This window comes from Mchenga conophoros, linkage group LG15 (assembly GCF_057382185.1).
Source record: "Mchenga conophoros isolate Kocher_MC1m ecotype Shallow Benthic linkage group LG15, M_conophoros_male_GT1.1, whole genome shotgun sequence".
Taxonomy (NCBI): Eukaryota; Metazoa; Chordata; class Actinopteri; order Cichliformes; family Cichlidae; genus Mchenga; species Mchenga conophoros.
In genome coordinates this window covers 28,441,720-28,513,808 of record NC_140540.1, presented here as the reverse complement: position 1 = coordinate 28,513,808, position 72,089 = coordinate 28,441,720, and the positions used below count along the sequence as shown (strand labels likewise).

The window sequence follows — 72,089 nt, the reverse complement described above, 5'->3', positions numbered from 1 at the left end:
GAATGGGGAACTCGCCCGAAACAAAGTATAGGTTTTCATTATGTGTATAACTTGGAAATCTTAGCTCAAACGGCTGCAAAACCTGTTTTCTCAGCACAGGGACCTTGAGTTCTATAAGATAAAGCCATAAACATGTTTGTCTGAGTCTTCTATCAAAAGTTACAGCTATTTATATGAAGTTGTACAAAAACGCTTTCTTTTGCCAAGACAGTGCGTTTCTCACTGTTACATGCATTTGAATGGGGAACTCGACCGAAACAAAGTATAGGTTTTCATTATGTGTATAACTTGAAAATCGTAGCTCAAACAGCTGCAAAACCTGATTTCCCAGCACGGGGACCTTGAGTTCTATAAGATAAAGCCATAAACATGTTTGTCTGAGTCGTATATCAAAAGTTACAGCTATTTATATGAAGTTGTACAAAAACGCTTTCTTTTGCTAAGACAGTGCGTTTCTCACTGTTACATGCATTTGAATGGGGAACTCGACCGAAACAAAGTATAGGTTTTCATTATGTGTATAACTTGAAAATCTTAGCTCAAACGGCTGCAAAACCTGTTTTCCCAGCACGGGGACCTTGAGTTCTATAAGATAAAGCCATAAACATGTTTGTCTGAGTCTTCTATCAAAAGTTACAGCTATTTATATGAAGTTGTACAAAAACGCTTTCTTTCGCCAAGACAGTGTGTTTCTCACTGTTACATGCATTTGAATGGGGAACTCGCCTGAAACAAAGTATAGGTTTTCATTATGTGTATAACTTGGAAATCTTAGCTCAAACAGCTGCAAAACCTGATTTCCCAGCACGGGGACCTTGAGTTCTATAAGATAAAGCCATAAACATGTTTGTCTGAGTCTTCTATCAAAAGTTACAGCTATTTATATGAAGTTGTACAAAAACGCTTTCTTTCGCCAAGACAGTGCGTTTCTCACTGTTACATGCATTTGAATGGGGAACTCGCCCGAAACAAAGTATAGGTTTTCATTATGTGTATAACTTGGAAATCTTAGCTCAAACGGCTGCAAAACCTGTTTTCTCAGCACAGGGACCTTGAGTTCTATAAGATAAAGCCATAAACATGTGTATCCGAGTCTTCTATCAAAAGTTACAGCTATTTATATGAAGTTGTACAAAAACGCTTTCTTTCGCCAAGACAGTGCGTTTCTCACTGTTACATGCATTTGAATGGGGAACTCGACCGAAACAAAGTATAGGTTTTCATTATGTGTATAACTTGGAAATCTTAGCTCAAACAGCTGCAAAACCTGTTTTCCCAGCACGGGGACCATGAGTTCTATAAGATAAAGCCATAAACATGTTTGTCTGAGTCTTATATCAAAAGTTACAGCTATTTATATGAAGTTGTACAAAAACGCTTTCTTTCGCCAAGACAGTGCGTTTCTCACTGTTGCATGCATTTGAATGGGGAACTCGCCCGAAACAAAGTATAGGTTTTCATTATGTGTATAACTTGGAAATCTTAGCTCAAACAGCTGCAAAACCTGTTTGCCCAGCACGGGGACCTTGAGTTCTATAAGATAAAGCCATAAACATGTTTGTCTGAGTCTTCTATCAAAAGTTACAGCTATTTATATGAAGTTGTACAAAAACGCTTTCTTTCGCCAAGACAGTGCGTTTCTCACTGTTACATGCATTTGAATGGGGAACTCGCCCGAAACAAAGTATAGGTTTTCATTATGTGTATAACTTGGAAATCTTAGCTCAAACGGCTGCAAAACCTGTTTTCTCAGCACAGGGACCTTGAGTTCTATAAGATAAAGCCATAAACATGTTTGTCTGAGTCTTCTATCAAAAGTTACAGCTATTTATATGAAGTTGTACAAAAACGCTTTCTTTTGCCAAGACAGTGCGTTTCTCACTGTTACATGCATTTGAATGGGGAACTCGACCAAAACAAAGTATAGGTTTTCATTATGTGTATAACTTGAAAATCGTAGCTCAAACAGCTGCAAAACCTGATTTCCCAGCACGGGGACCTTGAGTTCTATAAGATAAAGCCATAAACATGTTTGTCTGAGTCGTATATCAAAAGTTACAGCTATTTATATGAAGTTGTACAAAAACGCTTTCTTTTGCTAAGACAGTGCGTTTCTCACTGTTACATGCATTTGAATGGGGAACTCGACCCGAACAAAGTATAGGTTTTCATTATGTGTATAACTTGAAAATCTTAGCTCAAACGGCTGCAAAACCTGTTTTCCCAGCACGGGGACCTTGAGTTCTATAAGATAAAGCCATAAACATGTTTGTCTGAGTCTTCTATCAAAAGTTACAGCTATTTATATGAAGTTGTACAAAAACGCTTTCTTTCGCCAAGACAGTGTGTTTCTCACTGTTACATGCATTTGAATGGGGAACTCGCCTGAAACAAAGTATAGGTTTTCATTATGTGTATAACTTGGAAATCTTAGCTCAAACAGCTGCAAAACCTGATTTCCCAGCACGGGGACCTTGAGTTCTATAAGATAAAGCCATAAACATGTTTGTCTGAGTCTTCTATCAAAAGTTACAGCTATTTATATGAAGTTGTACAAAAACGCTTTCTTTCGCCAAGACAGTGCGTTTCTCACTGTTACATGCATTTGAATGGGGAACTCGCCCGAAACAAAGTATAGGTTTTCATTATGTGTATAACTTGGAAATCTTAGCTCAAACGGCTGCAAAACCTGTTTTCTCAGCACAGGGACCTTGAGTTCTATAAGATAAAGCCATAAACATGTTTGTCTGAGTCTTCTATCAAAAGTTACAGCTATTTATATGAAGTTGTACAAAAACGCTTTCTTTTGCCAAGACAGTGCGTTTCTCACTGTTACATGCATTTGAATGGGGAACTCGACCGAAACAAAGTATAGGTTTTCATTATGTGTATAACTTGAAAATCGTAGCTCAAACAGCTGCAAAACCTGATTTCCCAGCACGGGGACCTTGAGTTCTATAAGATAAAGCCATAAACATGTTTGTCTGAGTCGTATATCAAAAGTTACAGCTATTTATATGAAGTTGTACAAAAACGCTTTCTTTTGCTAAGACAGTGCGTTTCTCACTGTTACATGCATTTGAATGGGGAACTCGACCGAAACAAAGTATAGGTTTTCATTATGTGTATAACTTGAAAATCTTAGCTCAAACGGCTGCAAAACCTGTTTTCCCAGCACGGGGACCTTGAGTTCTATAAGATAAAGCCATAAACATGTGTTTCTGAGTCTTCTATCAAAAGTTACAGCTATTTATATGAAGTTGTACAAAAACGCTTTCTTTCGCCAAGACAGTGCGTTTCTCACTGTTACATGCATTTGAATGGGGAACTCGCCCGAAACAAAGTATAGGTTTTAATTATGTGTATAACTTGGAAATCTTAGCTCAAACGGCTGCAAAACCTGTTTTCTCAGCACAGGGACCTTGAGTTCTATAAGATAAAGCCATAAACATGTTTGTCTGAGTCTTCTATCAAAAGTTACAGCTATTTATATGAAGTTGTACAAAAACGCTTTCTTTTGCCAAGACAGTGCGTTTCTCACTGTTACATGCATTTGAATGGGGAACTCGACCAAAACAAAGTATAGGTTTTCATTATGTGTATAACTTGAAAATCGTAGCTCAAACAGCTGCAAAACCTGATTTCCCAGCACGGGGACCTTGAGTTCTATAAGATAAAGCCATAAACATGTTTGTCTGAGTCGTATATCAAAAGTTACAGCTATTTATATGAAGTTGTACAAAAACGCTTTCTTTTGCTAAGACAGTGCGTTTCTCACTGTTACATGCATTTGAATGGGGAACTCGACCGAAACAAAGTATAGGTTTTCATTATGTGTATAACTTGAAAATCTTAGCTCAAACGGCTGCAAAACCTGTTTTCCCAGCACGGGGACCTTGAGTTCTATAAGATAAAGCCATAAACATGTTTGTCTGAGTCTTCTATCAAAAGTTACAGCTATTTATATGAAGTTGTACAAAAACGCTTTCTTTCGCCAAGACAGTGTGTTTCTCACTGTTACATGCATTTGAATGGGGAACTCGCCTGAAACAAAGTATAGGTTTTCATTATGTGTATAACTTGGAAATCTTAGCTCAAACAGCTGCAAAACCTGATTTCCCAGCACGGGGACCTTGAGTTCTATAAGATAAAGCCATAAACATGTTTGTCTGAGTCTTCTATCAAAAGTTACAGCTATTTATATGAAGTTGTACAAAAACGCTTTCTTTCGCCAAGACAGTGCGTTTCTCACTGTTACATGCATTTGAATGGGGAACTCGCCCGAAACAAAGTATAGGTTTTCATTATGTGTATAACTTGGAAATCTTAGCTCAAACAGCTGCAAATCCTGTTTTCCCAGCACGGGGACCTTGAGTTCTATAAGATAAAGCCATAAACATGTTTGTCTGAGTCTTATATCAAAAGTTACAGCGATTTATATGAAGTTGTACAAAAACGCTTTATTTCGCCAAGACAGTGCGTTTCTCACTGTTACATGCATTTGAATGGGGAACTCGCCCGAAACAAAGTATAGGTTTTCATTATGTGTATAACTTGAAAATCTTAGCTCAAACAGCTGCAAAACCTGTTTTCACAGCACGGGAACCTTGAGTTCTATAAGATAAAGCCATAAACATGTTTGTCTGAGTCTTCTATCAAAAGTTACAGCTATTTATATGAAGATGTACAAAAACGCTTTCTTTCGCCAAGACAGTGCGTTTCTCACTGTTACATGCATTTGAATGGGGAACTCGACCGAAACAAAGTATAGGTTTTCATTATGTGTATAACTTGAAAATCTTAGCTCAAACAGCTGCAAAACCTGTTTTCCCAGCACGGGGACCTTGAGTTCTATAAGATAAAGCCATAAACATGTTTGTCTGAGTCTTCTATCAAAAGTTACAGCTATTTATATGAAGTTGTACAAAAACGCTTTCTTTCGCCAAGACAGTGCGTTTCTCACTGTTGCATGCATTTGAATGGGGAACTCGCCCGAAACAAAGTATAGGTTTTCATTATGTGTATAACTTGGAAATCTTAGCTCAAACAGCTGCAAATCCTGTTTTCCCAGCACGGGGACCTTGAGTTCTATAAGATAAAGCCATAAACATGTTTGTCTGAGTCTTCTATCAAAAGTTACAGCTATTTATATGAAGTTGTACAAAAACGCTTTCTTTCGCCAAGACAGTGCGTTTCTCACTGTTACATGCATTTGAATGGGGAACTCGACCGAAACAAAGTATAGGTTTTCATTATGTGTATAACTTGAAAATCTTAGCTCAAACAGCTGCAAAACCTGTTTTCCCAGCACGGGGACCTTGAGTTCTATAAGATAAAGCCATAAACATGAATGTCTGAGTCTTCTATCAAAAGTTACAGCTATTTATATGAAGTTGTACAAAAACGCTTTATTTCGCCAAGACAGTGCGTTTCTCACTGTTACATGCATTTGAATGGGGAACTCGACCGAAACAAAGTATAGGTTTTCATTATGTGTATAACTTGAAAATCTTAGCTCAAACAGCTGCAAAACCTGTTTTCCCAGCACGGGGACCTTGAGTTCTATAAGATAAAGCCATAAACATGTTTGTCTGAGTCTTCTATCAAAAGTTACAGCTATTTATATGAAGTTGTACAAAAACGCTTTCTTTCGCCAAGACAGTGCGTTTCTCACTGTTACATGCATTTGAATGGGGAACTCGCCCGAAACAAAGTATAGGTTTTCATTATGTGTATAACTTGGAAATCTTAGCTCAAACGGCTGCAAAACCTGTTTTCTCAGCACAGGGACCTTGAGTTCTATAAGATAAAGCCATAAACATGTGTATCCGAATCTTCTATCAAAAGTTACAGCTATTTATATGAATTTGTACAAAAACGCTTTCTTTCGCCAAGACAGTGCGTTTCTCACTGTTACATGCATTTGAATGGGGAACTCGCCCGAAACAAAGTATAGGTTTTCATTATGTGTATAACTTGAAAATCTTAGCTCAAACAGCTGCAAAACCTGTTTTCCCAGCACGGGGACTTTGAGTTCTATAAGATAAAGCCATAAACATGTTTGTCTGAGTCTTCTATCAAAAGTTACAGCTATTTATATGAAGTTGTACAAAAACGCTTTCTTTCGCCAAGACAGTGCGTTTCTCACTGTTGCATGCATTTGAATGGGGAACTCGCCCGAAACAAAGTATAGGTTTTCATTATGTGTATAACTTGAAAATCTTAGCTCAAACAGCTGCAAAACCTGTTTGCCCAGCACGGGGACTTTGAGTTCTATAAGATAAAGCCATAAACATGTTTGTCTGAGTCTTCTATCAAAAGTTACAGCTATTTATATGAAGTTGTACAAAAACGCTTTCTTTCGCCAAGACAGTGCGTTTCTCACTGTTACATGCATTTGAATGGGGAACTCGCCCGAAACAAAGTATAGGTTTTCATTATGTGTATAACTTGGAAATCTTAGCTCAAACAGCTGCAAAACCTGTTTTCCCAGCACGGGGACCTTGAGTTCTATAAGATAAAGCCATAAACATGTTTGTCTGAGTCTTCTATCAAAAGTTACAGCTATTTATATGAAGTTGTACAAAAACGCTTTCTTTCGCCAAGACAGTGCGTTTCTCACTGTTACATGCATTTGAATGGGGAACTCGACCGAAACAAAGTATAGGTTTTCATTATGTGTATAACTTGAAAATCTTAGCTCAAACAGCTGCAAAACCTTTTTTCTCAGCACAGGGACCTTGAGTTCTATAAGATAAAGCCATAAACATGTTTGTCTGAGTCTTATATCAAAAGTTACAGCTATTTATATGAAGTTGTACAAAAACACTTTATTTCGCCAAGACAGTGCGTTTCTCACTGTTACATGCATTTGAATGGGGAACTCGACCGAAACAAAGTATAGGTTTTCATTATGTGTATAACTTGAAAATCTTAGCTCAAACAGCTGCAAAACCTGTTTTCCCAGCACGGGGACTTTGAGTTCTATAAGATAAAGCCATAAACATGTTTGTCTGAGTCTTCTATCAAAAGTTACAGCTATTTATATGAAGTTGTACAAAAACGCTTTCTTTTGCCAAGACAGTGCGTTTCTCACTGTTGCATGCATTTGAATGGGGAACTCGCCCGAAAAAAGGAAAGGTTTTCATTATGTGTATAACTTGGAAATCTTAGCTCAAACAGCTGCAAAACCTGTTTTCCCAGCACGGGGACCTTGAGTTCTATAAGATAAAGCCATAAACATGTTTGTCTGAGTCTTCTATCAAAAGTTACAGCTATTTATATGAAGTTGTACAAAAACGCTTTCTTTCGCCAAGACAGTGCGTTTCTCACTGTTACATGCATTTGAATGGGGAACTCGACCGAAACAAAGTATAGGTTTTCATTATGTGTATAGCTTGAAAATCTTAGCTCAAACAGCTGCAAAACCTGTTTTCCCAGCACGGGGACCTTGAGTTCTATAAGATAAAGCCATAAACATGTTTGTCTGAGTCTTCTATCAAAAGTTACAGCTATTTATATGAAGTTGTACAAAAACGCTTTCTTTCGCCAAGACAGTGCGTTTCTCACTGTTACATGCATTTGAATGGGGAACTCGCCCGAAACAAAGTATAGGTTTTCATTATGTGTATAACTTGGAAATCTTAGCTCAAACGGCTGCAAAACCTGTTTTCTCAGCACAGGGACCTTGAGTTCTATAAGATAAAGCCATAAACATGTGTATCCGAGTCTTCTATCAAAAGTTACAGCTATTTATATGAAGTTGTACAAAAACGCTTTCTTTCGCTAAGACAGTGCGTTTCTCACTGTTACATGCATTTGAATGGGGAACTCGACCGAAACAAAGTATAGGTTTTCATTATGTGTATAACTTGGAAATCTTAGCTCAAACAGCTGCAAAACCTGTTTTCCCAGCACGGGGACCATGAGTTCTATAAGATAAAGCCATAAACATGTTTGTCTGAGTCTTCTATCAAAAGTTACAGCTATTTATATGAAGTTGTACAAAAACGCTTTCTTTCGCCAAGACAGTGCGTTTCTCACTGTTACATGCATTTGAATGGGGAACTCGCCCGAAACAAAGTATAGGTTTTTATTATGTGTATAACTTGAAAATCTTAGCTCAAACAGCTGCAAATCCTGTTTTCCCAGCACGGGGACCTTGAGTTCTATAAGATAAAGCCATAAACATGTTTGTCTGAGTCTTCTATCAAAAGTTACAGCTATTTATATGAAGTTGTACAAAAACGCTTTCTTTCGCCAAGACAGTGCGTTTCTCACTGTTACATGCATTTCAATGGGGAACTCGACCGAAACAAAGTATAGGTTTTCATTATGTGTATAACTTGAAAATCTTAGCTCAAACAGCTGCAAAACCTGTTTTCCCAGCACGGGGACTTTGAGTTCTATAAGATAAAGCCATAAACATGTTTGTCTGAGTCTTCTATCAAAAGTTACAGCTATTTATATGAAGTTGTACAAAAACGCTTTCTTTCGCCAAGACAGTGCGTTTCTCACTGTTGCATGCATTTGAATGGGGAACTCGCCCGAAACAAAGTATAGGTTTTCATTATGTGTATAACTTGGAAATCTTAGCTCAAACGGCTGCAAAACCTGTTTTCTCAGCACAGGGACCTTGAGTTCTATAAGATAAAGCCATAAACATGTGTATCCGAGTCTTCTATCAAAAGTTACAGCTATTTATATGAAGTTGTACAAAAACGCTTTCTTTCGCCAAGACAGTGCGTTTCTCACTGTTACATGCATTTGAATGGGGAACTCGACCGAAACAAAGTATAGGTTTTCATTATGTGTATAACTTGGAAATCTTAGCTCAAACAGCTGCAAAACCTGTTTTCCCAGCACGGGGACCATGAGTTCTATAAGATAAAGCCATAAACATGTTTGTCTGAGTCTTATATCAAAAGTTACAGCTATTTATATGAAGTTGTACAAAAACGCTTTCTTTCGCCAAGACAGTGCGTTTCTCACTGTTACATGCATTTGAATGGGGAACTCGCCCGAAACAAAGTATAGGTTTTCATTATGTGTATAACTTGGAAATCTTAGCTCAAACGGCTGCAAAACCTGTTTTCTCAGCACAGGGACCTTGAGTTCTATAAGATAAAGCCATAAACATGTGTATCTGAATCTTCTATCAAAAGTTACAGCTATTTATATGAAGTTGTACAAAAACGCTTTCTTTCGCCAAGACAGTGCGTTTCTCACTGTTACATGCATTTGAATGGGGAACTCGCCCGAAACAAAGTATAGGTTTTCATTATGTGTATAACTTGAAAATCTTAGCTCAAACAGCTGCAAAACCTGTTTTCCCAGCACGGGGACTTTGAGTTCTATAAGATAAAGCCATAAACATGTTTGTCTGAGTCTTCTATCAAAAGTTACAGCTATTTATATGAAGTTGTACAAAAACGCTTTCTTTCGCCAAGACAGTGCGTTTCTCACTGTTGCATGCATTTGAATGGGGAACTCGCCCGAAACAAAGTATAGGTTTTCATTATGTGTATAACTTGAAAATCTTAGCTCAAACAGCTGCAAAACCTGTTTGCCCAGCACGGGGACTTTGAGTTCTATAAGATAAAGCCATAAACATGTTTGTCTGAGTCTTCTATCAAAAGTTACAGCTATTTATATGAAGTTGTACAAAAACGCTTTCTTTCGCCAAGACAGTGCGTTTCTCACTGTTACATGCATTTGAATGGGGAACTCGCCCGAAACAAAGTATAGGTTTTCATTATGTGTATAACTTGGAAATCTTAGCTCAAACGGCTGCAAAACCTGTTTTCTCAGCACAGGGACCTTGAGTTCTATAAGATAAAGCCATAAACATGTTTGTCTGAGTCTTCTATCAAAAGTTACAGCTATTTATATGAAGTTGTACAAAAACGCTTTCTTTTGCCAAGACAGTGCGTTTCTCACTGTTACATGCATTTGAATGGGGAACTCGACCGAAACAAAGTATAGGTTTTCATTATGTGTATAACTTGAAAATCGTAGCTCAAACAGCTGCAAAACCTGTTTTCCCAGCACGGGGACTTTGAGTTCTATAAGATAAAGCCATAAACATGTTTGTCTGAGTCTTCTATCAAAAGTTACAGCTATTTATATGAAGTTGTACAAAAACGCTTTCTTTCGCCAAGACAGTGCGTTTCTCACTGTTGCATGCATTTGAATGGGGAACTCGCCCGAAACAAAGTATAGGTTTTCATTATGTGTATAACTTGGAAATCTTAGCTCAAACGGCTGCAAAACCTGTTTTCTCAGCACAGGGACCTTGAGTTCTATAAGATAAAGCCATAAACATGTTTGTCTGAGTCTTCTATCAAAAGTTACAGCTATTTATATGAAGTTGTACAAAAACGCTTTCTTTTGCCAAGACAGTGCGTTTCTCACTGTTACATGCATTTGAATGGGGAACTCGACCGAAACAAAGTATAGGTTTTCATTATGTGTATAACTTGAAAATCGTAGCTCAAACAGCTGCAAAACCTGATTTCCCAGCACGGGGACCTTGAGTTCTATAAGATAAAGCCATAAACATGTTTGTCTGAGTCGTATATCAAAAGTTACAGCTATTTATATGAAGTTGTACAAAAACGCTTTCTTTTGCTAAGACAGTGCGTTTCTCACTGTTACATGCATTTGAATGGGGAACTCGCCCGAAACAAAGTATAGGTTTTCATTATGTGTATAACTTGGAAATCTTAGCTCAAACGGCTGCAAAACCTGTTTTCTCAGCACAGGGACCTTGAGTTCTATAAGATAAAGCCATAAACATGTGTATCCGAGTCTTCTATCAAAAGTTACAGCTATTTATATGAAGTTGTACAAAAACGCTTTCTTTCGCCAAGACAGTGCGTTTCTCACTGTTACATGCATTTGAATGGGGAACTCGACCGAAACAAAGTATAGGTTTTCATTATGTGTATAACTTGGAAATCTTAGCTCAAACAGCTGCAAAACCTGTTTTCCCAGCACGGGGACCATGAGTTCTATAAGATAAAGCCATAAACATGTTTGTCTGAGTCTTATATCAAAAGTTACAGCTATTTATATGAAGTTGTACAAAAACGCTTTCTTTCGCCAAGACAGTGCGTTTCTCACTGTTGCATGCATTTGAATGGGGAACTCGCCCGAAACAAAGTATAGGTTTTCATTATGTGTATAACTTGGAAATCTTAGCTCAAACAGCTGCAAAACCTGTTTGCCCAGCACGGGGACCTTGAGTTCTATAAGATAAAGCCATAAACATGTTTGTCTGAGTCTTCTATCAAAAGTTACAGCTATTTATATGAAGTTGTACAAAAACGCTTTCTTTCGCCAAGACAGTGCGTTTCTCACTGTTACATGCATTTGAATGGGGAACTCGCCCGAAACAAAGTATAGGTTTTCATTATGTGTATAACTTGGAAATCTTAGCTCAAACGGCTGCAAAACCTGTTTTCTCAGCACAGGGACCTTGAGTTCTATAAGATAAAGCCATAAACATGTTTGTCTGAGTCTTCTATCAAAAGTTACAGCTATTTATATGAAGTTGTACAAAAACGCTTTCTTTTGCCAAGACAGTGCGTTTCTCACTGTTACATGCATTTGAATGGGGAACTCGACCAAAACAAAGTATAGGTTTTCATTATGTGTATAACTTGAAAATCGTAGCTCAAACAGCTGCAAAACCTGATTTCCCAGCACGGGGACCTTGAGTTCTATAAGATAAAGCCATAAACATGTTTGTCTGAGTCGTATATCAAAAGTTACAGCTATTTATATGAAGTTGTACAAAAACGCTTTCTTTTGCTAAGACAGTGCGTTTCTCACTGTTACATGCATTTGAATGGGGAACTCGACCGAAACAAAGTATAGGTTTTCATTATGTGTATAACTTGAAAATCTTAGCTCAAACGGCTGCAAAACCTGTTTTCCCAGCACGGGGACCTTGAGTTCTATAAGATAAAGCCATAAACATGTTTGTCTGAGTCTTCTATCAAAAGTTACAGCTATTTATATGAAGTTGTACAAAAACGCTTTCTTTCGCCAAGACAGTGTGTTTCTCACTGTTACATGCATTTGAATGGGGAACTCGCCTGAAACAAAGTATAGGTTTTCATTATGTGTATAACTTGGAAATCTTAGCTCAAACAGCTGCAAAACCTGATTTCCCAGCACGGGGACCTTGAGTTCTATAAGATAAAGCCATAAACATGTTTGTCTGAGTCTTCTATCAAAAGTTACAGCTATTTATATGAAGTTGTACAAAAACGCTTTCTTTCGCCAAGACAGTGCGTTTCTCACTGTTACATGCATTTGAATGGGGAACTCGCCCGAAACAAAGTATAGGTTTTCATTATGTGTATAACTTGGAAATCTTAGCTCAAACGGCTGCAAAACCTGTTTTCTCAGCACAGGAACCTTGAGTTCTATAAGATAAAGCCATAAACATGTTTGTCTGAGTCTTCTATCAAAAGTTACAGCTATTTATATGAAGTTGTACAAAAACGCTTTCTTTTGCCAAGACAGTGCGTTTCTCACTGTTACATGCATTTGAATGGGGAACTCGACCGAAACAAAGTATAGGTTTTCATTATGTGTATAACTTGAAAATCGTAGCTCAAACAGCTGCAAAACCTGATTTCCCAGCACGGGGACCTTGAGTTCTATAAGATAAAGCCATAAACATGTTTGTCTGAGTCGTATATCAAAAGTTACAGCTATTTATATGAAGTTGTACAAAAACGCTTTCTTTTGCTAAGACAGTGCGTTTCTCACTGTTACATGCATTTGAATGGGGAACTCGACCGAAACAAAGTATAGGTTTTCATTATGTGTATAACTTGAAAATCTTAGCTCAAACGGCTGCAAAACCTGTTTTCCCAGCACGGGGACCTTGAGTTCTATAAGATAAAGCCATAAACATGTGTTTCTGAGTCTTCTATCAAAAGTTACAGCTATTTATATGAAGTTGTACAAAAACGCTTTCTTTCGCCAAGACAGTGCGTTTCTCACTGTTACATGCATTTGAATGGGGAACTCGCCCGAAACAAAGTATAGGTTTTAATTATGTGTATAACTTGGAAATCTTAGCTCAAACGGCTGCAAAACCTGTTTTCTCAGCACAGGGACCTTGAGTTCTATAAGATAAAGCCATAAACATGTTTGTCTGAGTCTTCTATCAAAAGTTACAGCTATTTATATGAAGTTGTACAAAAACGCTTTCTTTTGCCAAGACAGTGCGTTTCTCACTGTTACATGCATTTGAATGGGGAACTCGACCAAAACAAAGTATAGGTTTTCATTATGTGTATAACTTGAAAATCGTAGCTCAAACAGCTGCAAAACCTGATTTCCCAGCACGGGGACCTTGAGTTCTATAAGATAAAGCCATAAACATGTTTGTCTGAGTCGTATATCAAAAGTTACAGCTATTTATATGAAGTTGTACAAAAACGCTTTCTTTTGCTAAGACAGTGCGTTTCTCACTGTTACATGCATTTGAATGGGGAACTCGACCGAAACAAAGTATAGGTTTTCATTATGTGTATAACTTGAAAATCTTAGCTCAAACGGCTGCAAAACCTGTTTTCCCAGCACGGGGACCTTGAGTTCTATAAGATAAAGCCATAAACATGTTTGTCTGAGTCTTCTATCAAAAGTTACAGCTATTTATATGAAGTTGTACAAAAACGCTTTCTTTCGCCAAGACAGTGTGTTTCTCACTGTTACATGCATTTGAATGGGGAACTCGCCTGAAACAAAGTATAGGTTTTCATTATGTGTATAACTTGGAAATCTTAGCTCAAACAGCTGCAAAACCTGATTTCCCAGCACGGGGACCTTGAGTTCTATAAGATAAAGCCATAAACATGTTTGTCTGAGTCTTCTATCAAAAGTTACAGCTATTTATATGAAGTTGTACAAAAACGCTTTCTTTCGCCAAGACAGTGCGTTTCTCACTGTTACATGCATTTGAATGGGGAACTCGCCCGAAACAAAGTATAGGTTTTCATTATGTGTATAACTTGGAAATCTTAGCTCAAACAGCTGCAAATCCTGTTTTCCCAGCACGGGGACCTTGAGTTCTATAAGATAAAGCCATAAACATGTTTGTCTGAGTCTTATATCAAAAGTTACAGCGATTTATATGAAGTTGTACAAAAACGCTTTATTTCGCCAAGACAGTGCGTTTCTCACTGTTACATGCATTTGAATGGGGAACTCGCCCGAAACAAAGTATAGGTTTTCATTATGTGTATAACTTGAAAATCTTAGCTCAAACAGCTGCAAAACCTGTTTTCACAGCACGGGAACCTTGAGTTCTATAAGATAAAGCCATAAACATGTTTGTCTGAGTCTTCTATCAAAAGTTACAGCTATTTATATGAAGATGTACAAAAACGCTTTCTTTCGCCAAGACAGTGCGTTTCTCACTGTTACATGCATTTGAATGGGGAACTCGACCGAAACAAAGTATAGGTTTTCATTATGTGTATAACTTGAAAATCTTAGCTCAAACAGCTGCAAAACCTGTTTTCCCAGCACGGGGACCTTGAGTTCTATAAGATAAAGCCATAAACATGTTTGTCTGAGTCTTCTATCAAAAGTTACAGCTATTTATATGAAGTTGTACAAAAACGCTTTCTTTCGCCAAGACAGTGCGTTTCTCACTGTTGCATGCATTTGAATGGGGAACTCGCCCGAAACAAAGTATAGGTTTTCATTATGTGTATAACTTGGAAATCTTAGCTCAAACAGCTGCAAATCCTGTTTTCCCAGCACGGGGACCTTGAGTTCTATAAGATAAAGCCATAAACATGTTTGTCTGAGTCTTCTATCAAAAGTTACAGCTATTTATATGAAGTTGTACAAAAACGCTTTCTTTCGCCAAGACAGTGCGTTTCTCACTGTTACATGCATTTGAATGGGGAACTCGACCGAAACAAAGTATAGGTTTTCATTATGTGTATAACTTGAAAATCTTAGCTCAAACAGCTGCAAAACCTGTTTTCCCAGCACGGGGACCATGAGTTCTATAAGATAAAGCCATAAACATGTTTGTTTGAGTCTTATATCAAAAGTTACAGCTATTTATATGAAGTTGTACAAAAACGCTTTCTTTCGCCAAGACAGTGCGTTTCTCACTGTTACATGCATTTGAATGGGGAACTCGACCGAAACAAAGTATAGGTTTTCATTATGTGTATAACTTGAAAATCTTAGCTCAAACAGCTGCAAAACCTGATTTCCCAGCACGGGAACCTCGAGTTCTATAAGATAAAGCCATAAACATGTTTGTCTGAGTCTTCTATCAAAAGTTACAGCTATTTATATGAAGTTGTACAAAAACGCTTTCTTTCGCCAAGACAGTGCGTTTCTCACAGTTACATGCATTTGAATGGGGAACTCGCCCGAAACAAAGTATAGGTTTTCATTATGTGTATAACTTGGAAATCTTAGCTCAAACAACTGCAAATCCTGTTTTCCCAGCACGGGGACCTTGAGTTCTATAAGATAAAGCCATAAACATGTTTGTCTGAGTCTTATATCAAAAGTTACAGCTATTTATATGAAGTTGTACAAAAACGCTTTCTTTCGCCAAGACAGTGTGTTTCTCACTGTTACATGCATTTGAATGGGGAACTCGCCTGAAACAAAGTATAGGTTTTCATTATGTGTATAACTTGAAAATCTTAGCTCAAACGGCTGCAAAACCTGATTTCCCAGCACGGGGACCTTGAGTTCTATAAGATAAAGCCATAAACATGTTTGTCTGAGTCTTCTATCAAAAGTTACAGCTATTTATATGAAGTTGTACAAAAACGCTTTCTTTCGCCAAGACAGTGCGTTTCTCACTGTTACATGCATTTGAATGGGGAACTCGACCGAAACAAAGTATAGGTTTTCATTATGTGTATAACTTGAAAATCTTAGCTCAAACAGCTGCAAAACCTGTTTTCCCAGCACGGGGACCTTGAGTTCTATAAGATAAAGCCATAAACATGTTTGTCTGAGTCTTCTATCAAAAGTTACAGCTATTTATATGAAGTTGTACAAAAACGCTTTCTTTCGCCAAGACAGTGCGTTTCTCACTGTTGCATGCATTTGAATGGGGAACTCGCCCGAAACAAAGTATAGGTTTTCATTATGTGTATAACTTGGAAATCTTAGCTCAAACAGCTGCAAAACCTTTTTTCTCAGCACAGGGACCTTGAGTTCTATAAGATAAAGCCATAAACATGTTTGTCTGAGTCTTATATCAAAAGTTACAGCTATTTATATGAAGTTGTACAAAAACATTTTATTTCGCCAAGACAGTGCGTTTCTCACTGTTACATGCATTTGAATGGGGAACTCGACCGAAACAAAGTATAGGTTTTCATTATGTGTATAACTTGAAAATCTTAGCTCAAACAGCTGCAAAACCTGTTTTCCCAGCACGGGGACCTTGAGTTCTATAAGATAAAGCCATAAACATGTTTGTCTGAGTCTTCTATCAAAAGTTACAGCTATTTATATGAAGTTGTACAAAAACGCTTTCTTCCGCCAAGACAGTGCGTTTCTCACTGTTACATGCATTTGAATGGGGAACTCGCCCGAAACAAAGTATAGGTTTTCATTATGTGTATAACTTGGAAATCTTAGCTCAAACAGCTGCAAAACCTTTTTTCTCAGCACAGGGACCTTGAGTTCTATAAGATAAAGCCATAAACATGTTTGTCTGAGTCTTCTATCAAAAGTTACAGCTATTTATATGAAGTTGTACGAAAACGCTTTCTTTCGCCAAGACAGTGCGTTTCTCACTGTTACATGCGTTTGAATGGGGAACTCGACCGAAACAAAGTACAGGTTTTCATTATGTGTATAACTTGAAAATCTTAGCTCAAACAGCTGCAAAACCTGTTTTCCCAGCACGGGGACCTTGAGTTCTATAAGATAAAGCCATAAACATGAATGTCCGAGTCTTCTATCAAAAGTTACAGCTATTTATATGAAGTTGTACAAAAACGCTTTCTTTCGCCAAGACAGTGCGTTTCTCACTGTTACATGCATTTGAATGGGGAACTCGACCGAAACAAAGTATAGGTTTTCATTATGTGTATAACTTGGAAATCTTAGCTCAAACGGCTGCAAAACCTGTTTTCTCAGCACAGGGACCTTGAGTTCTATAAGATAAAGCCATAAACATGTTTGTCTGAGTCTTCTATCAAAAGTTACAGCTATTTATATGAAGTTGTACAAAAACGCTTTCTTTCGCCAAGACAGTGCGTTTCTCACTGTTACATGCATTTGAATGGGGAACTCGACCGAAACAAAGTATAGGTTTTCATTATGTGTATAACTTGGAAATCTTAGCTCAAACGGCTGCAAAACCTGTTTTCTCAGCACAGGGACCTTGAGTTCTATAAGATAAAGCCATAAACATGTTTGTCTGAGTCTTCTATCAAAAGTTACAGCTATTTATATGAAGTTGTACAAAAACGCTTTCTTTTGCCAAGACAGTGCGTTTCTCACTGTTACATGCATTTGAATGGGGAACTCGACCGAAACAAAGTATAGGTTTTCATTATGTGTATAACTTGAAAATCTTAGCTCAAACGGCTGCAAAACCTGTTTGCCCAGCACGGGGATATTGAGTTCTATAAGATAAAGCCATAAACATGTTTGTCTGAGTCTTCTATCAAAAGTTACAGCTATTTATATGAAGTTGTACAAAAACGCTTTCTTTCGCCAAGACAGTGCGTTTCTCACTGTTACATGCATTTGAATGGGGAACTCGCCCGAAACAAAGTATAGGTTTTCATTATGTGTATAACTTGAAAATCTTAGCTCAAACAGCTGCAAAACCTGTTTTCCCAGCACGGGGACCATGAGTTCTATAAGATAAAGCCATAAACATGTTTGTCTGAGTCTTATATCAAAAGTTACAGCTATTTATATGAAGTTGTACAAAAACGCTTTCTTTCGCCAAGACAGTGCGTTTCTCACTGTTACATGCATTTGAATGGGGAACTCGACCGAAACAAAGTATAGGTTTTCATTATGTGTATAACTTGAAAATCTTAGCTCAAACAGCTGCAAAACCTGATTTCCCAGCACGGGAACCTCGAGTTCTATAAGATAAAGCCATAAACATGTTTGTCTGAGTCTTCTATCAAAAGTTACAGCTATTTATATGAAGTTGTACAAAAACGCTTTCTTTCGCCAAGACAGTGCGTTTCTCACAGTTACATGCATTTGAATGGGGAACTCGCCCGAAACAAAGTATAGGTTTTCATTATGTGTATAACTTGGAAATCTTAGCTCAAACAACTGCAAATCCTGTTTTCCCAGCACGGGGACCTTGAGTTCTATAAGATAAAGCCATAAACATGTTTGTCTGAGTCTTCTATCAAAAGTTACAGCTATTTATATGAAGTTGTACAAAAACGCTTTCTTTCGCCAAGACAGTGCGTTTCTCACTGTTACATGCATTTGAATGGGGAACTCGCCTGAAACAAAGTATAGGTTTTCATTATGTGTATAACTTGGAAATCTTAGCTCAAACAGCTGCAAATCCTGTTTTCCCAGCACGGGGACCTTGAGTTCTATAAGATAAAGCCATAAACATGTTTGTCTGAGTCTTCTATCAAAAGTTACAGCTATTTATATGAAGTTGTACAAAAACGCTTTCTTTCGCCAAGACAGTGCGTTTCTCACTGTTACATGCATTTGAATGGGGAACTCGACCGAAACAAAGTATAGGTTTTCATTATGTGTATAACTTGAAAATCTTAGCTCAAACAGCTGCAAAACCTGATTTCCCAGCACGGGGATATTGAGTTCTATAAGATAAAGCCATAAACATGTTTGTCTGAGTCTTCTATCAAAAGTTACAGCTATTTATATGAAGTTGTACAAAAACGCTTTCTTTCGCCAAGACAGTGCGTTTCTCACAGTTACATGCATTTGAATGGGGAACTCGCCCGAAACAAAGTATAGGTTTTCATTATGTGTATAACTTGGAAATCTTAGCTCAAACAGCTGCAAATCCTGTTTTCCCAGCACGGGGACCTTGAGTTCTATAAGATAAAGCCATAAACATGTTTGTCTGAGTCTTATATCAAAAGTTACAGCGATTTATATGAAGTTGTACAAAAACGCTTTCTTTCGCCAAGACAGTGCGTTTCTCACTGTTACATGCATTTCAATGGGGAACTCGCCCGAAACAAAGTATAGGTTTTCATTATGTGTATAACTTGGAAATCTTAGCTCAAACAGCTGCAAATCCTGTTTTCCCAGCACGGGGACCTTGAGTTCTATAAGATAAAGCCATAAACATGTTTGTCTGAGTCTTCTATCAAAAGTTACAGCTATTTATATGAAGTTGTACAAAAACGCTTTCTTTCGCCAAGACAGTGCGTTTCTCACTGTTACATGCATTTGAATGGGGAACTCGACCGAAACAAAGTATAGGTTTTCATTATGTGTATAACTTGAAAATCTTAGCTCAAACAGCTGCAAAACCTGATTTCCCAGCACGGGGACCTTGAGTTCTATAAGATAAAGCCATAAACATGTTTGTCTGAGTCTTCTATCAAAAGTTACAGCTATTTATATGAAGTTGTACAAAAACGCTTTCTTTCGCCAAGACAGTGCGTTTCTCACTGTTACATGCATTTGAATGGGGAACTCGACCGAAACAAAGTATAGGTTTTCATTATGTGTATAACTTGAAAATCTTAGCTCAAACAGCTGCAAAACCTGTTTTCCCAGCACGGGGACCTTGAGTTCTATAAGATAAAGCCATAAACATGAATGTCTGAGTCTTCTATCAAAAGTTACAGCTATTTATATGAAGTTGTACAAAAACGCTTTCTTTCGCCAAGACAGTGCGTTTCTCACTGTTACATGCATTTGAATGGGGAACTCGACCGAAACAAAGTATAGGTTTTCATTATGTGTATAACTTGAAAATCTTAGCTCAAACAGCTGCAAAACCTGTTTTCCCAGCACGTGGACCTTGAGTTCTATAAGATAAAGCCATAAACATGTTTGTCTGAGTCTTCTATCAAAAGTTACAGCTATTTATATGAAGTTGTACAAAAACGCTTTCTTTCGCCAAGACAGTGCGTTTCTCACTGTTACATGCATTTGAATGGGGAACTCGCCCGAAACAAAGTATAGGTTTTCATTATGTGTATAACTTGGAAATCTTAGCTCAAACGGCTGCAAAACCTGTTTTCTCAGCACAGGGACCTTGAGTTCTATAAGATAAAGCCATAAACATGTTTGTCTGAGTCTTCTATCAAAAGTTACAGCTATTTATATGAAGTTGTACAAAAACGCTTTCTTTTGCCAAGACAGTGCGTTTCTCACTGTTACATGCATTTGAATGGGGAACTCGACCGAAACAAAGTATAGGTTTTCATTATGTGTATAACTTGAAAATCTTAGCTCAAACGGCTGCAAAACCTGTTTGCCCAGCACGGGGATATTGAGTTCTATAAGATAAAGCCATAAACATGTTTGTCTGAGTCTTCTATCAAAAGTTACAGCTATTTATATGAAGTTGTACAAAAACGCTTTCTTTCGCCAAGACAGTGCGTTTCTCACTGTTACATGCATTTGAATGGGGAACTCGACCGAAACAAAGTATAGGTTTTCATTATGTGTATAACTTGAAAATCTTAGCTCAAACAGCTGCAAAACCTGTTTTCCCAGCACGGGGACCTTGAGTTCTATAAGATAAAGCCATAAACATGAATGTCTGAGTCTTCTATCAAAAGTTACAGCTATTTATATGAAGTTGTACAAAAACGCTTTCTTTCGCCAAGACAGTGCGTTTCTCACTGTTACATGCATTTGAATGGGGAACTCGACCGAAACAAAGTATAGGTTTTCATTATGTGTATAACTTGAAAATCTTAGCTCAAACAGCTGCAAAACCTGTTTTCCCAGCACGTGGACCTTGAGTTCTATAAGATAAAGCCATAAACATGTTTGTCTGAGTCTTCTATCAAAAGTTACAGCTATTTATATGAAGTTGTACAAAAACGCTTTCTTTTGCCAAGACAGTGCGTTTCTCACTGTTACATGCATTTGAATGGGGAACTCGCCCGAAACAAAGTATAGGTTTTCATTATGTGTATAACTTGGAAATCTTAGCTCAAACGGCTGCAAAACCTGTTTTCTCAGCACAGGGACCTTGAGTTCTATAAGATAAAGCCATAAACATGTTTGTCTGAGTCTTCTATCAAAAGTTACAGCTATTTATATGAAGTTGTACAAAAACGCTTTCTTTTGCCAAGACAGTGCGTTTCTCACTGTTACATGCATTTGAATGGGGAACTCGACCGAAACAAAGTATAGGTTTTCATTATGTGTATAACTTGAAAATCTTAGCTCAAACGGCTGCAAAACCTGTTTGCCCAGCACGGGGATATTGAGTTCTATAAGATAAAGCCATAAACATGTTTGTCTGAGTCTTCTATCAAAAGTTACAGCTATTTATATGAAGTTGTACAAAAACGCTTTCTTTCGCCAAGACAGTGCGTTTCTCACTGTTACATGCATTTGAATGGGGAACTCGACCGAAACAAAGTATAGGTTTTCATTATGTGTATAACTTGAAAATCTTAGCTCAAACAGCTGCAAAACCTGTTTTCCCAGCACGGGGACCTTGAGTTCTATAAGATAAAGCCATAAACATGAATGTCTGAGTCTTCTATCAAAAGTTACAGCTATTTATATGAAGTTGTACAAAAACGCTTTCTTTCGCCAAGACAGTGCGTTTCTCACTGTTACATGCATTTGAATGGGGAACTCGACCGAAACAAAGTATAGGTTTTCATTATGTGTATAACTTGAAAATCTTAGCTCAAACAGCTGCAAAACCTGTTTTCCCAGCACGTGGACCTTGAGTTCTATAAGATAAAGCCATAAACATGTTTGTCTGAGTCTTCTATCAAAAGTTACAGCTATTTATATGAAGTTGTACAAAAACGCTTTCTTTCGCCAAGACAGTGCGTTTCTCACTGTTACATGCATTTGAATGGGGAACTCGCCCGAAACAAAGTATAGGTTTTCATTATGTGTATAACTTGGAAATCTTAGCTCAAACGGCTGCAAAACCTGTTTTCTCAGCACAGGGACCTTGAGTTCTATAAGATAAAGCCATAAACATGTTTGTCTGAGTCTTCTATCAAAAGTTACAGCTATTTATATGAAGTTGTACAAAAACGCTTTCTTTTGCCAAGACAGTGCGTTTCTCACTGTTACATGCATTTGAATGGGGAACTCGACCGAAACAAAGTATAGGTTTTCATTATGTGTATAACTTGAAAATCTTAGCTCAAACGGCTGCAAAACCTGTTTGCCCAGCACGGGGATATTGAGTTCTATAAGATAAAGCCATAAACATGTTTGTCTGAGTCTTCTATCAAAAGTTACAGCTATTTATATGAAGTTGTACAAAAACGCTTTCTTTCGCCAAGACAGTGCGTTTCTCACTGTTACATGCATTTGAATGGGGAACTCGACCGAAACAAAGTATAGGTTTTCATTATGTGTATAACTTGAAAATCTTAGCTCAAACAGCTGCAAAACCTGTTTTCCCAGCACGGGGACCATGAGTTCTATAAGATAAAGCCATAAACATGTTTGTCTGAGTCTTATATCAAAAGTTACAGCTATTTATATGAAGTTGTACAAAAACGCTTTCTTTCGCCAAGACAGTGCGTTTCTCACTGTTACATGCATTTGAATGGGGAACTCGACCGAAACAAAGTATAGGTTTTCATTATGTGTATAACTTGAAAATCTTAGCTCAAACAGCTGCAAAACCTGATTTCCCAGCACGGGAACCTCGAGTTCTATAAGATAAAGCCATAAACATGTTTGTCTGAGTCTTCTATCAAAAGTTACAGCTATTTATATGAAGTTGTACAAAAACGCTTTCTTTCGCCAAGACAGTGCGTTTCTCACAGTTACATGCATTTGAATGGGGAACTCGCCCGAAACAAAGTATAGGTTTTCATTATGTGTATAACTTGGAAATCTTAGCTCAAACAACTGCAAATCCTGTTTTCCCAGCACGGGGACCTTGAGTTCTATAAGATAAAGCCATAAACATGTTTGTCTGAGTCTTCTATCAAAAGTTACAGCTATTTATATGAAGTTGTACAAAAACGCTTTCTTTCGCCAAGACAGTGTGTTTCTCACTGTTACATGCATTTGAATGGGGAACTCGCCTGAAACAAAGTATAGGTTTTCATTATGTGTATAACTTGGAAATCTTAGCTCAAACAGCTGCAAATCCTGTTTTCCCAGCACGGGGACCTTGAGTTCTATAAGATAAAGCCATAAACATGTTTGTCTGAGTCTTCTATCAAAAGTTACAGCTATTTATATGAAGTTGTACAAAAACGCTTTCTTTCGCCAAGACAGTGCGTTTCTCACTGTTACATGCATTTGAATGGGGAACTCGACCGAAACAAAGTATAGGTTTTCATTATGTGTATAACTTGGAAATCTTAGCTCAAACAGCTGCAAAACCTGATTTCCCAGCACGGGGACCTTGAGTTCTATAAGATAAAGCCATAAACATGTTTGTCTGAGTCTTATATCAAAAGTTACAGCTATTTATATGAAGTTGTACAAAAACGCTTTCTTTCGCCAAGACAGTGCGTTTCTCACTGTTACATGCATTTGAATGGGGAACTCGACCGAAACAAAGTATAGGTTTTCATTATGTGTATAACTTGAAAATCTTAGCTCAAACAGCTGCAAAACCTGATTTCCCAGCACGGGGACCTTGAGTTCTATAAGATAAAGCCATAAACATGTTTGTCTGAGTCTTCTATCAAAAGTTACAGCTATTTATATGAAGTTGTACAAAAACGCTTTCTTTCGCCAAGACAGTGCGTTTCTCACTGTTACATGCATTTGAATGGGGAACTCGACCGAAACAAAGTATAGGTTTTCATTATGTGTATAACTTGAAAATCTTAGCTCAAACAGCTGCAAAACCTGTTTTCCCAGCACGGGGACCTTGAGTTCTATAAGATAAAGCCATAAACATGTTTGTCTGAGTCTTCTATCAAAAGTTACAGCTATTTATATGAAGTTGTACAAAAACGCTTTCTTTCGCCAAGACAGTGCGTTTCTCACTGTTGCATGCATTTGAATGGGGAACTCGCCCGAAACAAAGTATAGGTTTTCATTATGTGTATAACTTGGAAATCTTAGCTCAAACAGCTGCAAAACCTTTTTTCTCAGCACAGGGACCTTGAGTTCTATAAGATAAAGCCATAAACATGTTTGTCTGAGTCTTATATCAAAAGTTACAGCTATTTATATGAAGTTGTACAAAAACACTTTATTTCGCCAAGACAGTGCGTTTCTCACTGTTACATGCATTTGAATGGGGAACTCGACCGAAACAAAGTATAGGTTTTCATTATGTGTATAACTTGAAAATCTTAGCTCAAACAGCTGCAAAACCTGTTTTCCCAGCACGGGGACCTTGAGTTCTATAAGATAAAGCCATAAACATGTTTGTCTGAGTCTTCTATCAAAAGTTACAGCTATTTATATGAAGTTGTACAAAAACGCTTTCTTTCGCCAAGACAGTGCGTTTCTCACTGTTACATGCATTTGAATGGGGAACTCGCCCGAAACAAAGTATAGGTTTTCATTATGTGTATAACTTGGAAATCTTAGCTCAAACGGCTGCAAAACCTGTTTTCTCAGCACAGGGACCTTGAGTTCTATAAGATAAAGCCATAAACATGTTTGTCTGAGTCTTCTATCAAAAGTTACAGCTATTTATATGAAGTTGTACAAAAACGCTTTCTTTTGCCAAGACAGTGCGTTTCTCACTGTTACATGCATTTGAATGGGGAACTCGACCGAAACAAAGTATAGGTTTTCATTATGTGTATAACTTGAAAATCGTAGCTCAAACAGCTGCAAAACCTGATTTCCCAGCACGGGGACCTTGAGTTCTATAAGATAAAGCCATAAACATGTTTGTCTGAGTCGTATATCAAAAGTTACAGCTATTTATATGAAGTTGTACAAAAACGCTTTCTTTCGCCAAGACAGTGCGTTTCTCACTGTTACATGCATTTGAATGGGGAACTCGACCGAAACAAAGTATAGGTTTTCATTATGTGTATAACTTGAAAATCTTAGCTCAAACAGCTGCAAAACCTGATTTCCCAGCACGGGGACCATGAGTTCTATAAGATAAAGCCATAAACATGTTTGTCTGAGTCTTATATCAAAAGTTACAGCTATTTATATGAAGTTGTACAAAAACGCTTTCTTTCGCCAAGACAGTGCGTTTCTCACTGTTACATGCATTTGAATGGGGAACTCGACCGAAACAAAGTATAGGTTTTCATTATGTGTATAACTTGAAAATCTTAGCTCAAACAGCTGCAAAACCTGATTTCCCAGCACGGGAACCTCGAGTTCTATAAGATAAAGCCATAAACATGTTTGTCTGAGTCTTCTATCAAAAGTTACAGCTATTTATATGAAGTTGTACAAAAACGCTTTCTTTCGCCAAGACAGTGCGTTTCTCACAGTTACATGCATTTGAATGGGGAACTCGCCCGAAACAAAGTATAGGTTTTCATTATGTGTATAACTTGGAAATCTTAGCTCAAACAACTGCAAATCCTGTTTTCCCAGCACGGGGACCTTGAGTTCTATAAGATAAAGCCATAAACATGTTTGTCTGAGTCTTCTATCAAAAGTTACAGCTATTTATATGAAGTTGTACAAAAACGCTTTCTTTCGCCAAGACAGTGCGTTTCTCACTGTTACATGCATTTGAATGGGGAACTCGACCGAAACAAAGTATAGGTTTTCATTATGTGTATAACTTGAAAATCTTAGCTCAAACAGCTGCAAAACCTGATTTCCCAGCACGGGGACCTTGAGTTCTATAAGATAAAGCCATAAACATGTTTGTCTGAGTCTTCTATCAAAAGTTACAGCTATTTATATGAAGTTGTACAAAAACGCTTTCTTTCGCCAAGACAGTGCGTTTCTCACAGTTACATGCATTTGAATGGGGAACTCGCCCGAAACAAAGTATAGGTTTTCATTATGTGTATAACTTGGAAATCTTAGCTCAAACAGCTGCAAATCCTGTTTTCCCAGCACGGGGACCTTGAGTTCTATAAGATAAAGCCATAAACATGTTTGTCTGAGTCTTATATCAAAAGTTACAGCGATTTATATGAAGTTGTACAAAAACGCTTTCTTTCGCCAAGACAGTGCGTTTCTCACTGTTACATGCATTTCAATGGGGAACTCGCCCGAAACAAAGTATAGGTTTTCATTATGTGTATAACTTGAAAATCTTAGCTCAAACAGCTGCAAAAACTGATTTCCCAGCACGGGGACCTTGAGTTCTATAAGATAAAGCCATAAACATGTTTGTCTTAGTCTTATATCAAAAGTTACAGCTATTTATATGAAGTTGTACAAAAACGCTTTCTTTCGCCAAGACAGTGCGTTTCTCACAGTTACATGCATTTGAATGGGGAACTCGCCCGAAACAAAGTATAGGTTTTCATTATGTGTATAACTTGGAAATCTTAGCTCAAACAGCTGCAAATCCTGTTTTCCCAGCACGGGGACCTTGAGTTCTATAAGATAAAGCCATAAACATGTTTGTCTGAGTCTTCTATCAAAAGTTACAGCTATTTATATGAAGTTGTACAAAAACGCTTTCTTTCGCCAAGACAGTGCGTTTCTCACAGTTACATGCATTTGAATGGGGAACTCGCCCGAAACAAAGTATAGGTTTTCATTATGTGTATAACTTGGAAATCTTAGCTCAAACAGCTGCAAATCCTGTTTTCCCAGCACGGGGACCTTGAGTTCTATAAGATAAAGCCATAAACATGTTTGTCTGAGTCTTATATCAAAAGTTACAGCGATTTATATGAAGTTGTACAAAAACGCTTTCTTTCGCCAAGACAGTGCGTTTCTCACTGTTACATGCATTTGAATGGGGAACTCGCCCGAAACAAAGTATAGGTTTTCATTATGTGTATAACTTGAAAATCTTAGTTCAAACAGCTGCAAAAACTGATTTCCCAGCACGGGGACCTTGAGTTCTATAAGATAAAGCCATAAACATGTTTGTCTGAGTCTTCTATCAAAAGTTACAGCTATTTATATGAAGTTGTACAAAAACGCTTTCTTTCGCCAAGACAGTGCGTTTCTCACTGTTACATGCATTTGAATGGGGAACTCGACCGAAACAAAGTATAGGTTTTCATTATGTGTATAACTTGAAAATCTTAGCTCAAACAGCTGCAAAACCTGTTTTCCCAGCACGGGGACCTTGAGTTCTATAAGATAAAGCCATAAACATGTTTGTCTGAGTCTTCTATCAAAAGTTACAGCTATTTATATGAAGTTGTACAAAAACGCTTTCTTTCGCCAAGACAGTGCGTTTCTCACTGTTGCATGCATTTGAATGGGGAACTCGCCCGAAACAAAGTATAGGTTTTCATTATGTGTATAACTTGGAAATCTTAGCTCAAACAGCTGCAAAACCTTTTTTCTCAGCACAGGGACCTTGAGTTCTATAAGATAAAGCCATAAACATGTTTGTCTGAGTCTTATATCAAAAGTTACAGCTATTTATATGAAGTTGTACAAAAACACTTTATTTCGCCAAGACAGTGCGTTTCTCACTGTTACATGCATTTGAATGGGGAACTCGACCGAAACAAAGTATAGGTTTTCATTATGTGTATAACTTGAAAATCTTAGCTCAAACAGCTGCAAAACCTGTTTTCCCAGCACGGGGACCTTGAGTTCTATAAGATAAAGCCATAAACATGTTTGTCTGAGTCTTCTATCAAAAGTTACAGCTATTTATATGAAGTTGTACAAAAACGCTTTCTTTCGCCAAGACAGTGCGTTTCTCACTGTTACATGCATTTGAATGGGGAACTCGCCCGAAACAAAGTATAGGTTTTCATTATGTGTATAACTTGGAAATCTTAGCTCAAACGGCTGCAAAACCTGTTTTCTCAGCACAGGGACCTTGAGTTCTATAAGATAAAGCCATAAACATGTTTGTCTGAGTCTTCTATCAAAAGTTACAGCTATTTATATGAAGTTGTACAAAAACGCTTTCTTTTGCCAAGACAGTGCGTTTCTCACTGTTACATGCATTTGAATGGGGAACTCGACCGAAACAAAGTATAGGTTTTCATTATGTGTATAACTTGAAAATCGTAGCTCAAACAGCTGCAAAACCTGATTTCCCAGCACGGGGACCTTGAGTTCTATAAGATAAAGCCATAAACATGTTTGTCTGAGTCTTCTATCAAAAGTTACAGCTATTTATATGAAGTTGTACAAAAATGCTTTCTTTCGCCAAGACAGTGCGTTTCTCACTGTTACATGCATTTGAATGGGGAACTCGACCGAAACAAAGTATAGGTTTTCATTATGTGTATAACTTGAAAATCTTAGCTCAAACAGCTGCAAAACCTGATTTCCCAGCACGGGGACCATGAGTTCTATAAGATAAAGCCATAAACATGTTTGTCTGAGTCTTATATCAAAAGTTACAGCTATTTATATGAAGTTGTACAAAAACGCTTTCTTTCGCCAAGACAGTGCGTTTCTCACTGTTACATGCATTTGAATGGGGAACTCGACCGAAACAAAGTATAGGTTTTCATTATGTGTATAACTTGAAAATCTTAGCTCAAACAGCTGCAAAACCTGATTTCCCAGCACGGGAACCTCGAGTTCTATAAGATAAAGCCATAAACATGTTTGTCTGAGTCTTCTATCAAAAGTTACAGCTATTTATATGAAGTTGTACAAAAACGCTTTCTTTCGCCAAGACAGTGCGTTTCTCACAGTTACATGCATTTGAATGGGGAACTCGCCCGAAACAAAGTATAGGTTTTCATTATGTGTATAACTTGGAAATCTTAGCTCAAACAACTGCAAATCCTGTTTTCCCAGCACGGGGACCTTGAGTTCTATAAGATAAAGCCATAAACATGTTTGTCTGAGTCTTCTATCAAAAGTTACAGCTATTTATATGAAGTTGTACAAAAACGCTTTCTTTCGCCAAGACAGTGCGTTTCTCACTGTTACATGCATTTGAATGGGGAACTCGACCGAAACAAAGTATAGGTTTTCATTATGTGTATAACTTGAAAATCTTAGCTCAAACAGCTGCAAAACCTGATTTCCCAGCACGGGGACCTTGAGTTCTATAAGATAAAGCCATAAACATGTTTGTCTGAGTCTTCTATCAAAAGTTACAGCTATTTATATGAAGTTGTACAAAAACGCTTTCTTTCGCCAAGACAGTGCGTTTCTCACTGTTGCATGCATTTGAATGGGGAACTCGCCCGAAACAAAGTATAGGTTTTCATTATGTGTATAACTTGGAAATCTTAGCTCAAACAGCTGCAAAACCTTTTTTCTCAGCACAGGGACCTTGAGTTCTATAAGATAAAGCCATAAACATGTTTGTCTGAGTCTTCTATCAAAAGTTACAGCTATTTATATGAAGTTGTACAAAAACGCTTTCTTTTGCCAAGACAGTGCGTTTCTCACTGTTACATGCATTTGAATGGGGAACTCGACCGAAACAAAGTATAGGTTTTCATTATGTGTATAACTTGAAAATCGTAGCTCAAACAGCTGCAAAACCTGATTTCCCAGCACGGGGACCTTGAGTTCTATAAGATAAAGCCATAAACATGTTTGTCTGAGTCTTCTATCAAAAGTTACAGCTATTTATATGAAGTTGTACAAAAATGCTTTCTTTCGCCAAGACAGTGCGTTTCTCACTGTTACATGCATTTGAATGGGGAACTCGACCGAAACAAAGTATAGGTTTTCATTATGTGTATAACTTGAAAATCTTAGCTCAAACAGCTGCAAAACCTGATTTCCCAGCACGGGGACCATGAGTTCTATAAGATAAAGCCATAAACATGTTTGTCTGAGTCTTATATCAAAAGTTACAGCTATTTATATGAAGTTGTACAAAAACGCTTTCTTTCGCCAAGACAGTGCGTTTCTCACTGTTACATGCATTTGAATGGGGAACTCGACCGAAACAAAGTATAGGTTTTCATTATGTGTATAACTTGAAAATCTTAGCTCAAACAGCTGCAAAACCTGATTTCCCAGCACGGGAACCTCGAGTTCTATAAGATAAAGCCATAAACATGTTTGTCTGAGTCTTCTATCAAAAGTTACAGCTATTTATATGAAGTTGTACAAAAACGCTTTCTTTCGCCAAGACAGTGCGTTTCTCACAGTTACATGCATTTGAATGGGGAACTCGCCCGAAACAAAGTATAGGTTTTCATTATGTGTATAACTTGGAAATCTTAGCTCAAACAACTGCAAATCCTGTTTTCCCAGCACGGGGACCTTGAGTTCTATAAGATAAAGCCATAAACATGTTTGTCTGAGTCTTCTATCAAAAGTTACAGCTATTTATATGAAGTTGTACAAAAACGCTTTCTTTCGCCAAGACAGTGCGTTTCTCACTGTTACATGCATTTGAATGGGGAACTCGACCGAAACAAAGTATAGGTTTTCATTATGTGTATAACTTGAAAATCTTAGCTCAAACAGCTGCAAAACCTGATTTCCCAGCACGGGGACCTTGAGTTCTATAAGATAAAGCCATAAACATGTTTGTCTGAGTCTTCTATCAAAAGTTACAGCTATTTATATGAAGTTGTACAAAAACGCTTTCTTTCGCCAAGACAGTGCGTTTCTCACAGTTACATGCATTTGAATGGGGAACTCGCCCGAAACAAAGTATAGGTTTTCATTATGTGTATAACTTGAAAATCTTAGCTCAAACAGCTGCAAAAACTGTTTTCCCAGCACGGGGACCTTGAGTTCTATAAGATAAAGCCATAAACATGTTTGTCTGAGTCTTATATCAAAAGTTACAGCGATTTATATGAAGTTGTACAAAAACGCTTTCTTTCGCCAAGACAGTGCGTTTCTCACTGTTACATGCATTTCAATGGGGAACTCGCCCGAAACAAAGTATAGGTTTTCATTATGTGTATAACTTGAAAATCTTAGCTCAAACAGCTGCAAAAACTGATTTCCCAGCACGGGGACCTTGAGTTCTATAAGATAAAGCCATAAACATGTTTGTCTTAGTCTTATATCAAAAGTTACAGCTATTTATATGAAGTTGTACAAAAACGCTTTCTTTCGCCAAGACAGTGCGTTTCTCACAGTTACATGCATTTGAATGGGGAACTCGCCCGAAACAAAGTATAGGTTTTCATTATGTGTATAACTTGGAAATCTTAGCTCAAACAGCTGCAAATCCTGTTTTCCCAGCACGGGGACCTTGAGTTCTATAAGATAAAGCCATAAACATGTTTGTCTGAGTCTTCTATCAAAAGTTACAGCTATTTATATGAAGTTGTACAAAAACGCTTTCTTTCGCCAAGACAGTGCGTTTCTCACAGTTACATGCATTTGAATGGGGAACTCGCCCGAAACAAAGTATAGGTTTTCATTATGTGTATAACTTGGAAATCTTAGCTCAAACAGCTGCAAATCCTGTTTTCCCAGCACGGGGACCTTGAGTTCTATAAGATAAAGCCATAAACATGTTTGTCTGAGTCTTATATCAAAAGTTACAGCGATTTATATGAAGTTGTACAAAAACGCTTTCTTTCGCCAAGACAGTGCGTTTCTCACTGTTACATGCATTTGAATGGGGAACTCGCCCGAAACAAAGTATAGGTTTTCATTATGTGTATAACTTGAAAATCTTAGTTCAAACAGCTGCAAAACCTGTTTTCCCAGCACGGGGACCTTGAGTTCTATAAGATAAAGCCATAAACATGTTTGTCTGAGTCGTATATCAAAAGTTACAGCTATTTATATGAAGTTGTACAAAAACGCTTTCTTTCGCCAAGACAGTGCGTTTCTCACTGTTACATGCATTTGAATGGGGAACTCGCCCGAAACAAAGTATAGGTTTTCATTATGTGTATAACTTGGAAATCTTAGCTCAAATGGCTGCAAAACCTGTTTTCTCAGCACAGGGACCTTGAGTTCTATAAGATAAAGCCATAAACATGTTTGTCTGAGTCTTCTATCTAAAGTTACAGCTATTTATATGAAGTTGTACAAAAACGCTTTCTTTTTCCAAGACAGTGCGTTTCTCACTGTTACATGCATTTGAATGGGGAACTCGACCGAAACAAAGTATAGGTTTTCATTATGTGTATAACTTGGAAATCTTAGCTCAAACAGCTGCAAAACCTTTTTTCTCAGCACAGGGACCTTGAGTTCTATAAGATAAAGCCATAAACATGTTTGTCTGAGTCTTATATCAAAAGTTACAGCTATTTATATGAAGTTGTACAAAAACGCTTTCTTTCGCCAAGACAGTGCGTTTCTCACTGTTACATGCATTTCAATGGGGAACTCGCCCGAAACAAAGTATAGGTTTTCATTATGTGTATAACTTGGAAATCTTAGCTCAAACGGCTGCAAAACCTGTTTTCTCAGCACAGGGACCTTGAGTTCTATAAGATAAAGCCATAAACATGTTTGTCTGAGTCTTCTATCAAAAGTTACAGCTATTTATATGAAGTTGTACAAAAACGCTTTCTTTTGCCAAGACAGTGCGTTTCTCACTGTTACATGCATTTGAATGGGGAACTCGACCGAAACAAAGTATAGGTTTTCATTATGTGTATAACTTGAAAATCTTAGCTCAAACAGCTGCAAAAACTGATTTCCCAGCACGGGGACCTTGAGTTCTATAAGATAAAGCCATAAACATGTTTGTCTGAGTCTTCTATCAAAAGTTACAGCTATTTATATGAAGTTGTACAAAAACGCTTTCTTTCGCCAAGACAGTGCGTTTCTCACAGTTACATGCATTTGAATGGGGAACTCGCCCGAAACAAAGTATAGGTTTTCATTATGTGTATAACTTGGAAATCTTAGCTCAAACAGCTGCAAATCCTGTTTTCCCAGCACGGGGACCTTGAGTTCTATAAGATAAAGCCATAAACATGTTTGTCTGAGTCTTATATCAAAAGTTACAGCGATTTATATGAAGTTGTACAAAAACGCTTTCTTTCGCCAAGACAGTGCGTTTCTCACTGTTACATGCATTTGAATGGGGAACTCGCCCGAAACAAAGTATAGGTTTTCATTATGTGTATAACTTGAAAATCTTAGTTCAAACAGCTGCAAAACCTGTTTTCCCAGCACGGGGACCTTGAGTTCTATAAGATAAAGCCATAAACATGTTTGTCTGAGTCTTCTATCAAAAGTTACAGCTATTTATATGAAGTTGTACAAAAACGCTTTCTTTCGCCAAGACAGTGCGTTTCTCACTGTTACATGCATTTGAATGGGGAACTCGCCCGAAACAAAGTATAGGTTTTCATTATGTGTATAACTTGGAAATCTTAGCTCAAATGGCTGCAAAACCTGTTTTCTCAGCACAGGGACCTTGAGTTCTATAAGATAAAGCCATAAACATGTTTGTCTGAGTCTTATATCAAAAGTTACAGCTATTTATATGAAGTTGTACAAAAACACTTTATTTCGCCAAGACAGTGCGTTTCTCACTGTTACATGCATTTGAATGGGGAACTCGACCGAAACAAAGTATAGGTTTTCATTATGTGTATAACTTGGAAATCTTAGCTCAAACAGCTGCAAAACCTGTTTTCTCAGCACAGGGACCTTGAGTTCTATAAGATAAAGCCATAAACATGTTTGTCTGAGTCTTCTATCAAAAGTTACAGCTATTTATATGAAGTTGTACAAAAACGCTTTCTTTTGCCAAGACAGTGCGTTTCTCACTGTTACATGCATTTGAATGGGGAACTCGACCGAAACAAAGTATAGGTTTTCATTATGTGTATAACTTGAAAATCGTAGCTCAAACAGCTGCAAAACCTGATTTCTCAGCACGGGGACCTTGAGTTCTATAAGATAAAGCCATAAACATGTTTGTCTGAGTCGTATATCAAAAGTTACAGCTATTTATATGAAGTTGTACAAAAACGCTTTCTTTCGCCAAGACAGTGCGTTTCTCACTGTTACATGCATTTGAATGGGGAACTCGCCCGAAACAAAGTATAGGTTTTCATTATGTGTATAACTTGGAAATCTTAGCTCAAACGGCTGCAAAACCTGTTTTCTCAGCACAGGGACCTTGAGTTTTATAAGATAAAGCCATAAACATGTTTGTCTGAGTCTTCTATCAAAAGTTACAGCTATTTATATGAAGTTGTACAAAAACGCTTTCTTTTGCCAAGACAGTGCGTTTCTCACTGTTACATGCATTTGAATGGGGAACTCGACCGAAACAAAGTATAGGTTTTCATTATGTGTATAACTTGAAAATCGTAGCTCAAACAGCTGCAAAACCTGATTTCTCAGCACGGGGACCTTGAGTTCTATAAGATAAAGCCATAAACATGTTTGTCTGAGTCGTATATCAAAAGTTACAGCTATTTATATGAAGTTGTACAAAAACGCTTTCTTTCGCCAAGACAGTGCGTTTCTCACTGTTACATGCATTTGAATGGGGAACTCGACCGAAACAAAGTATAGGTTTTCATTATGTGTATAACTTGAAAATCTTAGCTCAAACAGCTGCAAAACCTGTTTTCCCAGCACGGGGATATTGAGTTCTATAAGATAAAGCCATAAACATGTTTGTCTGAGTCTTCTATCAAAAGTTACAGCTATTTATATGAAGTTGTACAAAAACGCTTTCTTTCGCCAAGACAGTGCGTTTCTCACTGTTACATGCATTTGAATGGGGAACTCGCCCGAAACAAAGTATAGGTTTTCATTATGTGTATAACTTGGAAATCTTAGCTCAAACGGCTGCAAAACCTGTTTTCTCAGCACAGGGACCTTGAGTTCTATAAGATAAAGCCATAAACATGTGTATCCGAGTCTTCTATCAAAAGCTGAAGTTGTACAAAAACGCTTTCTTTCGCCAAGACAGTGCGTTTCTCACTGTTACATGCATTTGAATGGTGAACTCGCCTGAAACAAAGTATAGGTTTTCATTATGTGTATAATGAAACATTATGTGTATAACTTGGAAATCTTAGCTCAAACAGCTGCAAAACCTTTTTTCTCAACACAGGGACCTTGAGTTATATAAGATAAAGCCATAAACATGTTTGTCTGAGTCTTCTATCAAAAGTTACAGCTATTTATATGAAGTTGTACAAAAACGCTTTCTTTCGCCAAGACAGTGCGTTTCTCACTGTTACATGCATTTGAATGGGGAACTCGACCGAAACAAAGTATAGGTTTTCATTATGTGTATAACTTGAAAATCTTAGCTCAAACAGCTGCAAAACCTGTTTTCCCAGCACGGGGACCTTGAGTTCTATAAGATAAAGCCATAAACATGTTTGTCTGAGTCTTATATCAAAAGTTACAGCTATTTATATGAAGTTGTACAAAAACGCTTTCTTTCGCCAAGACAGTGCGTTTCTCACTGTTACATGCATTTGAATGGGGAACTCGCCCGAAACAAAGTATAGGTTTTCATTATGTGTATAACTTGGAAATCTTAGCTCAAACAGCTGCAAAACCTTTTTTCTCAACACAGGGACCTTGAGTTATATAAGATAAAGCCATAAACATGTTTGTCTGAGTCTTTTATCAAAAGTTACAGTTATTTATATGAAGTTGTACAAAAACGCTTTATTTCGCCAAGACAGTGCGTTTCTCACTGTTACATGCATTTGAATGGGGAACTCGACCGAAACAAAGTATAGGTTTTCATTATGTGAATAATTTTAAAATCTTAGCTCAAACGGCTGCAAATCCTGTTTTCCCAGCACGGGGATATTGAGTTCTATAAGATAAAGCCATAAACATGTTTGTCTGAGTCTTCTATCAAAAGTTACAGCTATTTATATGAAGTTGTACAAAAACGCTTTCTTTTGCCAAGACAGTGCGTTTCTCACTGTTACATGCATTTGAATGGGGAACTTGACCGAAACAAAGTATAGGTTTTCATTATGTGTATAACTTGAAAATCGTAGCTCAAACAGCTGCAAAACCTGATTTCCCAGCACGGGGACCTTGAGTTCTATAAGATAAAGCCATAAACATGTTTGTCTGAGTCGTATATCAAAAGTTACAGCTATTTATATGAAGTTGTACAAAAACGCTTTCTTTTGCTAAGACAGTGCGTTTCTCACTGTTACATGCATTTGAATGGGGAACTCGACCGAAACAAAGTATAGGTTTTCATTATGTGTATAACTTGGAAATCTTAGCTCAAACAGCTGCAAAACCTTTTTTCTCAGCACAGGGACCTTGAGTTCTATAAGATAAAGCCATAAACATGTTTGTCTGAGTCTTATATCAAAAGTTACAGCTATTTATATGAAGTTGTACAAAAACACTTTATTTCGCCAAGACAGTGCGTTTCTCACTGTTACATGCATTTGAATGGGGAACTCGACCGAAACAAAGTATAGGTTTTCATTATGTGTATAACTTGGAAATCTTAGCTCAAACAGCTGCAAAACCTTTTTTCTCAGCACAGGGACCTTGAGTTCTATAAGATAAAGCCATAAACATGTTTGTCTGAGTCTTATATCAAAAGTTACAGCTATTTATATGAAGTTGTACAAAAACACTTTATTTCGCCAAGACAGTGCGTTTCTCACTGTTACATGCATTTGAATGGGGAACTCGACCGAAACAAAGTATAGGTTTTCATTATGTGTATAACTTGAAAATCTTAGCTCAAACAGCTGCAAAACCTGTTTTCCCAGCACGGGGACCTTGAGTTCTATAAGATAAAGCCATAAACATGTTTGTCTGAGTCTTCTATCAAAAGTTACAGCTATTTATATGAAGTTGTACAAAAACGCTTTCTTTCGCCAAGACAGTGCGTTTCTCACTGTTACATGCATTTGAATGGGGAACTCGCCCGAAACAAAGTATAGGTTTTCATTATGTGTATAACTTGGAAATCTTAGCTCAAACGGCTGCAAAACCTGTTTTCTCAGCACAGGGACCTTGAGTTCTATAAGATAAAGCCATAAACATGTTTGTCTGAGTCTTCTATCAAAAGTTACAGCTATTTATATGAAGTTGTACAAAAACGCTTTCTTTTGCCAAGACAGTGCGTTTCTCACTGTTACATGCATTTGAATGGGGAACTCGACCGAAACAAAGTATAGGTTTTCATTATGTGTATAACTTGAAAATCGTAGCTCAAACAGCTGCAAAACCTGATTTCTCAGCACGGGGACCTTGAGTTCTATAAGATAAAGCCATAAACATGTTTGTCTGAGTCGTATATCAAAAGTTACAGCTATTTATATGAAGTTGTACAAAAACGCTTTCTTTCGCCAAGACAGTGCGTTTCTCACTGTTACATGCATTTGAATGGGGAACTCGCCCGAAACAAAGTATAGGTTTTCATTATGTGTATAACTTGGAAATCTTAGCTCAAACGGCTGCAAAACCTGTTTTCTCAGCACAGGGACCTTGAGTTCTATAAGATAAAGCCATAAACATGTTTGTCTGAGTCTTCTATCAAAAGTTACAGCTATTTATATGAAGTTGTACAAAAACGCTTTCTTTTGCCAAGACAGTGCGTTTCTCACTGTTACATGCATTTGAATGGGGAACTCGACCGAAACAAAGTATAGGTTTTCATTATGTGTATAACTTGAAAATCGTAGCTCAAACAGCTGCAAAACCTGATTTCTCAGCACGGGGACCTTGAGTTCTATAAGATAAAGCCATAAACATGTTTGTCTGAGTCGTATATCAAAAGTTACAGCTATTTATATGAAGTTGTACAAAAACGCTTTCTTTCGCCAAGACAGTGCGTTTCTCACTGTTACATGCATTTGAATGGGGAACTCGACCGAAACAAAGTATAGGTTTTCATTATGTGTATAACTTGAAAATCTTAGCTCAAACAGCTGCAAAACCTGTTTTCCCAGCACGGGGATATTGAGTTCTATAAGATAAAGCCATAAACATGTTTGTCTGAGTCTTCTATCAAAAGTTACAGCTATTTATATGAAGTTGTACAAAAACGCTTTCTTTCGCCAAGACAGTGCGTTTCTCACTGTTACATGCATTTGAATGGGGAACTCGCCCGAAACAAAGTATAGGTTTTCATTATGTGTATAACTTGGAAATCTTAGCTCAAACGGCTGCAAAACCTGTTTTCTCAGCACAGGGACCTTGAGTTCTATAAGATAAAGCCATAAACATGTGTATCCGAGTCTTCTATCAAAAGCTGAAGTTGTACAAAAACGCTTTCTTTCGCCAAGACAGTGCGTTTCTCACTGTTACATGCATTTGAATGGTGAACTCGCCTGAAACAAAGTATAGGTTTTCATTATGTGTATAATGAAACATTATGTGTATAACTTGGAAATCTTAGCTCAAACGGCTGCAAAACCTGTTTTGTCAGCACAGGGACCTTGAGTTCTATAAGATAAAGCCATAAACATGTTTGTCTGAGTCTTCTATCAAAAGTTACAGCTATTTATATGAAGTTGTACAAAAACGCTTTCTTTTGCTAAGACAGTGCGTTTCTCACTGTTACATGCATTTGAATGGGGAACTCGACGGAAACAAAGTATAGGTTTTCATTATGTGTATAACTTGAAAATCTTAGCTCAAACAGCTGCAAAACCTGATTTCCCAGCACGGGGACCTTGAGTTCTATAAGATAAAGCCATAAACATGTTTGTCTGAGTCTTCTATCAAAAGTTACAGCTATTTATATGAAGTTGCACAAAAACGCTTTCTTTCGCCAAGACAGTGCGTTTCTCACTGTTACATGCATTTGAATGGGGAACTCGACCGAAACAAAGTATAGGTTTTCATTATGTGTATAACTTGAAAATCTTAGCTCAAACAGCTGCAAAACCTGTTTTCCCAGCACGGGGACCTTGAGTTCTATAAGATAAAGCCATAAACATGTTTGTCTGAGTCTTCTATCAAAAGTTATAGCTATTTATATGAAGTTGTACAAAAACGCTTTCTTTCGCCAAGACAGTGCGTTTCTCACTGTTACATGCATTTGAATGGGGAACTCGCCTGAAACAAAGTATAGGTTTTCATTATGTGTATAACTTGGAAATCTTAGCTCACACAGCTGCAAAATCTGTTTGCCCAGCACGGGGATATTGAATTATATAAGATAAAACCATAAATACGTAAATCTGAGCCTTCTATCAAAAGTTACAGCTGTCTTCATGAAGCTGTACAAAAACACTTTATTTCGCCGAGACAGTGCGTTTCTGACTATTACATGCATTTGAATGCAGTTCTCGCACGAAACAAAATATAGGTTTTCATTATGTGAATAACCCGAAAATATTAGCTCAAACCTGTTTGCTCAACACGGGGATACTGAATATTATAAGATAAAGCCATAACTACGTAAATCTGAATCTTCTATCAAAAGTTACAGCTAACTTCATGAAGTTGTACAAAAAGGCTTTATTTTGCAAAGATAGTGCGTTTCTGACTATTACATGCGAGACATGTGTCTCTTTACTGTGTTTAAGACACTTTACAGGTCCCTCCCCTAATGAAGAGTAGTGAGCAGCTGATTGGACCATGGAACAGGTGACCACGTTCCAAAAGCCGCTCTGACAGCTCCAGAGGGGAGAGAGAGAGAGAGTGTGTGCAACAAGCGAGTAGCCTGACAGCCTTCGCGGTTCTTACCATGGTTTTCCCAGCCTGTGCTTATCTTGTGTATTTGTGTGAGGGTGAATTGTAAAAGCCGCTCCTAGTGCATTAGCTGAGAGCTTAGGCACTCGTGGGCTGAAGCGGAAGGGGTGAGCTGCCTTTTCTTTTGGAATCGTTTTCTCCTGTTTTCTTGGTCAGGGAGCGAGGGATAGCTCTGTCATTTGTTTGTTATTTTTCTTTCCTAGGGTTTAGTTAGTCTTTTCTGGTCGGTCTTAGTTGGTTTTGTTTATTATTTTGGCCTGGGCTCACCCTGGAGCTATGCTTCTTGTCCTTAAATAAAATCACCTTTTTTTACTCACAACTGGTTTGGATGTTTGGCTTGGGAACCAGGGCGGGGATTTGTCTCTCTCTCCTCCAACCTTATGTGCGTCCCTACACGCCTAGATTAGGGGCGTAACATAAATGGAGTTCAAACACGAAACAAAGTATAGCTTTTTATTTTGTGAATAACTTAAAAATCTTAGCTCACATAGCTTTAAAACTGTTTGCTCAACGGGGATATTGAATTCTATAAGATAAAGCCATAAATACGTATATCTGAGTTTCCTATCAAAAGTTACAGCTGTCTTCATGAAGTTGTAAACCCTTTATTTCGCCGAGACAGTGCGTTTCTGACTTTTACATGCATTTGAATGGAGTTCTCGCACGAAACAAAGTATAGGCTTTCATTTTTTCAATAACTGGAAGCTCTTGGCTCAAACAGCTGCAAAACCTGTTTCCCCAGCACGGAGATGCTGAATTGTATAAGGCAAAGCCATATTGATGTGTGTCTGAGCCTTCTATCAAAAGTTACAGGTAACTTCATGAAGCTGTACAAAAAAACTTTATTTCGCCGAGACCGTGCGTTTCTGACTATTACATGCATTTGAATGGAGTTCTCGCACGAAACAAAGTATAGGTTTTCATCTTGTGAATAACTTGAAAATCTTAGCTCACATAGCTTTAAAACTGTTTGCTCAACACGGGGATATTGAATTCGATAAGATAAAGCCATAAATACGCATATCTGAGTCTCCTATCAAAAGTTAGAGCTGTCTTCATGAAGTTGTAAACGCTTTATTTCGCCAAGACAGTGCGTTTCTGACTATTACATGCATTTGAATGGAGTTGTCGCACGAAACAAAGCATAGGTATTCATTTTGTGAATAACTTGAAAATCTTAGATCAAACAGCTGCAAAACCTGTTTGCTCAACACGGGGATATCGAACTTTATAAGACAAAGCCATAAATATGTTTATATGCGTCTTCTATCAAAAGTTACAGCTGTCTTGAATGAAAGCATTATAGCAGCTTACCTCGATCATGTGGTAGAACAGACACATGGGCCACCTACGTGTCCTTCTATGGCAGGAGTAGTTGCCACAAACCTGCAAAACAAAAAGAAATGATCAGGTGACATGAACAGATTTATACAGCCATAAGCAAGAGATTCTTCCTGCCTGTGGGCGTCAAACTGGACCCCCCCCCCTCCTTACTGTAACTATCAAAACTATCATAGTCTAAAACTATCATCTCATATCAAAACTATTATAATCACATTATGACTTTATCAGTTATAACAATGAGAAACGGTAAACAATTTGGCAAATAATACTTATAATTTAAAAATAAATAAAATAATAATAAATAATAATGAAAAATAATAATAAAATGAAAATAAATACTTATAATTGTGCTTACCTGGTCCAAATGATCCACAGTCCCTTTGCATTTGTTATAATCCAGGATGATGTGGGGCTTTCTCTTCCCAGAGTCCTGGACTTGTAGCTCACGGTGCCTGGTGCTCAATAAGACAACCTTTTTTCTTTGCTTGGGGATGTAGGAAACCACAGCCTTGCCCCCCCCCCCCCCCCCCCCCCCCCCCCCCCTGTAGCGACCTGGACGGGAGAGACGATCATCGAATCTTACTGCCCGATTAATTTGCTCAAATCTTTTTTTTTTTTTTTTGACATGGTAGCATGAAACAGAAGAGCCCTGTCTCCCCATTTCACAGGCTTGTTGTCGTTTCATGTTGAGACCTGTACAGGCCAGCCAGCATCACAAGCCCCATGTAAGCCTGCAACTCCTCATCTATGTCCTTCCAGTCTTTTACTGACCTGTTGCCCCTGCAGGTTGGTGAAATGCAGGATTAGCTGCATAATGTCCTCTGCAAAAAAAAAGATGGAAAGTGCTCACAGGGCTGCTGATCCTATACGATTTGCATAATGGGTTGGTCCTGGGGTTAAAATGGGGGGAGGAAAAAATGGCAGGACCTCTTCGTGTGTGGGTTGCCACATGATTTCTCCATTTTTAGATCTCCACTGGCCATCCTCCAGTCTTGTCTCTTCCTCCTGCTCTTCTTCCTCCTTCTCCTTCTCCTCCTCCGCACATGAGCTGCAAAGCTCCTTGGTGCCTGGCAAAAATTCTTCTTCGCTGTCAGAAGTATCTCCACTGCTTGTGGAGAGTGCAAAACTGCAGCAACAGCCTCCTCTAAACTGAGTGCACGCTTCATTGTGTCTGTGCAGAAATGACCACTCAGACCAGGCTGCAAAGTATTCTCATAGACTTCAAAGGTGCACCTGAATAAACATGCTATACCATACATCCAATAAGAGAGAGGAGGCACACTCTTGATCAAGAAAAAACATAAGCGCAGGCCTTTGATCTCTTCCCCCCCCCCTCTCTTTCTCTCTCTCTCTCTCTCTCTCTCTCTCTCTCTCTCTCTCTCTCACACACACACACACACACACACATGCACATACATACATACACAATACCATTTTATGGTGGTTAGCTGTTTTATTGTCATGCATTTTACAAGGTAAGATAACCATGTCCTGCATTCAAAACCACTGAAAATGTCTATGGTGGTGCTGTGCCTAATATTGTGCTGGTGTATGCTGGGTAATCGCACAGCTAGCGACTGGGTGACTTTATTCACCCGCTTCGGCTGTTATCAGTCCATATCCCCTAGATATGGACCATCTCCTGCTAGATTGTTCAGAAGGTTGTTATCATCCATCCAGATGGAGGATCACTAACAGGAGCGTGGGAAGACTCCAGAATCCACTCTGGCTGCAATGTGTGTACAGGTAAGACCGTTTAAACGGACAGCATTTATAGAATGACTATTAAAAGTCAGACCAGCGAGTGTCAATAATGTTAATGTGGTTATGTTAGTAATACACCGAGTGCTAATATAACAGCTTTAAGATGCATTTGTAGATGTTATTACGTGTTTTACCGTTTTTATGGTGCTAGCTTAAAGTTACGGTGTAAACGTTAGCTTATATTGGAGTAAAGCTGTTACTGTTTAAACGATGTTAGCACAGAAATATTAGCTTCTGTCATGACTGACGAAGTTACTAGTTAATAAAGTTTCCAGTAAAGTGTTTAATCGCAGCCACAGACTGACAGCAAATATCTCGATTAGCTTCAGTGATCTGTAATAAATATGTGCAAGTTTCAGTGCTTCGTTTAAACTGTATGATACTTATACTGACCCAGGGTCAGTGTAAAATACAATCCTAGCTGTGTGAACAAAGCCTGGCTCCTTTAATCCTGCATGAAAAACCTCAGGATGCAGGCTATTATTACTCTTTCCTGCTGGCACACCTGTCGCACCTGAGAGTCAGCTAGAAACTTACAGTGACGTGGACATCATGCAAAGACTGCCAGACTCTGTAATACTGCAAATGATCAGTGACTCAAGTTAACACTAAACTTTAAACGGTACCTCTGTGTCTCTGTGTGCTGAACATTTAGGATTGAGTCAGGCTGCATCTGTGTTAGTCCTCTGACAGACTGGTGACCTGTCCAGGTGTGCTCTACCTATGACTACTGGGACAGGCTCTAGCTCCTGTAATAGAAATTTTATGTTATTCTCATTTAAAGCATTTAAGTGCTTATGCATATGCTTAGTTGTGACACTGTTATAGACTGTTCAATGAAAGTTTCTAAAACTAGATGAACTTACTTCAGCAGTTTGAGAAAACAACTCCCTTTACAGGTGCTGATAACGTCAAGGGCACAAAACAGCATAACCATTGATCCGTTAGGTTTCATAGCGAGACACGTGAAGTGGCAGAGCTGACATGACTGAACTGTGATGTTTGATGTGTGTTTGCTCTCCTGTGCACAGTAATAAATAGCATGATCACAGCTCTTTCTGTGTTGCAGACTTTATTTAAAAAATTCCATGACATCTACTATAACTGAACCAACCTGGTGCTCTTCATTTATGGAGGCTGTTGAGTCTGAATGTTGGATGTTGTGTATCTCGTGTTCTCTGGGCTTTGTTGTCCTCAGTCTTTTTGCAGGATCAGAAAACAAAACCGGGAGGCGCGTAAATGTTTCTTCTCCATGATGTTTCTTCAAATGTTTCTTCTGGATGATGATATGACCGTGACACGGGATGCCACCTTTGGTCTTGTGACGAAGCAAAGCTCAGGAAGAAGTGTGATTAAATGGTACCCACATGTTGAGAAGGATGTACAGGGCACCTGCAGCCAAATCCAAGCTTCAGCTTAGTTGTAGTTGCAGAATGCTATAGGACTGAGACATCTAAGGCATCAAATGTTTGATTAAATGGATGAAAAAGAGAAGTTTTTTCCCTATAATTATCACTTCTTAAAATCTGTAGCAACTTCAAGTCTGTCAGCATGCTGAGCATGCTCAGAATGTGACAATATATTTTTGTTCAATATTTAATTTCTTTCAGTTGCAATTGTTAAATGAAAAAATATATATTCTTATAATTTAGCAAACGAATTTATCAAAAAAAAAAATACATATATCTGTATTAGTTTTAGTAAATTAATTTGACACCTGTATTGAAAATACCATATTGTATTCATACAGAATCAGTATGGTATCATTGTTTGTCTGTTCACTGATTGTTGAAGCTAAGAGCTACTTTGATCTGTTTAGATCTAAAGTATCCAAAGTTGAGTTCTAATGTTTCTTCACCCCTGTGTGTGTGATATGTGATTTCCTACATGCTGGCAGAGCAGAGCAGCAGTTTGTGCTCACAGATGGTGACAGTGTGGAGAGACGGTGGTATTTCCTCAGAAGAACCAGCAGAGTCACAAAGGACACCAGTCCATCTCACCACCTTGACTTGCTGACTGATGTTCGTCTGCACTGCACAGAGGAAATCAACTGACCGAGGTTTGTCCAGTGACATGTTATGAAATGTATATTTGTTTTATGCTTACAGATATGTTTTTCTTGACAGAGGCTCTGCAGAGGTTAGACAAAGCAGAGAAAACATGTGCTTTACATTTTACTGTGATTTATTGAGATATTTGTTGCCTGATGTTCAGCAGGAATGGAGAAATAGAATCAAAGGGAGATGTTTTTCCTGTTTTTGTAATGATGTAAGTAAATCTTCAATATTATTTATTTGCTTGGTTATATTAGGAGCGTTTCTGAGTGAGGGGGAGAGGAGTCATCATCCAGGTAAAGTGACGTGGATCAGTGGATACACTTGTCTCCCCTTTAAAGGAGATGATCCAAGTCATCCTTAAATGTTAGTGCTTTCAAATACACAAACATTTTTAAAGGACAAAAATGAACATCCAACTTTGACTGTAATACAAAATAAATCTTTGCATGTGTGTTTTCAAACTCTCAGATGGGCAGTATATCAGTCTTGGACTGTCTAACCTGCCGGAGCAGCACTGAATGACCACCGCACGAGCATGTTCCTGCAACATTCAGCATCTGATCCTTCATCTGTGTGCTTCTGCTTTTGGTAAGTAGAGTTACCCAACTCCAGTAACTCTAAACACATGCCATCCATTTCTAACGGCCTGGTTACTTCCTGTCAGTTACTTTAGAAACCATGTGGTCACCTGACCTAACACTGTTTCTTCTTCTTCCCCTTAATGTTGAAGTGTCAAATGTCAAACAGCTGGAGAGGAAACTACACCAGTGTACTGGGATGTTTCAGCAACACGTGCCAGATGCTGTTCCTTCATGGTGACATCACCAGAGACAGTCCCGCCCACCTCAGGACCCATTGATTATGATGATCTGATCCATCAAACCCCCAGCAGGTGAACTTTATTCATGACATAACACCGCAACAATGTAAAAAATTAAACAGCAACAGTCTAAATGTAAAGTGCATTCTAAAGTCCTCTTCAATAAATTGTATGCAAAGAGTCATTCAGGTCACTACAGAACCCAGAGTCTTCATCATTACATCTCTGGTTGCTTCATTTTTTCTATCCTATATCAGATATTTTAAAGGTTAGCTTAGGTAAAGTTCCATTCTCATGGTGAGGCAAAGTGCTTTATGTGTGTGTGTGCGTGTGTCATGAACGGCTATAAAAGGCCTATAATTAAAGAACAAAGTGGGGTTTGAGTTCGAGTTGCGGCAGACTGTCACTACTTGTAAATGGAACGCAGCCTTCCTACGGCAGACAGCTAATAACAGGAATCGGACGCGGTCCAGCCAAGTCCACAGCAACCACCATAGCAACCGCCTAGCATGACCTTAAAAACATATTCTGTCTTCATAACTATCAAAATCGTGAAATGATTTGCAAAGTGTGAAAGTGTTACAGCTGCAGAGAGCTATGGCGGTATCTATGGAAGCTGTTTACATAGCTAATAATATACGATGTAACCATGGAGACAGTCAGTCACTTGAGCTAGCGGTGCATGTTTACTACAGTGAATAAGGTGATTGAGTGCACAGCGTCCACACTCTGCAGGGGATAAAGACATTACTTCAATATTATTTTATATTGATATCTATTAGCCTTCTGTTGACCATCACCTCAGGTTCACCATTATAGTTTCAGCATACAAATGCACACTGTCTAAACACATTCAAAAACTCATGTCTCAGAGATAAGCACAGCTGTTCATGTTTGTCATTAGAGTTTTATTTGTAAGAAAATTATGAACTTCATATTGTGCATTAAATAAAAGAACATTTCACAACTCTGAGTCAACAGAAACAGGTAACAGAAATGTCTCTAATGTGTACAGTGTAGTGTAAGCATTAAAAGATCATAAAGGAAAAACTAACATTTATGTGAAACTAATTGTAATAAAAAATGAGCAGGTGCTTTATAGATTTAAAAGAAAGAATCTGAAAACAACACTTTTTTGGTCTAAGTGATCAAAGTAGAAAACAGAACTGATGTTCAAGAACAAACCGTAGCTGCACTAATATTACACATCTCGATCGTTGTACTGAACAGACATGTTGCTTTTAAAACCACATGCAGTGTGTGACCATGACTGTTCACTGAGACCATGAACGCCACTTCGCTGAAGCATTCTTCTTCTTCTTCTTGCCATTAAATTGAAAGCAGAAGCAGCACGAGCTGATTTGATCTACTGAAAGGAAAAAGCAGAACATCTGAGTTGAAACCAGTCAGCTGAAATCATTAAGACAGGAACAAATTCAATGCAGTGTCTCAAGTGGCTTAGCCTGTTACAACTGTTGATACAAGCTAAATACGGTTAACACACAGTGTCAGGGAGCTCCAGTGTGGGAACTAGTGGCTTTAGGTTTGTAGTCATTTAACTTTCATCCATTCATTCATTTAATTCAGGAGGAAGAAATGCCAGGTTGGTGCAGGCTGGTTACATGCATTTGGTCCCATGCTGTCTTTAATTAAATGACTTGGTTCATTTTATGGCTGGGCTGTATGTGGGGTTATATCAGGTTATTTGGGCAGGAGTACCTGTCCCCTGTTAGACTTAGAAAGTTTCTCCATAAGTAGAGTTTCTAACTCTTCTAGCACATCTGTGGCTGACAGCTTTTTGGTGGCTCTTTTTACCCCACACTGGTTGTGAGTGTGTAAATAGCCCCACTAGTTATTTTGGGTTGCAGTTAACTAGGGAGGAAGGGGTGGGTATGCCATGATTAGGTGAATAACAATTATATGTGATACATAAATTTCACAATGCATGCATATATCTCTATCAATTAAACCTGGCCTGAGGGCTGCCATTTTTTACATTCAGTTATTTCTCTTAGAAATGTTGGAACTAAATAATGAATGTGTTACAGTTAAAGTGAAACACTGGTCAGTGTAAATGGCTCATTGGGACACAGAAACCTTTAAATTAAACCTGATATCTAGTGTCAAACAATATCAAAGCTGTAAAAGATGTTTACATTCAGAATTTATAAAACTATGATTGTAAATAAATTCAAACAAGTGACAGCTGTAAATTTTGAGAGAAGACTCACACACACATTGGGGGGATATTGAAGTCTATAAGATAAAGCCATGAATATGTTTGTCTGAGTCTTCTATCAAAAGTTACAGCAAGCTCTATGAAGTTGATGAGAAACGCTTTACTTCGCCAAGACAGTGCGTTTCTCACTGTTACATGCATTTGAATTTAGTTCTTGCCCGACACAAAGTATAGGTTTTAATTTGTGAATAACTTGAAAATCTTAGCTCAAACAGCTGCAAAACCTATTTCCTGAGCACTGAGATGCTGAATTCTATAAGGCAAAGCCATAAATATGTGTGTGTGATTCTTCTATCAACAGTTACAGCTGTCTTCTTGAAGTTGATACTGACCCAGGGTCAGTGTAAAATACAATCCTAGCTGTGTGAACAAAGCTTGGCTCCTTTAATCCTGCATGACAAACCTCAGGATGCAGGTTATTATTACTCTTTCCTGCTGGCACACCTGAGAGTCAGCTAGAAACTTACAGTGACGTGGACATCATGCAAAGACTGCCAGACTCTGTAATACTGTGAATGATCAGTGACTCAAGTTAACACTAAACTTTAAACAGTACCTCTGTGTCTCTGTGTGCTGAACATTTAGGACTGAGTCTGCATTGACTTTATTTATTGAGACTTTAATGTGCTAAAAGCAGGTTGAAGACAGCTCAGAAACATTTGAAGATTAAAATTTAGCATTATGGCTGCTGGTGGTTTGTAAAGCCTATACTCAGCTGTAGTTTTTGTTACTAATTTATGTTTGTTGTTGTTTAACACAGATTTCAGAAGAGCAAATATGCTTAATAGTTTAACTAGATTTCATTTGTCAGTGTGGGACTGCTGAGTCACCTGAAGAACTCATTTCATTCATTCTCCACATGATGTTCATATACAGAAATGTTTCACAGGAACTGGTTCCTCCCAAACTGTGAACTAGTGTGTTTCCATAGATTATCTCTGTATGAATGTACTTTTAAATGAAGGCAAGTGTTTGTCCTTTTTTGTTCCTCAGTTACAGTACGTGATATCTTGATATCAGGCGGTCAACACTGGGGGAAGACAAGAAGCAGACGTACTTCCAAGAGGGAGCTGCAGTGAGGACACAGCCAGGTCACTGAGGTCAGAGGTCAGAATCTGAAACAGCTCAGGTTTATATTTTAGGGGTTATAAAAAATCAAAATGTATTTATGAAGAAACCTTTAAATAATAGTCATAATTATGATTATTATAAGAAATATCAAACATTTAAGTGGATTTTCTGTTACACATATTGTATTATCCCTGCAATAAACTGGCAGCCTGTCTTTGTCCTGTATCAGCTGGGATAGGCTTCATCCTCCCGCAACCCTGAATTGGATACATTGTATGTAATCTGATCATTTACAAACTCAAGGTATCTAATCAAAATGTAAGTAATAATTATAAAATGGGAAAGCAGAAATAAGTGTGACATAAATGTAAATGTGTTAGCTGACATAGAGGACAGCTACATGTAGTCTGAAAAACCTTTGTTGTCAAGTTTGCAGGTATATCAGCACGAGACATTCTTACATAGAAGAGTCTGTTAAAGTCTCTAACTCAGCGAAGCATTATTGGTCCCGTCTGTTTGGATAAATATAGTAAGTTGATGTTTGTCCATTTATTGACACATTTTCTTAAGTGCTTATCCAGTTCAGGATCACAGTGGAGCTGCAGCTGGATATGTTCATTAAATAAACCTTACAAAAGTTAACAATAAACCTGCATCCATGTACGTTGTTGTCCACAGGATAAGAAAATCAAACTGGAACACTGTGGAACATGTTAATAAATGTTTGTGTGTTTATGCCTGTGTCTTTCACAGGAGGCGCTGGAAGGTTTCCCTAATAGTTCCTGGTGAATCAAAGCAGAACCATAAAGGTTGCTGGATTGCATGATGGCCTTACCCCTGAGCAGTCATCCTGTTAAAGGAGGAACCAGTTAGAAGCTGTTTTCAAAGTAGCTGAGCAGATTTCATCTCAAGTAAGCGATTAACTGTTTGTTCATCTGTTCTGCCACTTAAAGAGCATTTAAGGACGTCTTTCGAGTGTCCAGCTGAATTAATTCTACTGGCTCTCATGGTCATTTGCTATTATAGACATATTTTTCATGTTCATCCAGCTATTTAGTAAATTCTATCTATTTAGTAATATCCGTCAGCTATAAAATGTAATATAGATATAAAAAATATCTAAATATCTCCTGCACTTTATATTTTAATGATGTAAGTCTGTTATCGTGTTACATTAGCATTCCTCACATATCAATGAGATGCTGTACAGTACAATCCTACTGACGCAGCAGAGGGATAACGACGGCTATTCAACATCGTTACACGACACATTCGAGCTGCATGACACAGACAAAGTGACTAAATCATCTTTTTTATGGTTTATTGTCTTCAAACCAGCAGACAAAGCCGATTGCAGAAGATGTCGGAGAAGAACTTCAGGCCGTGTACTGAAAAGGTATTTTTTTCTTGTTATCAAAAGACATTTGGAGTGGCAGCTTCTGCAACTGGTTGCACTAAAGTAAAGCTTACAGTCTAAGAAACCACAGTGTTGATATTCAGCACAAAGAGAAAAGCTCACTTGTTTGAATTTATTTACAATCATAGTTTTATAAATTCTGAATGTAAACATCTTTTACAGCTTTGATATTGTTTGACACTAGATATCAGGTTTAATTTAAAGGTTTCTGTGTCCCAATGAGCCATTTACACTGACCAGTGTTTCACTTTAACTGTAACACATTCATTATTTAGTTCCAACATTTCTAAGAGAAATAACTGAATGTAAAAAATGGCAGCCCTCAGGCCAGGTTTAATTGATAGAGATATATGCATGCATTGTGAAATTTATGTATCACATATAATTGTTATTCACCTAATCATGGCATACCCACCCCTTCCTCCCCTAGTTAACTGCAACCCAAAATAACTAGTGGGGCTATTTACACACTCACAACCAGTGTGGGGTAAAAAGAGCCACCAAAAAGCTGTCAGCCACAGATGTGCTAGAAGAGTTAGAAACTCTAACAGGGGACAGGTACTCCTGCCCAAATAACATGATATAACCCCACATACAGCCCAGCCATAAAATGAACCAAGTCATTTAATTAAAGACAGCATGGGACCAAATGCATGTAACCAGCCTGCACCAACCTGGCATTTCTTCCTCCTGAATTAAATGAATGAATGGATGAAAGTTAAATGACTACAAACCTAAAGCCACTAGTTCCCACACTGGAGCTCCCTGACACTGTGTGTTAACCGTATTTAGCTTGTATCAACAGTTGTAACAGGCTAAGCCACTTGAGACACTGCATTGAATTTGTTCCTGTCTTAATGATTTCAGCTGACTGGTTTCAACTCAGATGTTCTGCTTTTTCCTTTCAGTAGATCAAATCAGCTCGTGCTGCTTCTGCTTCCAATTTAATGGCAAGAAGAAGAAGAAGAATGCTTCAGCGAAGTGGCGTTCGTGGTCTCAGTGAACAGTCATGGTCACACACTGCATGTGGTTTTAAAAGCAACATGTCTGTTCAGTACAACGATCGAGATGTGTAATATTAGTGCAGCTACGGTTTGTTCTTGAACATCAGTTCTGTTTTCTACTTTGATCACTTAGACCAAAAAAGTGTTGTTTTCAGATTCTTTCTTTTAAATCTATAAAGCACCTGCTCATTTTTTATTACAATTAGTTTCACATAAATGTTAGTTTTTCCTTTATGATCTTTTAATGCTTACACTACACTGTACACATTAGAGACATTTCTGTTACCTGTTTCTGTTGACTCAGAGTTGTGAAATGTTCTTTTATTTAATGCACAATATGAAGTTCATAATTTTCTTACAAATAAAACTCTAATGACAAACATGAACAGCTGTGCTTATCTCTGAGACATGAGTTTTTGAATGTGTTTAGACAGTGTGCATTTGTATGCTGAAACTATAATGGTGAACCTGAGGTGATGGTCAACAGAAGGCAAATATATATCAATATAAAACAATATTGAAGTAATGTCTTTACCCCCTGCAGAGTGTGGACGCTGTGCACTCAATCACCTTATTCACTGTAGAAAACGTGACTGACTGTCTCCATGGTTACATCGTATATTATTAGCTATGTAAACAGCTTCCATAGATACCGCCATAGCTCTCTGCAGCTGTAACACTATGCTAGGCGGTTGCTATGGTGGTTGCTGTGGACTTGGCTGGACCGCATCCGATTCCTGTTATTAGCTGTCCGCTGTAGGAAGGCTGCGTTCCATTTACAAGTAGTGACAGTCTGCCGCAACTCGAACTCAAACCCCGCTTTGTTCTTTAATTATAGGCCTTTTATAGCCGTTCATGACACACGCACACACACACATAAAGCACTTTGCCTCACCATGAGAATGGAACTTTACCTAAGCTAACCTTTAAAATATCTGATATAGGATAGAAAAATGAAGCAACCAGAGATTTAATGATGAAGACTCTAAAACCCACGGTCTTGACAAAATGAAGCGTTTTTGTACAACTTTATATAAATAGCTGTAACTTTTAAAATTATTCACATAATGAAAACCTATACTTTGTTTCGGTCGAGTTTCCCATTCAAATGCATGTAACAGTGAGAAACGCATTGTCTTGGCGAAATAAAGCGTTTTTGAACAACTTCATATAAATCGCTGTAACTTTTGATAGAAGACTCAGACAAACATGTTTATGGCTTTATCTTATAGAACTCAATATCCCCGTGCTGGGCAAACAGGTTTTGCAGCCGTTTGAGCTAAGATTTTAAAATTATTCACATAATGAAAACCTATACTTTGTTTCAGGCGAGTTTCCCATTCAAATGCATGTAACAGTGAGAAACGCATTGTCTTGGCGAAATAAAGCGTTTTCGTACAACTTCATATAAATCGCTGTAACTTTTGATAGAAGACTCAGACAAACATGTTTATGGCTTTATCTTATAGAACTCAATATCCCCGTGCTGGGCAAACAGGTTTTGCAGCCGTTTGAGCTAAGATTTTAAAATTATTCACATAATGAAAACCTATACTTTGTTTCAGGCGAGTTTCCCATTCAAATGCATGTAACAGTGAGAAACGCATTGTCTTGGCGAAATAAAGCGTTTTTGACCAACTTCATATAAATCGCTGTAACTTTTGATAGAAGACTCAGAAACACATGTTTATGGCTTTATCTTATAGAACTCAATATCCCCGTGCTGGGCAAACAGGTTTTGCAGCCGTTTGAGCTAAGATTTTAAAATTATTCACATAATGAAAACCTATACTTTGTTTCAGGCGAGTTTCCCATTCAAATGCATGTAACAGTGAGAAACGCATTGTCTTGGCGAAATAAAGCGTTTTCGTACAACTTCATATAAATCGCTGTAACTTTTGATAGAAGACTCAGAAACACATGTTTATGGCTTTATCTTATAGAACTCAATATCCCCGTGCTGGGCAAACAGGTTTTGCAGCCGTTTGAGCTAAGATTTTAAAATTATTCACATAATGAAAACCTATACTTTGTTTCAGGCGAGTTTCCCATTCAAATGCATGTAACAGTGAGAAACGCATTGTCTTGGCGAAATAAAGCGTTTTTGACCAACTTCATATAAATCGCTGTAACTTTTGATAGAAGACTCAGAAACACATGTTTATGGCTTTATCTTATAGAACTCAATATCCCCGTGCTGGGCAAACAGGTTTTGCAGCCGTTTGAGCTAAGATTTTAAAATTATTCACATAATGAAAACCTATACTTTGTTTCAGGCGAGTTTCCCATTCAAATGCATGTAACAGTGAGAAACGCATTGTCTTGGCGAAATAAAGCGTTTTTGAACAACTTCATATAAATCGCTGTAACTTTTGATAGAAGACTCAGAAACACATGTTTATGGCTTTATCTTATAGAACTCAATATCCCCGTGCTGGGCAAACAGGTTTTGCAGCCGTTTGAGCTAAGATTTTAAAATTATTCACATAATGAAAACCTATACTTTGTTTCAGGCGAGTTTCCCATTCAAATGCATGTAACAGTGAGAAACGCATTGTCTTGGCGAAATAAAGCGTTTTTGACCAACTTCATATAAATCGCTGTAACTTTTGATAGAAGACTCAGAAACACATGTTTATGGCTTTATCTTATAGAACTCAATATCCCCGTGCTGGGCAAACAGGTTTTGCAGCCGTTTGAGCTAAGATTTTAAAATTATTCACATAATGAAAACCTATACTTTGTTTCAGGCGAGTTTGCCATTCAAATGCATGTAACAGTGAGAAACGCATTGTCTTGGCGAAATAAAGCATTTTTGTACAACTTCATATAAATCGCTGTAACTTTTGATAGAAGACTCAGACAAACATGTTTATGGCTTTATCTTATAGAACTCAATATCCCCGTGCTGGGCAAACAGGTTTTGCAGCCGTTTGAGCTAAGATTTTAAAATTATTCACATAATGAAAACCTATACTTTGTTTCAGGCGAGTTTCCCATTCAAATGCATGTAACAGTGAGAAACGCATTGTCTTGGCGAAATAAAGCGTTTTTGAACAACTTCATATAAATCGCTGTAACTTTTGATAGAAGACTCAGAAACACATGTTTATGGCTTTATCTTATAGAACTCAATATCCCCGTGCTGGGCAAACAGGTTTTGCAGCCGTTTGAGCTAAGATTTTAAAATTATTCACATAATGAAAACCTATACTTTGTTTCAGGCGAGTTTCCCATTCAAATGCATGTAACAGTGAGAAACGCATTGTCTTGGCGAAATAAAGCGTTTTCGTACAACTTCATATAAATCGCTGTAACTTTTGATAGAAGACTCAGAAACACATGTTTATGGCTTTATCTTATAGAACTCAATATCCCCGTGCTGGGCAAACAGGTTTTGCAGCCGTTTGAGCTAAGATTTTAAAATTATTCACATAATGAAAACCTATACTTTGTTTCAGGCGAGTTTCCCATTCAAATGCATGTAACAGTGAGAAACGCATTGTCTTGGCGAAATAAAGCGTTTTTGACCAACTTCATATAAATCGCTGTAACTTTTGATAGAAGACTCAGAAACACATGTTTATGGCTTTATCTTATAGAACTCAATATCCCCGTGCTGGGCAAACAGGTTTTGCAGCCGTTTGAGCTAAGATTTTAAAATTATTCACATAATGAAAACCTATACTTTGTTTCAGGCGAGTTTCCCATTCAAATGCATGTAACAGTGAGAAACGCATTGTCTTGGCGAAATAAAGCGTTTTTGAACAACTTCATATAAATCGCTGTAACTTTTGATAGAAGACTCAGAAACACATGTTTATGGCTTTATCTTATAGAACTCAATATCCCCGTGCTGGGCAAACAGGTTTTGCAGCCGTTTGAGCTAAGATTTTAAAATTATTCACATAATGAAAACCTATACTTTGTTTCAGGCGAGTTTCCCATTCAAATGCATGTAACAGTGAGAAACGCATTGTCTTGGCGAAATAAAGCGTTTTTGACCAACTTCATATAAATCGCTGTAACTTTTGATAGAAGACTCAGAAACACATGTTTATGGCTTTATCTTATAGAACTCAATATCCCCGTGCTGGGCAAACAGGTTTTGCAGCCGTTTGAGCTAAGATTTTAAAATTATTCACATAATGAAAACCTATACTTTGTTTCAGGCGAGTTTGCCATTCAAATGCATGTAACAGTGAGAAACGCATTGTCTTGGCGAAATAAAGCATTTTTGTACAACTTCATATAAATCGCTGTAACTTTTGATAGAAGACTCAGAAACACATGTTTATGGCTTTATCTTATAGAACTCAATATCCCCGTGCTGGGCAAACAGGTTTTGCAGCCGTTTGAGCTAAGATTTTAAAATTATTCACATAATGAAAACCTATACTTTGTTTCAGGCGAGTTTCCCATTCAAATGCATGTAACAGTGAGAAACGCATTGTCTTGGCGAAATAAAGCGTTTTCGTACAACTTCATATAAATCGCTGTAACTTTTGATAGAAGACTCAGAAACACATGTTTATGGCTTTATCTTATAGAACTCAATATCCCCGTGCTGGGCAAACAGGTTTTGCAGCCGTTTGAGCTAAGATTTTAAAATTATTCACATAATGAAAACCTATACTTTGTTTCAGGCGAGTTTCCCATTCAAATGCATGTAACAGTGAGAAACGCATTGTCTTGGCGAAATAAAGCATTTTTGTACAACTTCATATAAATCGCTGTAACTTTTGATAGAAGACTCAGAAACACATGTTTATGGCTTTATCTTATAGAACTCAATATCCCCGTGCTGGGCAAACAGGTTTTGCAGCCGTTTGAGCTAAGATTTTAAAATTATTCACATAATGAAAACCTATACTTTGTTTCAGGCGAGTTTCCCATTCAAATGCATGTAACAGTGAGAAACGCATTGTCTTGGCGAAATAAAGCGTTTTTGAACAACTTCATATAAATCGCTGTAACTTTTGATAGAAGACTCAGAAACACATGTTTATGGCTTTATCTTATAGAACTCAATATCCCCGTGCTGGGCAAACAGGTTTTGCAGCCGTTTGAGCTAAGATTTTAAAATTATTCACATAATGAAAACCTATACTTTGTTTCAGGCGAGTTTCCCATTCAAATGCATGTAACAGTGAGAAACGCATTGTCTTGGCGAAATAAAGCATTTTTGTACAACTTCATATAAATCGCTGTAACTTTTGATAGAAGACTCAGAAACACATGTTTATGGCTTTATCTTATAGAACTCAATATCCCCGTGCTGGGCAAACAGGTTTTGCAGCCGTTTGAGCTAAGATTTTAAAATTATTCACATAATGAAAACCTATACTTTGTTTCAGGCGAGTTTCCCATTCAAATGCATGTAACAGTGAGAAACGCATTGTCTTGGCGAAATAAAGCGTTTTCGTACAACTTCATATAAATCGCTGTAACTTTTGATAGAAGACTCAGAAACACATGTTTATGGCTTTATCTTATAGAACTCAATATCCCCGTGCTGGGCAAACAGGTTTTGCAGCCGTTTGAGCTAAGATTTTAAAATTATTCACATAATGAAAACCTATACTTTGTTTCAGGCGAGTTTCCCATTCAAATGCATGTAACAGTGAGAAACGCATTGTCTTGGCGAAATAAAGCGTTTTTGAACAACTTCATATAAATCGCTGTAACTTTTGATAGAAGACTCAGAAACACATGTTTATGGCTTTATCTTATAGAACTCAATATCCCCGTGCTGGGCAAACAGGTTTTGCAGCCGTTTGAGCTAAGATTTTAAAATTATTCACATAATGAAAACCTATACTTTGTTTCAGGCGAGTTTCCCATTCAAATGCATGTAACAGTGAGAAACGCATTGTCTTGGCGAAATAAAGCGTTTTCGTACAACTTCATATAAATCGCTGTAACTTTTGATAGAAGACTCAGAAACACATGTTTATGGCTTTATCTTATAGAACTCAATATCCCCGTGCTGGGCAAACAGGTTTTGCAGCCGTTTGAGCTAAGATTTTAAAATTATTCACATAATGAAAACCTATACTTTGTTTCAGGCGAGTTTGCCATTCAAATGCATGTAACAGTGAGAAACGCATTGTCTTGGCGAAATAAAGCATTTTTGTACAACTTCATATAAATCGCTGTAACTTTTGATAGAAGACTCAGAAACACATGTTTATGGCTTTATCTTATAGAACTCAATATCCCCGTGCTGGGCAAACAGGTTTTGCAGCCGTTTGAGCTAAGATTTTAAAATTATTCACATAATGAAAACCTATACTTTGTTTCAGGCGAGTTTCCCATTCAAATGCATGTAACAGTGAGAAACGCATTGTCTTGGCGAAATAAAGCGTTTTCGTACAACTTCATATAAATCGCTGTAACTTTTGATAGAAGACTCAGAAACACATGTTTATGGCTTTATCTTATAGAACTCAATATCCCCGTGCTGGGCAAACAGGTTTTGCAGCCGTTTGAGCTAAGATTTTAAAATTATTCACATAATGAAAACCTATACTTTGTTTCAGGCGAGTTTCCCATTCAAATGCATGTAACAGTGAGAAACGCATTGTCTTGGCGAAATAAAGCGTTTTTGAACAACTTCATATAAATCGCTGTAACTTTTGATAGAAGACTCAGAAACACATGTTTATGGCTTTATCTTATAGAACTCAATATCCCCGTGCTGGGCAAACAGGTTTTGCAGCCGTTTGAGCTAAGATTTTAAAATTATTCACATAATGAAAACCTATACTTTGTTTCAGGCGAGTTTCCCATTCAAATGCATGTAACAGTGAGAAACGCATTGTCTTGGCGAAATAAAGCGTTTTTGAACAACTTCATATAAATCGCTGTAACTTTTGATAGAAGACTCAGAAACACATGTTTATGGCTTTATCTTATAGAACTCAATATCCCCGTGCTGGGCAAACAGGTTTTGCAGCCGTTTGAGCTAAGATTTTAAAATTATTCACATAATGAAAACCTATACTTTGTTTCAGGCGAGTTTCCCATTCAAATGCATGTAACAGTGAGAAACGCATTGTCTTGGCGAAATAAAGCGTTTTCGTACAACTTCATATAAATCGCTGTAACTTTTGATAGAAGACTCAGAAACACATGTTTATGGCTTTATCTTATAGAACTCAATATCCCCGTGCTGGGCAAACAGGTTTTGCAGCCGTTTGAGCTAAGATTTTAAAATTATTCACATAATGAAAACCTATACTTTGTTTCAGGCGAGTTTCCCATTCAAATGCATGTAACAGTGAGAAACGCATTGTCTTGGCGAAATAAAGCATTTTTGTACAACTTCATATAAATCGCTGTAACTTTTGATAGAAGACTCAGAAACACATGTTTATGGCTTTATCTTATAGAACTCAATATCCCCGTGCTGGGCAAACAGGTTTTGCAGCCGTTTGAGCTAAGATTTTAAAATTATTCACATAATGAAAACCTATACTTTGTTTCAGGCGAGTTTCCCATTCAAATGCATGTAACAGTGAGAAACGCATTGTCTTGGCGAAATAAAGCGTTTTCGTACAACTTCATATAAATCGCTGTAACTTTTGATAGAAGACTCAGAAACACATGTTTATGGCTTTATCTTATAGAACTCAATATCCCCGTGCTGGGCAAACAGGTTTTGCAGCCGTTTGAGCTAAGATTTTAAAATTATTCACATAATGAAAACCTATACTTTGTTTCAGGCGAGTTTCCCATTCAAATGCATGTAACAGTGAGAAACGCATTGTCTTGGCGAAATAAAGCGTTTTTGACCAACTTCATATAAATCGCTGTAACTTTTGATAGAAGACTCAGAAACACATGTTTATGGCTTTATCTTATACAACTCAATATCCCCGTGCTGGGCAAACAGGTTTTGCAGCCGTTTGAGCTAAGATTTTAAAATTATTCACATAATGAAAACCTATACTTTGTTTCAGGCGAGTTTCCCATTCAAATGCATGTAACAGTGAGAAACGCATTGTCTTGGCGAAATAAAGCGTTTTCGTACAACTTCATATAAATCGCTGTAACTTTTGATAGAAGACTCAGAAACACATGTTTATGGCTTTATCTTATAGAACTCAATATCCCCGTGCTGGGCAAACAGGTTTTGCAGCCGTTTGAGCTAAGATTTTAAAATTATTCACATAATGAAAACCTATACTTTGTTTCAGGCGAGTTTCCCATTCAAATGCATGTAACAGTGAGAAACGCATTGTCTTGGCGAAATAAAGCGTTTTTGACCAACTTCATATAAATCGCTGTAACTTTTGATAGAAGACTCAGAAACACATGTTTATGGCTTTATCTTATAGAACTCAATATCCCCGTGCTGGGCAAACAGGTTTTGCAGCCGTTTGAGCTAAGATTTTAAAATTATTCACATAATGAAAACCTATACTTTGTTTCAGGCGAGTTTCCCATTCAAATGCATGTAACAGTGAGAAACGCATTGTCTTGGCGAAATAAAGCGTTTTTGAACAACTTCATATAAATCGCTGTAACTTTTGATAGAAGACTCAGAAACACATGTTTATGGCTTTATCTTATAGAACTCAATATCCCCGTGCTGGGCAAACAGGTTTTGCAGCCGTTTGAGCTAAGATTTTAAAATTATTCACATAATGAAAACCTATACTTTGTTTCAGGCGAGTTTCCCATTCAAATGCATGTAACAGTGAGAAACGCATTGTCTTGGCGAAATAAAGCGTTTTCGTACAACTTCATATAAATCGCTGTAACTTTTGATAGAAGACTCAGAAACACATGTTTATGGCTTTATCTTATAGAACTCAATATCCCCGTGCTGGGCAAACAGGTTTTGCAGCCGTTTGAGCTAAGATTTTAAAATTATTCACATAATGAAAACCTATACTTTGTTTCAGGCGAGTTTCCCATTCAAATGCATGTAACAGTGAGAAACGCATTGTCTTGGCGAAATAAAGCGTTTTTGACCAACTTCATATAAATAAATCGCTGTAACTTTTGATAGAAGACTCAGAAACACATGTTTATGGCTTTATCTTATAGAACTCAATATCCCCGTGCTGGGCAAACAGGTTTTGCAGCCGTTTGAGCTAAGATTTTAAAATTATTCACATAATGAAAACCTATACTTTGTTTCAGGCGAGTTTCCCATTCAAATGCATGTAACAGTGAGAAACGCATTGTCTTGGCGAAATAAAGCGTTTTTGAACAACTTCATATAAATCGCTGTAACTTTTGATAGAAGACTCAGAAACACATGTTTATGGCTTTATCTTATAGAACTCAATATCCCCGTGCTGGGCAAACAGGTTTTGCAGCCGTTTGAGCTAAGATTTTAAAATTATTCACATAATGAAAACCTATACTTTGTTTCAGGCGAGTTTCCCATTCAAATGCATGTAACAGTGAGAAACGCATTGTCTTGGCGAAATAAAGCGTTTTCGTACAACTTCATATAAATCGCTGTAACTTTTGATAGAAGACTCAGAAACACATGTTTATGGCTTTATCTTATAGAACTCAATATCCCCGTGCTGGGCAAACAGGTTTTGCAGCCGTTTGAGCTAAGATTTTAAAATTATTCACATAATGAAAACCTATACTTTGTTTCAGGCGAGTTTCCCATTCAAATGCATGTAACAGTGAGAAACGCATTGTCTTGGCGAAATAAAGCATTTTTGTACAACTTCATATAAATCGCTGTAACTTTTGATAGAAGACTCAGAAACACATGTTTATGGCTTTATCTTATAGAACTCAATATCCCCGTGCTGGGCAAACAGGTTTTGCAGCCGTTTGAGCTAAGATTTTAAAATTATTCACATAATGAAAACCTATACTTTGTTTCAGGCGAGTTTCCCATTCAAATGCATGTAACAGTGAGAAACGCATTGTCTTGGCGAAATAAAGCGTTTTCGTACAACTTCATATAAATCGCTGTAACTTTTGATAGAAGACTCAGAAACACATGTTTATGGCTTTATCTTATAGAACTCAATATCCCCGTGCTGGGCAAACAGGTTTTGCAGCCGTTTGAGCTAAGATTTTAAAATTATTCACATAATGAAAACCTATACTTTGTTTCAGGCGAGTTTGCCATTCAAATGCATGTAACAGTGAGAAACGCATTGTCTTGGCGAAATAAAGCATTTTTGTACAACTTCATATAAATCGCTGTAACTTTTGATAGAAGACTCAGAAACACATGTTTATGGCTTTATCTTATAGAACTCAATATCCCCGTGCTGGGCAAACAGGTTTTGCAGCCGTTTGAGCTAAGATTTTAAAATTATTCACATAATGAAAACCTATACTTTGTTTCAGGCGAGTTTCCCATTCAAATGCATGTAACAGTGAGAAACGCATTGTCTTGGCGAAATAAAGCGTTTTCGTACAACTTCATATAAATCGCTGTAACTTTTGATAGAAGACTCAGAAACACATGTTTATGGCTTTATCTTATAGAACTCAATATCCCCGTGCTGGGCAAACAGGTTTTGCAGCCGTTTGAGCTAAGATTTTAAAATTATTCACATAATGAAAACCTATACTTTGTTTCAGGCGAGTTTGCCATTCAAATGCATGTAACAGTGAGAAACGCATTGTCTTGGCGAAATAAAGCATTTTTGTACAACTTCATATAAATCGCTGTAACTTTTGATAGAAGACTCAGAAACACATGTTTATGGCTTTATCTTATAGAACTCAATATCCCCGTGCTGGGCAAACAGGTTTTGCAGCCGTTTGAGCTAAGATTTTAAAATTATTCACATAATGAAAACCTATACTTTGTTTCAGGCGAGTTTCCCATTCAAATGCATGTAACAGTGAGAAACGCATTGTCTTGGCGAAATAAAGCATTTTTGTACAACTTCATATAAATCGCTGTAACTTTTGATAGAAGACTCAGAAACACATGTTTATGGCTTTATCTTATAGAACTCAATATCCCCGTGCTGGGCAAACAGGTTTTGCAGCCGTTTGAGCTAAGATTTTAAAATTATTCACATAATGAAAACCTATACTTTGTTTCAGGCGAGTTTCCCATTCAAATGCATGTAACAGTGAGAAACGCATTGTCTTGGCGAAATAAAGCGTTTTTGAACAACTTCATATAAATCGCTGTAACTTTTGATAGAAGACTCAGAAACACATGTTTATGGCTTTATCTTATAGAACTCAATATCCCCGTGCTGGGCAAACAGGTTTTGCAGCCGTTTGAGCTAAGATTTTAAAATTATTCACATAATGAAAACCTATACTTTGTTTCAGGCGAGTTTCCCATTCAAATGCATGTAACAGTGAGAAACGCATTGTCTTGGCGAAATAAAGCATTTTTGTACAACTTCATATAAATCGCTGTAACTTTTGATAGAAGACTCAGAAACACATGTTTATGGCTTTATCTTATAGAACTCAATATCCCCGTGCTGGGCAAACAGGTTTTGCAGCCGTTTGAGCTAAGATTTTAAAATTATTCACATAATGAAAACCTATACTTTGTTTCAGGCGAGTTTCCCATTCAAATGCATGTAACAGTGAGAAACGCATTGTCTTGGCGAAATAAAGCATTTTTGTACAACTTCATATAAATCGCTGTAACTTTTGATAGAAGACTCAGAAACACATGTTTATGGCTTTATCTTATAGAACTCAATATCCCCGTGCTGGGCAAACAGGTTTTGCAGCCGTTTGAGCTAAGATTTTAAAATTATTCACATAATGAAAACCTATACTTTGTTTCAGGCGAGTTTCCCATTCAAATGCATGTAACAGTGAGAAACGCATTGTCTTGGCGAAATAAAGCGTTTTCGTACAACTTCATATAAATCGCTGTAACTTTTGATAGAAGACTCAGAAACACATGTTTATGGCTTTATCTTATAGAACTCAATATCCCCGTGCTGGGCAAACAGGTTTTGCAGCCGTTTGAGCTAAGATTTTAAAATTATTCACATAATGAAAACCTATACTTTGTTTCAGGCGAGTTTCCCATTCAAATGCATGTAACAGTGAGAAACGCATTGTCTTGGCGAAATAAAGCGTTTTTGACCAACTTCATATAAATCGCTGTAACTTTTGATAGAAGACTCAGAAACACATGTTTATGGCTTTATCTTATAGAACTCAATATCCCCGTGCTGGGCAAACAGGTTTTGCAGCCGTTTGAGCTAAGATTTTAAAATTATTCACATAATGAAAACCTATACTTTGTTTCAGGCGAGTTTCCCATTCAAATGCATGTAACAGTGAGAAACGCATTGTCTTGGCGAAATAAAGCATTTTTGTACAACTTCATATAAATCGCTGTAACTTTTGATAGAAGACTCAGAAACACATGTTTATGGCTTTATCTTATAGAACTCAATATCCCTGTGCTGGGCAAACAGGTTTTGCAGCCGTTTGAGCTAAGATTTTAAAATTATTCACATAATGAAAACCTATACTTTGTTTCAGGCGAGTTTCCCATTCAAATGCATGTAACAGTGAGAAACGCATTGTCTTGGCGAAATAAAGCATTTTTGTACAACTTCATATAAATCGCTGTAACTTTTGATAGAAGACTCAGAAACACATGTTTATGGCTTTATCTTATAGAACTCAATATCCCCGTGCTGGGCAAACAGGTTTTGCAGCCGTTTGAGCTAAGATTTTAAAATTATTCACATAATGAAAACCTATACTTTGTTTCAGGCGAGTTTCCCATTCAAATGCATGTAACAGTGAGAAACGCATTGTCTTGGCGAAATAAAGCGTTTTTGAACAACTTCATATAAATCGCTGTAACTTTTGATAGAAGACTCAGAAACACATGTTTATGGCTTTATCTTATAGAACTCAATATCCCCGTGCTGGGCAAACAGGCTTTGCAGCCGTTTGAGCTAAGATTTTAAAATTATTCACATAATGAAAACCTATACTTTGTTTCAGGCGAGTTTGCCATTCAAATGCATGTAACAGTGAGAAACGCATTGTCTTGGCGAAATAAAGCATTTTTGTACAACTTCATATAAATCGCTGTAACTTTTGATAGAAGACTCAGAAACACATGTTTATGGCTTTATCTTATAGAACTCAATATCCCCGTGCTGGGCAAACAGGTTTTGCAGCCGTTTGAGCTAAGATTTTAAAATTATTCACATAATGAAAACCTATACTTTGTTTCAGGCGAGTTTCCCATTCAAATGCATGTAACAGTGAGAAACGCATTGTCTTGGCGAAATAAAGCATTTTTGTACAACTTCATATAAATCGCTGTAACTTTTGATAGAAGACTCAGAAACACATGTTTATGGCTTTATCTTATAGAACTCAATATCCCCGTGCTGGGCAAACAGGTTTTGCAGCCGTTTGAGCTAAGATTTTAAAATTATTCACATAATGAAAACCTATACTTTGTTTCAGGCGAGTTTCCCATTCAAATGCATGTAACAGTGAGAAACGCATTGTCTTGGCGAAATAAAGCGTTTTTGAACAACTTCATATAAATCGCTGTAACTTTTGATAGAAGACTCAGAAACACATGTTTATGGCTTTATCTTATAGAACTCAATATCCCCGTGCTGGGCAAACAGGCTTTGCAGCCGTTTGAGCTAAGATTTTAAAATTATTCACATAATGAAAACCTATACTTTGTTTCAGGCGAGTTTGCCATTCAAATGCATGTAACAGTGAGAAACGCATTGTCTTGGCGAAATAAAGCATTTTTGTACAACTTCATATAAATCGCTGTAACTTTTGATAGAAGACTCAGAAACACATGTTTATGGCTTTATCTTATAGAACTCAATATCCCCGTGCTGGGCAAACAGGTTTTGCAGCCGTTTGAGCTAAGATTTTAAAATTATTCACATAATGAAAACCTATACTTTGTTTCAGGCGAGTTTCCCATTCAAATGCATGTAACAGTGAGAAACGCATTGTCTTGGCGAAATAAAGCATTTTTGTACAACTTCATATAAATCGCTGTAACTTTTGATAGAAGACTCAGAAACACATGTTTATGGCTTTATCTTATAGAACTCAATATCCCCGTGCTGGGCAAACAGGTTTTGCAGCCGTTTGAGCTAAGATTTTAAAATTATTCACATAATGAAAACCTATACTTTGTTTCAGGCGAGTTTCCCATTCAAATGCATGTAACAGTGAGAAACGCATTGTCTTGGCGAAATAAAGCATTTTTGTACAACTTCATATAAATCGCTGTAACTTTTGATAGAAGACTCAGAAACACATGTTTATGGCTTTATCTTATAGAACTCAATATCCCCGTGCTGGGCAAACAGGTTTTGCAGCCGTTTGAGCTAAGATTTTAAAATTATTCACATAATGAAAACCTATACTTTGTTTCAGGCGAGTTTCCCATTCAAATGCATGTAACAGTGAGAAACGCATTGTCTTGGCGAAATAAAGCGTTTTTGAACAACTTCATATAAATCGCTGTAACTTTTGATAGAAGACTCAGAAACACATGTTTATGGCTTTATCTTATAGAACTCAATATCCCCGTGCTGGGCAAACAGGCTTTGCAGCCGTTTGAGCTAAGATTTTAAAATTATTCACATAATGAAAACCTATACTTTGTTTCAGGCGAGTTTCCCATTCAAATGCATGTAACAGTGAGAAACGCATTGTCTTGGCGAAATAAAGCGTTTTTGACCAACTTCATATAAATCGCTGTAACTTTTGATAGAAGACTCAGAAACACATGTTTATGGCTTTATCTTATAGAACTCAATATCCCCGTGCTGGGCAAACAGGTTTTGCAGCCGTTTGAGCTAAGATTTTAAAATTATTCACATAATGAAAACCTATACTTTGTTTCAGGCGAGTTTCCCATTCAAATGCATGTAACAGTGAGAAACGCATTGTCTTGGCGAAATAAAGCGTTTTTGAACAACTTCATATAAATCGCTGTAACTTTTGATAGAAGACTCAGAAACACATGTTTATGGCTTTATCTTATAGAACTCAATATCCCCGTGCTGGGCAAACAGGTTTTGCAGCCGTTTGAGCTAAGATTTTAAAATTATTCACATAATGAAAACCTATACTTTGTTTCAGGCGAGTTTCCCATTCAAATGCATGTAACAGTGAGAAACGCATTGTCTTGGCGAAATAAAGCGTTTTTGACCAACTTCATATAAATCGCTGTAACTTTTGATAGAAGACTCAGAAACACATGTTTATGGCTTTATCTTATAGAACTCAATATCCCCGTGCTGGGCAAACAGGTTTTGCAGCCGTTTGAGCTAAGATTTTAAAATTATTCACATAATGAAAACCTATACTTTGTTTCAGGCGAGTTTCCCATTCAAATGCATGTAACAGTGAGAAACGCATTGTCTTGGCGAAATAAAGCATTTTTGTACAACTTCATATAAATCGCTGTAACTTTTGATAGAAGACTCAGAAACACATGTTTATGGCTTTATCTTATAGAACTCAATATCCCCGTGCTGGGCAAACAGGTTTTGCAGCCGTTTGAGCTAAGATTTTAAAATTATTCACATAATGAAAACCTATACTTTGTTTCAGGCGAGTTTCCCATTCAAATGCATGTAACAGTGAGAAACGCATTGTCTTGGCGAAATAAAGCGTTTTTGACCAACTTCATATAAATCGCTGTAACTTTTGATAGAAGACTCAGAAACACATGTTTATGGCTTTATCTTATAGAACTCAATATCCCCGTGCTGGGCAAACAGGTTTTGCAGCCGTTTGAGCTAAGATTTTAAAATTATTCACATAATGAAAACCTATACTTTGTTTCAGGCGAGTTTCCCATTCAAATGCATGTAACAGTGAGAAACGCATTGTCTTGGCGAAATAAAGCGTTTTTGACCAACTTCATATAAATCGCTGTAACTTTTGATAGAAGACTCAGAAACACATGTTTATGGCTTTATCTTATAGAACTCAATATCCCCGTGCTGGGCAAACAGGTTTTGCAGCCGTTTGAGCTAAGATTTTAAAATTATTCACATAATGAAAACCTATACTTTGTTTCAGGCGAGTTTCCCATTCAAATGCATGTAACAGTGAGAAACGCATTGTCTTGGCGAAATAAAGCGTTTTTGAACAACTTCATATAAATCGCTGTAACTTTTGATAGAAGACTCAGAAACACATGTTTATGGCTTTATCTTATAGAACTCAATATCCCCGTGCTGGGCAAACAGGTTTTGCAGCCGTTTGAGCTAAGATTTTAAAATTATTCACATAATGAAAACCTATACTTTGTTTCAGGCGAGTTTGCCATTCAAATGCATGTAACAGTGAGAAACGCATTGTCTTGGCGAAATAAAGCATTTTTGTACAACTTCATATAAATCGCTGTAACTTTTGATAGAAGACTCAGAAACACATGTTTATGGCTTTATCTTATAGAACTCAATATCCCCGTGCTGGGCAAACAGGTTTTGCAGCCGTTTGAGCTAAGATTTTAAAATTATTCACATAATGAAAACCTATACTTTGTTTCAGGCGAGTTTGCCATTCAAATGCATGTAACAGTGAGAAACGCATTGTCTTGGCGAAATAAAGCGTTTTTGACCAACTTCATATAAATCGCTGTAACTTTTGATAGAAGACTCAGAAACACATGTTTATGGCTTTATCTTATAGAACTCAATATCCCCGTGCTGGGCAAACAGGTTTTGCAGCCGTTTGAGCTAAGATTTTAAAATTATTCACATAATGAAAACCTATACTTTGTTTCAGGCGAGTTTGCCATTCAAATGCATGTAACAGTGAGAAACGCATTGTCTTGGCGAAATAAAGCATTTTTGTACAACTTCATATAAATCGCTGTAACTTTTGATAGAAGACTCAGAAACACATGTTTATGGCTTTATCTTATAGAACTCAATATCCCCGTGCTGGGCAAACAGGTTTTGCAGCCGTTTGAGCTAAGATTTTAAAATTATTCACATAATGAAAACCTATACTTTGTTTCAGGCGAGTTTCCCATTCAAATGCATGTAACAGTGAGAAACGCATTGTCTTGGCGAAATAAAGCGTTTTCGTACAACTTCATATAAATCGCTGTAACTTTTGATAGAAGACTCAGAAACACATGTTTATGGCTTTATCTTATAGAACTCAATATCCCCGTGCTGGGCAAACAGGTTTTGCAGCCGTTTGAGCTAAGATTTTAAAATTATTCACATAATGAAAACCTATACTTTGTTTCAGGCGAGTTTGCCATTCAAATGCATGTAACAGTGAGAAACGCATTGTCTTGGCGAAATAAAGCGTTTTTGACCAACTTCATATAAATCGCTGTAACTTTTGATAGAAGACTCAGAAACACATGTTTATGGCTTTATCTTATAGAACTCAATATCCCCGTGCTGGGCAAACAGGTTTTGCAGCCGTTTGAGCTAAGATTTTAAAATTATTCACATAATGAAAACCTATACTTTGTTTCAGGCGAGTTTCTCATTCAAATGCATGTAACAGTGAGAAACGCATTGTCTTGGCGAAATAAAGCGTTTTCGTACAACTTCATATAAATCGCTGTAACTTTTGATAGAAGACTCAGAAACACATGTTTATGGCTTTATCTTATAGAACTCAATATCCCCGTGCTGGGCAAACAGGTTTTGCAGCCGTTTGAGCTAAGATTTTAAAATTATTCACATAATGAAAACCTATACTTTGTTTCAGGCGAGTTTCCCATTCAAATGCATGTAACAGTGAGAAACGCATTGTCTTGGCGAAATAAAGCATTTTTGTACAACTTCATATAAATCGCTGTAACTTTTGATAGAAGACTCAGACAAACATGTTTATGGCTTTATCTTATAGAACTCAATATCCCCGTGCTGGGCAAACAGGTTTTGCAGCCGTTTGAGCTAAGATTTTAAAATTATTCACATAATGAAAACCTATACTTTGTTTCAGGCGAGTTTCCCATTCAAATGCATGTAACAGTGAGAAACGCATTGTCTTGGCGAAATAAAGCATTTTTGTACAACTTCATATAAATCGCTGTAACTTTTGATAGAAGACTCAGAAACACATGTTTATGGCTTTATCTTATAGAACTCAATATCCCCGTGCTGGGCAAACAGGTTTTGCAGCCGTTTGAGCTAAGATTTTAAAATTATTCACATAATGAAAACCTATACTTTGTTTCAGGCGAGTTTCCCATTCAAATGCATGTAACAGTGAGAAACGCATTGTCTTGGCGAAATAAAGCGTTTTTGTACAACTTCATATAAATCGCTGTAACTTTTGATAGAAGACTCAGAAACACATGTTTATGGCTTTATCTTATAGAACTCAATATCCCCGTGCTGGGCAAACAGGTTTTGCAGCCGTTTGAGCTAAGATTTTAAAATTATTCACATAATGAAAACCTATACTTTGTTTCAGGCGAGTTTCCCATTCAAATGCATGTAACAGTGAGAAACGCATTGTCTTGGCGAAATAAAGCGTTTTTGAACAACTTCATATAAATCGCTGTAACTTTTGATAGAAGACTCAGAAACACATGTTTATGGCTTTATCTTATAGAACTCAATATCCCCGTGCTGGGCAAACAGGTTTTGCAGCCGTTTGAGCTAAGATTTTAAAATTATTCACATAATGAAAACCTATACTTTGTTTCAGGCGAGTTTCCCATTCAAATGCATGTAACAGTGAGAAACGCATTGTCTTGGCGAAATAAAGCGTTTTTGACCAACTTCATATAAATCGCTGTAACTTTTGATAGAAGACTCAGAAACACATGTTTATGGCTTTATCTTATAGAACTCAATATCCCCGTGCTGGGCAAACAGGTTTTGCAGCCGTTTGAGCTAAGATTTTAAAATTATTCACATAATGAAAACCTATACTTTGTTTCAGGCGAGTTTCCCATTCAAATGCATGTAACAGTGAGAAACGCATTGTCTTGGCGAAATAAAGCGTTTTTGAACAACTTCATATAAATCGCTGTAACTTTTGATAGAAGACTCAGAAACACATGTTTATGGCTTTATCTTATAGAACTCAATATCCCCGTGCTGGGCAAACAGGCTTTGCAGCCGTTTGAGCTAAGATTTTAAAATTATTCACATAATGAAAACCTATACTTTGTTTCAGGCGAGTTTCTCATTCAAATGCATGTAACAGTGAGAAACGCATTGTCTTGGCGAAATAAAGCGTTTTCGTACAACTTCATATAAATCGCTGTAACTTTTGATAGAAGACTCAGAAACACATGTTTATGGCTTTATCTTATAGAACTCAATATCCCCGTGCTGGGCAAACAGGTTTTGCAGCCGTTTGAGCTAAGATTTTAAAATTATTCACATAATGAAAACCTATACTTTGTTTCAGGCGAGTTTGCCATTCAAATGCATGTAACAGTGAGAAACGCATTGTCTTGGCGAAATAAAGCGTTTTCGTACAACTTCATATAAATCGCTGTAACTTTTGATAGAAGACTCAGAAACACATGTTTATGGCTTTATCTTATAGAACTCAATATCCCCGTGCTGGGCAAACAGGTTTTGCAGCCGTTTGAGCTAAGATTTTAAAATTATTCACATAATGAAAACCTATACTTTGTTTCAGGCGAGTTTCTCATTCAAATGCATGTAACAGTGAGAAACGCATTGTCTTGGCGAAATAAAGCGTTTTCGTACAACTTCATATAAATCGCTGTAACTTTTGATAGAAGACTCAGAAACACATGTTTATGGCTTTATCTTATAGAACTCAATATCCCCGTGCTGGGCAAACAGGTTTTGCAGCCGTTTGAGCTAAGATTTTAAAATTATTCACATAATGAAAACCTATACTTTGTTTCAGGCGAGTTTCCCATTCAAATGCATGTAACAGTGAGAAACGCATTGTCTTGGCGAAATAAAGCGTTTTTGAACAACTTCATATAAATCGCTGTAACTTTTGATAGAAGACTCAGAAACACATGTTTATGGCTTTATCTTATAGAACTCAATATCCCCGTGCTGGGCAAACAGGTTTTGCAGCCGTTTGAGCTAAGATTTTAAAATTATTCACATAATGAAAACCTATACTTTGTTTCAGGCGAGTTTCCCATTCAAATGCATGTAACAGTGAGAAACGCATTGTCTTGGCGAAATAAAGCGTTTTCGTACAACTTCATATAAATCGCTGTAACTTTTGATAGAAGACTCAGAAACACATGTTTATGGCTTTATCTTATAGAACTCAATATCCCCGTGCTGGGCAAACAGGTTGCAGCCGTTTGAGCTAAGATTTTAAAATTATTCACATAATGAAAACCTATACTTTGTTTCAGGCGAGTTTGCCATTCAAATGCATGTAACAGTGAGAAACGCATTGTCTTGGCGAAATAAAGCGTTTTTGAACAACTTCATATAAATCGCTGTAACTTTTGATAGAAGACTCAGACAAACATGTTTATGGCTTTATCTTATAGAACTCAATATCCCCGTGCTGGGCAAACAGGTTTTGCAGCCGTTTGAGCTAAGATTTTAAAATTATTCACATAATGAAAACCGATACTTTGTTTCAGGCGAGTTTCCCATTCAAATGCATGTAACAGTGAGAAACGCATTGTCTTGGCGAAAAAAAGCGTTTTTGAACAACTTCA

General features: G+C 37.4%; 1 long non-coding RNA gene across 10 annotated transcripts; it reads left to right on the top strand.

Moving 5' to 3' along the window:
- Positions 1 to 42,495: 42,495 nt before the first annotated feature.
- On the top strand, positions 42,496 to 51,853 carry LOC146558592 (uncharacterized). 10 transcript variants are annotated; one of them, XR_014888692.1, is made up of 9 exons: positions 42,496 to 42,587; positions 42,793 to 44,935; positions 45,188 to 45,226; positions 45,402 to 45,521; positions 45,664 to 45,825; positions 48,986 to 49,099; positions 49,817 to 49,974; positions 50,402 to 50,459; positions 51,389 to 51,853. It is a non-coding gene; the product is annotated as an uncharacterized LOC146558592 (long non-coding RNA). The 10 variants fall into 10 exon arrangements; XR_014888694.1 differs by having other exon boundaries at positions 42,508 to 44,235; positions 44,779 to 44,935; XR_014888691.1 differs by having other exon boundaries at positions 42,508 to 44,235; positions 44,774 to 44,935.
- Positions 51,854 to 72,089: the final 20,236 nt, after the last annotated feature.